At 47.0% G+C, this 59,976-nt stretch overlaps 1 protein-coding gene across 2 annotated transcripts; it reads left to right on the top strand.

Annotated features, from left to right (window-relative positions):
• Positions 1-14,203: 14,203 nt before the first annotated feature.
• Positions 14,204-49,079, top strand: LOC309381407 (polyunsaturated fatty acid lipoxygenase ALOX15B-like). 2 transcript variants are annotated; one of them, XM_081932363.1, is made up of 16 exons: positions 14,204-14,420; positions 17,924-18,031; positions 23,350-23,507; positions 27,587-27,793; positions 30,661-30,865; positions 31,879-31,963; positions 33,392-33,514; positions 35,111-35,214; positions 36,645-36,817; positions 37,961-38,104; positions 38,597-38,800; positions 40,493-40,579; positions 42,381-42,550; positions 42,718-42,940; positions 44,480-44,650; positions 46,681-49,079. In XM_081932363.1, exons 2-16 carry the CDS (start codon positions 17,944-17,946, stop codon positions 46,858-46,860), a joined length of 2,322 nt encoding a protein of 773 aa, XP_081788489.1. In that variant the 5' UTR covers positions 14,204-14,420; positions 17,924-17,943; the 3' UTR covers positions 46,861-49,079. The 2 variants fall into 2 exon arrangements, with proteins under 2 accessions (XP_081788489.1, XP_081788490.1); XM_081932364.1 differs by having other exon boundaries at positions 14,205-14,420; positions 27,590-27,793.
• Positions 49,080-59,976: the final 10,897 nt, after the last annotated feature.

Below are 59,976 nucleotides of genomic sequence, written 5' to 3'. Positions count from 1 at the left end.
AGAGAGAGAGATACAAAGAGATACAGAGGAAGAGACAGAGAGATATAGAGAAAGAGAGAGAGATACAGAAACACAGATACACACAGAGAGAGAGAGAGATACAGAGCGAGAGAGAGATACTGAAACACAGAGAGAGATATACAAAGAGATACAGAGAAAGAGAGAGAGATATACAGAAACACACACAGAGAGATACATACATACATACATACATACATACATACATACATACATACATACATATATACACAGAGAGAGAGAGAGAGACAAAGATGCAGAGAGGGAGAGACAGAGAGACAGAGCGAGAGAGGGATACTGAAACAGAGAGAGAGAGATACAAAGAGATACAGAGAAAGAGAGAGAGATATACAGAAACACACACAGATACATACATACATACATACATACATACATATATACATACATACATACATACATACATACATACATATATACACAGAGAGAGAGAGAGAGACAAAGATGCAGAGAGGGAGAGACAGAGAGACAGAGCGAGAGAGGGATACTGAAACAGAGAGAGAGATATACAAAGAGATACAGAGAAAGAGCGAGAGAGAGATACAGAGAGAGACAGAGAGAGAGAGATACAGAGCGAGAGAATGAGAAATATCCATGTAAGAAAATGAAAAAGCAGAAATAACGGCCGTCCTGCCCGGGAATTCTGCTACTGGTTTGGACATACCGGAACGAACCGGCTGAAACCCCCTCTGAGATATATTTGTATATATAGAGAGAGAAACATAGAAAACTTCCTTTCCCATCAAGCCTGCCCTTCGAATTATTGCTTTTTTAATCGATCTTGGTATTTATTTTATTTTTACATTTTTAATTTTTGTCGGGGGATGGACATGTGTTTGTCCCAAGCACGGTTAAACTCAGTTTAATGATGGTTAACTCGCTATCTCTGCTGGAAGTTGGTTCCGAGCTTCTACTACGGATTGTCCTCGACTTATCACGTACAAACTGGGAATCTCGGACCTGAAGAAGCTTCTAGACCAGTGGTGGGTTCGTAATGGTTCGGACCAATTTGGCTGAACCGGTAGTGGTTTGGCGGCCTGGGTCACTGATACCCGCAGCGACCCAGGCCTGCCACGCCCCCAAACCGGTTTTCACGAGGGGGGGGGCTTTGGGGGTACCATCTTGTTTTTTTTACTTCTGCGCATGCGCAGAACGATTTTTCCTGCCGCATCCACGAGCGAACTGGTAGTAGAGACTGCCGGAATCCACCCCTGTTCTAGACGAGAAGCAAAAAGTCTTCAGGGAAAAAACACAAAAGCCCAGGTGCCTCCATAGACAAAATGAAGGACGAACGAGTAAATAGAAATATTTATTATTCCCCACAGCAAGGACAAGCAGAGATGGTTAAATGGATGCCTTTATCCAAAGAAGAGAAGATATTTAATTTTGTTTTCTATTAGGAATTCGTGTCTGGATTTTATCCTTGCCATGAAGGAAGTGTGTGTGTGTGTGTGTTTTGTGTGTGTGTGTGTGTGTGTGTGTGTGTTTGCAAATTGGATATGTTTGTCGCTGCAGAAACGGCTAGTATAATTTATCGTGTAAGAGTAAAGCGTTAAGGTTGTACAGGCATTCCTCGCCTTATGACCACAATCGAGACCCCAAATGTTCTGTCATTCAGCGAGACACGTCTTCGGTGAGGAAGTGTGTGTGTGTGTGTGTGTTTGTGTGTGTGTGTGTGTGTGTGTGTGTGTGTTTGCAGATTGGATATGTTTGTTGCTGCAGAAACGGCTAGTATAATTTATCGTGTAAGAGTAAAGCGTTAAGGTTGTACAGGCATTCCTCGCCTTATGACCACAATCGAGACCCCAAATGTTCTGTCATTCAGCGAGACACGTCTTCGGCGAGTTCGGCCCCCCTTTTATAAGCCATTCGGCGGATCAACGAATTGCTGCGGCGGTTCAGTTTTGTAACCTGGTCATTAAGTGACTCCAGCTTCCCCGTTCTGACTTTGCTCATGAGATGGTCGCAAAAGAGGATCGCGTGACACCCTCTTCCCTGGGACGCTGCAAACCATCATAAACATGAACCAGTTGGCAAGCGTCTGGATTTTGACCCCAGAGGATGGTGAAAAGGTCGTACCTCTGAAAAAAAACGGTCGTAAGTCCCTTTTCCCAGGGTCGTTGGAGCTTCGAATGTTCACTCAATGAACATGTCGAGGATTACCCATAATGTGATTATCCTCTGATGTGCTAAAAGGAGTGCTATTTTTCCTTCTTCCCCTCGCTCCTCTATTCCTCATTTTCTTTTCTTCCTTTCTTCTTCCCCGCTCACCCAAGTTATTTCCCTCTGCATTTTATATTTTGGCGCGCCAACAAAACATTTGCAAACTGGAGAACCTCCCTAGACTTCTCGGTTGTGTTGTGTGTGACACAACCCATCGCCTCTCGGTCTTCAAAGCGAAACCTGGGTTCAAAAAAAACGCAGCGCAGGCTGCAACTGGCAAACACTGACCGAGGTTTCCCAAGAACAGGAAGCAAACTCCTTGTCCCGACAAAAAACCCTCCTATTAATTTGACTGTGAGTTGTGTTCTTTCCCATCCAGCAAAGTCTTTCAAAGGAGGATTTACAGTCACCGACCTTCTCTGGCTTGGAGAGCTGCCAGGCCGATCCCTGCAGAACTTGGCCAGGAGTCTCAGAGAGTCCCGAACCAATGAAGCGAACTCCTGCAAACTCCACTCCCCTGGTGCTCCCTCTTTTATTCCCTCTGGGAGGGGCCATTCATCGTCCCCCTGTGGCCTTACTCCCAAGTCGCCCCCTGTTCCTTAGCTGTTCCCTTCGTCTGCGCATGCGCACACTGGGAACAGGCTCCAGCTGTTCTTCTGCCTCACTGATGTCTGACTCCGAAGGCAGCTGATAACCGTCAGACGGCCCTGGCCCTCTCTCTGCCTCCGACGTAGAGCCCTCCTCAGAGCCTTCCCCAGACTCCAGGTCTGGCCCATGTTCCTCCCCAACCTCCTCACTGTCCGAATCTGCTGTTGGCTCTGCTAGCCGCTGACGGGAGAGCTGCCAGGCCGATATCTGCAAAACTTGGCAAGGAGTCTCGGAGAGTCCCGAACCAATGAAGCGAACTCCTGCAAACTCCACTCCCCTGTCGCTCCCCTTATATTTTTTCTGGGAGGGGCCACTCGTCGTCCACCTGTGGCATTACTCCCAAGTCGACTCCGAAGGCAGCTGATAACTGTCAGACGGCCCTGGCCCCCTCTCTGCCTCCCACGCAGAGCCCTTCCCCAGACTCCAGGACTGGCCCAGGCTCCTCCCCGAACTCTGAACTCTCCGAATCTGCTGTGGCTCCGCTGGCTGCTGGCGGGCCACAACACGCTTATCAGTTCCTTGTTCGACTAGAAAAGAGGGTAGCAAAGTTGCGTATTTAACAAGGAAGGGATGACAACATTCTCTTGGGCAACGGAGTGTGTGTGTGTGTGTGCACGTTGTTGTTATTGTTTTCGCCCAAGGAGAAGTTGCGGGATGCCTCGAATCGTTCCCTGGAAAGCCAGGCCATCGTACGTGCCTGGGTTCAGATAGACTGCCCCTGAGTACGGAGGCTCTGCGGCTAACGGGCCACATGCCTTAGGAATAGAACCCAGCTGGGAAGTGGGGGGGGGATTGGAGGTCTTCTAGTCCAGCCCTCTGCTCAAGCAGGAGAACCTGTATGCCATTTCGGACCAGTGACTGAGCATCCACAACTTCCGGTGGCAAGCCGTTCCACGGGTTAATTTTAGGGGAAATTCCTCCTTCATTCCAACCTGATTTTCTCCATAATGAGTTCCCATCCGTTGCTTCTCGTCCTGCCTTCAGGGGTTTTGGAGAATAGGTAGATCCCCCCTCCCTCTCCTTTGAGGTGACCCCTCAAATATTGGAAGACGGCTGTCATGTCCCCCTTAGTCCTTCTTTTCTCTAGGCTGGCCACCCCCAAATCCTGCAACCGTTCTTCCTATATTTTAGTCTCCAGGCCTTTGAGCCTCTTAGTTGCTCTTCTCTGCCCTTTTCCCCAAAGTCTCCAACATCTTTTTTGTAATGTGGGGACCCACATTAGTTGCAGGATTCCAGGGGGTGGCCTTACTAAGGCTTTGCAAAGCGGTACTCATCCGTCGCGTGATTTTGATTCTCTGCCTCTGTTTATGCAACCGAGAATCGTATCGGCTTTTTTTTGGCCGCCGCCGCGCACAACTGGCTCCTCGTTAAGCGATCGTCCACTAGGACTACGAAGCCCATCTCACCATTCCTGTTTTGGAGCCAATCTGGATTTACACCATTGTTGGGGTTTTTTTTAAATCCTAAATATACAATTTTGCTTTTCATTATCCTAAATATAACATTTTTGCTTTGCAAAATTTCATTTTGCTGGATGGTTCAGGTCGGTCGAGATTCTTTTGGGATCCTGACTTCTGGGTTGTTGGCCAGCGTGGCATTCTCACCGCCGGGAGAAATCTACAAGGAGCACTCGACTTGCAACGGTTCGCTGAGCGGCTGTTTAAAGCGACAACGGCATGGGAAAAAAGGGAGACTTCTGCGGTTTTTTTCGCACTTATGACCAAGGGTCGGATTTAAAAATTTTAACAACTGGTTCTCTGTCTGGTGGGCATGGCCGACTCGGCCTCCGGCTCCATGACACAAAGGGGGGACGTTTTCACTCTCCCCATGCTCTGGAGGCATTCCTTGATTCTCCGGAAGGGCGAAAACGGCCTCCCCTGGGCTCCCGAGACCGTCCGTAAGCCGGGAATGGGCTCGTAACCTCCGTAACTTTTGAGAGGCCTATTTTCCGTCCTTCCAGAGTCTCCGCACGGGCCCTGCACTTATCTGGCATCCAAAAAGGGCCGCGTGGAGACGCTTGGGAGGGGCGAGTGGGATGGGCGAGGCCAGCCAGTCCTTGCAGCTACCTGTTTGGTGAACAGGATGTAAAATTAGCATCTGGTTCGGCCAAACCAGTGGTGGGCAACCTTTTTTTTCAACTGAGCCAAATCTCGCCAAAACCACGATTGAGATTTATTTTGAGAGCCACATTTTTAAAACCGAAAATACATAGGATGGTACACTGTTTTTAGTTTCAATAAACTCTGGCATTTGAAGCACGCAAGTCTTAAAGCTGTCAAGTTACAAGATCCTTGCATCCCTAACCCTTTAGGAAAAAAACCCCAAGGGGTCTTCAAACCTGACAGCTTTAAGACTTGTGGACTTCAACTCCCAGAATTCCTCCTCCAGTCATGTTGGCTCAGGAACTCTGGCATTGAAGCATGCAAGTCTTAAAGCTGTCAAGTTGCAAGACCCTTGCACCCCTAACCCTTTAGAAAAAAAAACCCCAGGGTCTTCAAACCTGACAGCTTGAAGACTTGTGGACTTCAACTCCCAGAATTCTGAGAATTGAAGTCCACCAAGGGCATCAATCATATTAGCCCAGGGATCTGCAAAATTGGCTCTTAAGACTGGTGGACTTCAACTCCCAGAATTCTGAGAGTTGAAGTCCACCAGTCTTAAAACAGCCAACTTTGCAGACCTCTGTGTTAGCCCAAAGCCTGGGCGGGCCTTGCTCCCCCATTGGTGGAGCCCCAAGAAGCGAGGAGGGAGAAAAAGAGACGGAGGCCAAGGAGCTTCCCCCCCCGCCCCCTCCCAGCAAAAATCTAACCGGGGAGCCGGGCGGGCAGTAGCAAATTAGCCGATCACGCGGCGTGGGATTTTTGCTGGGAGGGGGCGGGGGGGGGGAAGCTCCTTAGCCTCCGTTTCTTTTTCTGCCTCCTCGCTTCTCGTCCCCGCCCGACTTCAGGATCCTCCCTAATCATTGTGGATCGAAAAGAAAAAAGGGAAAGGGGCGCTTGTTTTGAAGTGCCCGAGAGGAGGGAGGGGAGCGGGCGCCCGGCACACAGAAGAGTCGCATTAAAATGTGTAAAGAGCCGCTTGTGGCTCGCGAGCCGCGGCTTGCCGACCACTGGGCCAAACCAATCCAAACCGGCTGAATCCACCCCTGCTTATGATCATTGTAGCATTTCCAACAGTCGCGACGATCAAAATCTAGAATCTTGGCTAGCGGCATGGATTTATGACGATTGTGGCGTCCCGGGGTCAGGAGACCCCCTTCTTACGATCAAAGTCAAGGAGGAATCCAGTTTCACTTCACCACTGTGCGTTCGCTTAATGACCGTGTCCGCAAAAGAGGTCATAAAACGGCGCCAAGTTCACCGAGCGACGGTCCTGTTTAGCCGGGACCCCATTGCGGTTGTAAATCAAAAAACGGCCTGTATTTGCTGAGTATCTTGGACTCTGGCGTTCCCTCCACCCCACGCCCGGAGCAAAAGCTGGCAATGGATGATGGGGTTGGGAACCCCCCCCCCCCAGCTTCAGCCGGTTGGGAATGTGCCGTCTAACGTGGCGCGGCGCGTTTCATGCCAAGACGGGTGAGACTCCAAATGGGAATCTGAATCAAAATGGGAACCTTGCCAAATTTGTCTCTGCTGGCAACCGAACCGAGGCGTGGCAACAATTATGATTTTGATTTTAATTTTTATTATTAACAAATGTTGGGGGCCACCCAGCTCAGCGGTTCAAGACGAATTGGAGCCAGGATGGGCAGTCCTCGACTTACAATGATGCGTTTAACGGCCATTTGGAATTACGACAGCGCTCTGGAAAGGGACGTGCGGTCCTCGCACTTACGACCGTCACAACGCAGATCCCTGTAGAAAAGCAAAGCCAGTAGAGACAGTCCTCGACTTAAGAAGATGCGTTTAATGGCCATTTGGAATTATGACAGCGCTCTGGAAAGGGATGTACAGTCCTCGCACTTACGACCGTCACAATGCAGATCGCAATCTAGACATCCTGGGATCATGTGATCACCCTTTCCAAGCAGTCCTCGACTTACAACTGTTCATTTAGATACCATTTGAAGTTACAACGGCACAGATAAAAGGGACTTGGGACTGTTTTTCACACTTACGACCGATGCAGCCATCCCTGTGGCCACGTGATCAAAATTCAAACGCTTGGCAAGTAACTCATATTTATGACCGTCGCAGTGTCCTGGGTTCAAGTGATCCCCTTTTGCGAACTTCCGACAAGCGACGTCGATGGGGGAAGCCCGATTCAGTTAGCAATGGTATTACTCGCTGAACAACTGCTGTGATTCGCTTAACAACAGTGGCGAGAAAGGTCGCAAAATGGGGCAAGACTCACCAATTGCTCACTTAGCCACAGAAACCTGGAGCTCCCTTTTGGTCATAAGTTGAGGACTACCTGTATAACCTTCCCATAAGTAAAGTCAATCGGGGGGGGAGGGGGTAAATAGCGTGATTCGCTTAACAACCACATGATTCATTTAACAACTGCCGTGATTCGCTTCACCTCAACGCCAAAAAAATATATGTTGCTTTTCAACTACAGCCCCCCCAAAAAAGTTAGAAAAAATCTGGCGGGACTCACTTAACAACCACCTTCAGTCCCGATTGTGGTCATAAACCGAGGACCACCGGCATGGAAGAATCTGCATCCTTCGCCCCATGGGTAGAGGTTTTCTCCTCTCTCGCCATTCTCAGGCCCCACAAGCAAGCCAGGGGCACCTTGGGGCAGTGAGTTCCACCGATTCCACTTTCCCTTTGGCTGAAAAAGGACATTGCAATCTGCCAATCATCCTTCTCTCTCTCTCTCTCTCTCTGTGTCGTTCTCACTTCAACCCATCCCCACCTTCTCGCACCTACGACATGGTCTTGCTTTAGGACAGGGGTCTCCAGGACCCAGCTTTCACCCTGAAAACCAGTCAATGAAAACCATCTCAAAGTTGGCCACCGTGAAAGAGAAGCTCATCTCCATCTTGCGATCTCTGCAGGCCATAATGTTTGGGGAGATACTTACTGGAAGAGGCAACCCATGAAGTATCGGGTTCTAAACCAAGGGTCCTTCCTTGGCCACTTGTGGACCTCAAGTCCTAGAATTTCAGAAGAAGAAAAGGAAGAAGAGGAAGAGGAGGAGAAGGAAGAGGATGAGGATGAGGAGAAGACGAAGATGAGGAGAAGGAGAAGGAGAAGAAGACAAGAAAGAGGAGGAGGAGGAGACAAAGAGGAGGAGGAGAGAAGGAAGAGGAGGAGAAGGTGGTGGAGGAGAAGAAGATGGCAATGAAAGGAAGACAAGAAAGAGGAGGAGGAGGAGGAGGAGATGACAAGGAGAAGGAGAAGACAAGAAAGGAGGAGGAGGAGGAAGAGGAGGAGAAGGAAAAGGATGATGATGAGGAGAAGACGAGGAGGAGGAGGAGACAAGAAAGAGGAGGAGGAGGAGGAGAAGACATGGAGGAGGAGGAGACAAGAAAGAGGAGGAGGAGAGGAGGAGGGGAGGAGGAGGAGAAGAAGATGACAAGGAGGAGGAGAAGACAAGAAAGGAGGAGAAGATGATGATACAAGGAGGAGGAGGAGGAGGAGACAAGGAGGAGGAGAAGACAAGAAAGAGAAGAAGGGGGAGGAGAAGAAGATAAGAAAGAGAAGGAGGAGGAGGAGATGATGACAAGGACGAGGAGGAGGAGGAGGAGGAGAAGACAAGAAAGAGGAGGAGGGGAGGGGGAGAAGGAGAAGAGGAGAAAGTGGAGGAGGAGGAGAAGATATGAAAGAGAAGGAGGAGGAGAAGATGGAGACAAAAAAAAGGAGGAGGAGGAGAAGTGGAAGATGCTGACAAGGAGGAGGAGGAGGAGGAGGAGGAGGAGACAAGAAAGAGGAGGAGGAGGAGGAGAAGGAAGAGGAGGAGGAGGAGGAGCAGCTTGCTTGGCAATTCTGGAGATTGAAGTCCACAGGTCCTACAGTTGCCAAGGTCGGACATCACCTGTTCCAGAGTCCGTAGCATTTCTCGGGGCTCTTGAAGCTGGTCCTTTCCAGGTTTCCAAGAGAGGAGGAATTGGACGCCACCCAAAAGCCAAGGGACTTCCTCCCAAGAGGTCTTCTTCTGCAGCCAACGGATTTCCAACATCCAGTTTCACTTCCTCCCTCGGCTGCGGCTTCAGCACCTTTGGGCTAAATGAAACCTCTTCTTTCGCTCTGCGTTTCCCCCAAGATCTCCTGCAGCTGGAAGTCAGGTGGAGGGAGGAGATGGCTTGGGAGATGGGGAGAGGTCAGATGGTCACGGGAGGCCAACCCAGGACCAAGCCAACCATTTTCCAATAGAATAGAAGGGAATAAAATGAATAATAAAATATAGAATAGAATGGAACGGAACAGAATGAATAATAAAATATAGAATTAATAGAATAGAATAAATAATAAAATATAGAATTAGAATAGACTAGAATTAGGATAGAATAGAATGAGTAATAAAATGTAGAATTAATAGAATGGAATGAATAAAATATAGAAATAGGATAGAATGAATAATAAAATGTAGAATGAATAGAATAGAATGAATAATGAAATATAGATTTAGAATAGAATAGAATTAGAATGGAATAGAACTAGAATAGTATAGTATAGAATGAATAATAAAATATAGAATTAGAATAGAATAGAATTAGAATAGAATAGAATAGAATAATAAAATGTAGAATTAATAGAATAGAATAGAATGAATAAAATATAGAAATAGGATAGAATGAATAATAAAATGTAGAATTAATAGAATAGAATGAATAATGAAATTTAGAATTAGAATAGAATAGAATTAGAATGGAATAAAACTAGAATAGTATAGTATAGAATGAATAATAAAATATAGAATTAGAATAGAATAGAATTAGAATAGAATGAATAATAAAATATAGAATTAATAGAATAGAATGAATAATGAAATATAGAATTAGAATCGAATAGAATGAATAATAAAATGTAGAATTAATAGAATCGGATAGAATGAATAATATAGTATAGAATAGAATGAATAATAAAATATAGAATTAGAATAGAATAGAATAGAATTAGAATAGATTAGAATGAATAATAAAGCGTAGAATTAATAGAATAAATAATGAAATGTAGAATTAATAGAATAGAATGAATAATAAAATGTGGAATTAATAGAATCGAATAGAATGAATAATGAAATATAGATTAGAATCCCATGTCGTTTGGTTACGAGTGTTTTTGCATCCGTATTTTCAATTACATATACAATCCCAGCTATATGTAATGGATGAAAATTTTTTAATGTTGTCTTTTATGTTTAAAAATAAAAAAAACGTGGGGAAAAAAAGAAATATAGAATTAGAATAGAATAGAATTAGAATCGAATAGAATGAATAATGAAATGTAGAATTAATAGAATAGAATAGAATGAATAATATAGTTTAGAATAGAAGGAATAATAAAATATAGAATTCGAATAGAATTAGAACACATTGGAATGAATAATAAAATGTAGAATGAATAGAATAGAATGAATAATAAAGTATAGTATAGAATAGAAGGAATAATAAAATATAGAATTCGAATAGAATAGAATTAGAATAGATTAGAATGAATAATAAAATGTAGAATGAATAGAATAGAATGAATAATAAAGTATAGTATAGATTAGAATGAATAATAAAATGTAGAATGAATAGAATAGAATGAATAATAAAGTATAGTATAGATTAGAATGAATAATAAAATGTAGAATGAATAGCATAGATTGAATAATAATGTATAGGATTAAAACAGAATAGAAGAGAATAAGACAATATAAAATTAGAATTAGAACAGAACAAGAGAGTTGGGAGGCACCTTGCAGGTCTTCTAACCCAACCAAATACTCTGGTCGGGAAAAATAATAATAAATAGATAATTCCCGAGTTCCGTGAGTACCAAGGACCACACAATTCAACCCTGGGCTCCAAATATTCCCTGTTCAATCATAAGTGCCAGGGGAATTCTTGCCCTGAGTCCTTTGGGAGAAGGGCAGCATATAAATCCAATAAATCCAATCCAATCCAATCTAAATCCAAGGCGATAGCTACCCATCCAACGGAATAAAGCATCCTCAGCCGCCAACTTCAAAGAGAGATCAGAGGCAACCGGTTGCAGATTATCAAGAGGTGAAAGTCCTTTCGTTTGGTGATATTGACTTATCCCACGGCGAAATGGTTGATTTCGGAAACGGACGCTGTCTGGCAGCCGCCCAAATCACACAATTTTTTTGTTTTTATTTCTTATCACAATGGCTCACAAATATTTTCCCATACACACGCCCTCAAAGAGGCAGGCCCTGCGTGGGGGGTGCTCGTCCTCAACTTAGGACCGCGGCGGAGGCCAAACGTTTCCGTGGCGAGATCCCGCTCGCAGTTACGACGACGGAGCCAGGGGTCGGCTATTCTGCGACGGTGCATCTGGTTTTTTCTTGCCTAAAGGAGGAGGAGGGGGGGAGGAAGAAGGGGGGAGGAGGAGGAGGAAGAGGAGGAAGAGAACTATAAAATCCATGGTTCTCTCTGACCTGGGTGGTTTTCTTGCAGACGTTTCACGACCCAACTAGGGAACATCATCAGTGCTAGAAGGGAGTGGGGTTTGCAGACAGGAGGGGGAAGAGAAGGAGGAGGCGGAAGGGGGAAGAGGAGGAGGAGAACTATAAAATCCATGGTTCTCTCTGAGCTGGGTGGTTTTCTTGCAGACGTTTCACAACCCAACTAGGGAACAACATCAATGCTACAAGAGAGGAGTTTGCAGACAGGATGAGGAGAGGAAGCCCTGTCTGGTCCTTGGTGCTCTCTGAACTTTGTGGTTTTCGTGCAGACGTTTCACAACCCAACTAGGGAACAACATCAGAGCTAGAAGGGAGAGAGGTTTGCAGACGGGAGGAGGAAGAGAAGGAGGAAGAGGAAGAGGAGGAAGGGGAAGGAGGAGAACTGTGAGATCCCTGGTGCTCTCTGAACTTTATAGTTTTCTTGCAGATGTTTCATGACTAACTAAGGAACATCATCAGTGCTAGTAGGGAGCGGGGTTTGCAGACGGGAGGAGGAAGAGGAGGAGGAGGAGGAAGAGAAGGGGGGAGGAGGAAGAAGGCTATGGAGTCCTTGGTGCCCCCTGAGCTCAGTTATTTTATGCAGACGTTTCATGACCCAACTAAGTAACATCATCAGTGCTCGGAGGAGGAGGAGGGGAAGGGAGGGAGGGAGGAGGAGGAGGACTGTGGAGTTCTTGGTGCCCCCTGAGCTCGGTTATTTTATGCAGACGTTTCATGACCCAACTATGTAACATCATCAGTGTTTCAAGGAAATTACTTTTGGGAGGAGGAGGGGAAGGAAAAGCATTGTGGTGTCCTTCGTTCTCTCTGTGCTTGGTGGTTTTCTAGCAGACGTTTCACAACCCAACTAGGTAACATCATCAGTGCTAGAAGGGAGTGCGGGAGGAGGGGGGAGGAGGGGGAGGGGGAGGGGGAAGACTGTGGGGTCCTTGGTGGTCTCTACGTTTGGTGGGTTTTGTTGCAGACATTTCGTGACCCAACTAGATAACATCATCAGTGGGATGTGTGGAAATGGGAAGGAGGAGGACTGTGGGGCCCTTGGTTGTGTCTGAGCTTGGTTATTTTATGCAGACGTTTCGTGACCCAGCTAGGGAACATCATCAGTGCTAGAAGGGATTGGAGGAGAGGAAGGGGGAGGAGAATGAAGAAGTGGAAAAGGAGGAAGGAAAGAAGGAGGAAGAGAAGGAGGAAGAATTGGAAAAGGAGGAAGAGGAGGAGGAGGAGGACTGTGGTGTCCTTGGTGCTCTCTCAGCTTGGTTATTTTATGCAGACGTTTCATGACCCAACTAAGGAACATCATCAGTGCTAGAAGAGAGCGGGGTTTGCAGACAGGAGGGGGAAGAGAAGGAGGAGGAGGAAGGGGGGGAGGAGGAGGAAGGGGGGAGGAGGAGGAGGAAGAGGAAGAGGAGGAGGAGAACTATAAAATCCATGGTGCTCTCTGAGCTGGGTGGTTTTCTTGCAGACGTTTCACGGCCCAACTAGGGAACGTCATCAATACTACAAGAGAGGAGTTTGCAGACAGGATGAGGAGAGGAAGCACTGTCTGGTCCTTGGTGCTCTCTGAACTTTGTGGTTTTCGTGCAGACGTTTCACAACCCAACTAGGGAACGACATCAGTGCTAGAAGGGAGAGAGGTTTGCAGACAGGAGGAGGAAGAGAAGGAGGAAGAGGAAGAGGAGGAGTAAGGGGAAGGAGGAGGAGGAGAACTGGGGGGTCCTTGGTGCTCTCTGAAGTTTATACCTTTTTGGCAGATGTTTCAGGACCCAACTAAGGAACCTCATCAGGGCTAGAAGGGAGGGGGGCTTGCAGATAGGAGGGGGAAGAGAAGGAGGAAGGGGGAAGAGGAGGAAGAGGAGGAAGGGGGGAAGAGGAGGAAGAGGAGGAAGGGGGGAGGAGGAGGAGAACCGTGGGGTCCTTGGTGCTCTCTGAACTAGTTTTCTTGCCGACGTTTCACCACCCAACTAGGGAACATCATCAGTCTTCCAAGGAAGGGGTGTTTGCAAGGAAGAGGAGGAGGAGGAGGACCCCAGCCTTCCTCCCTCCCTGCCTCTCTTCCTCCCTCCCCTCTGCCCAGGTGCGCCCTTCGCGCTTGGCCGCTGCGCTTGGCTGGATGGCGCCGCTCGGGGCGAAGGCGGGCGGGCAGGATCGGGCGCCCAGCTGCTTTCGGCCGGGCAGGGGAGGGAAGGGCTGCCGGCGGAGGCGGAGGCGGCGGAGGCGGAGGCAGCCCGCCCTTCCCAGGTGGAGCTCCGCCGCGGCTTCTAGGGCCGCCCAGAAGCGCAGAGCCAGCGAGCCGGCCAGTCTTTGCAGCTGCCCGGGAAGCGCGCGCCAGCGAGCCGGCCAGTCTTTGCAGCTGCCCGGGAAGCGCGCATCTCTGGAGCCCGTCTTGGGGGAAAACCCCGTGTCCGTTCCGGACAGCGACCGCTCCGCGGAGACAGAACCAGGCAAGCCGGGACTCTTCTCCTTGTGCGCAGCCCGATCCTAACCTGGGAGATGCGCAAGGGAGGGAGAAGCTGGGGTTCCGCCGCTTTTCCTCCTCCTCTTCCTCCCCGCTGTAGGATCGCCCAGCCCTGCCCGATTTGGGGCGGCAGGGCACCATAGGGGGGTGTAGTTAATGAGAGGTGGGCAACTTTGCAGGTGGGGAAGGGGCCAGAATGGGGCAGAGCTCCGACGCATGGGATTTGTAACTCTTGTCCTCCTTTTGCAGGCTGGGACTTGGAGTACTTTCCAAGTGGGGAAGGCTTGAAACAGGAGGAGGGAATCTGGTAAAGTGTTGATTGCTTCCTGTGCAAATTTGCAGGTACAGGTAGAAATTCAACTGGGACAACTCAGGCTCCTGTTCCTTCTTTCTTGGGTTTATCTCTTACCTGGACGCAGGGGTCCTCGACTTATGACGCCCAACGGAGCCCAACATTGAGTGAAACTTTGCTTCGAGCGGTTTCCCCCCATCCTACGACCCTTCTCGTCGTTAAGTGAATCCCGGCCGTCCTTCCGTGAGTCACCCGGTTGTTAAGTGAATCCAGCTCTCCTTCCCTCCCTCGGCTAAAGTTCGCTAAAAAGGGAATTGCGTCACACACACACACACACACACTCCCGCGGGACGCTGCGACTGTCGTAAGTTGGAGTTGGTTGCCCAGTGTCTGAATTTGGGTGACGTGACCCCCCCGGGGGATGCGGCAGCGGTCGCGAGCGTGAAAAAACGGTCGTGAAGTCACGGTTTTCGGTGCCATCGTAACTTTGAACGGTCACTAAGCGGCCGGGCTGTGAATGGAATAGCACCTGTATTATTTTGCCACTGCTTTGAGTGGTGCAGCAGGGATTCGAACAGAGTTTGTGTGCTTGTGTGGGTATATAATGTTGGTAAACTCATATATATGATATTTATATATATATATATGTATTTGCTTAGTGGTTAAGACTCCTGCCTAAGATATATATAGCCCGGGTTCTAATCCCAGTAAGGGTATGGCTAGCTGATGAGAGCTAATTAGCTCGAAATAGATCTATCCTAGTCTCCCTTTATTTATTTATCAGTACAATTACAACACACACATATGTGTGTGTGTGTGTGTGTGTGTGTGTGTGTGTGTGCGTAATGTTGCAAAACTTAATATATAATCTCAATCTTACACGGGAAAAGACCCGAATGCATATATATTTGTTTTCGTAGATTTTCACGGATGTAGGTATGTTGGTCTTGTTGTATTCGGGTCTTTTCCCGTGTAAAATTGAGATTGTCTTAGCAACATTTCAGCGAGGTCTTACTCGCCATCTTCAGGCTGGGTTTGGGGCTTAAAGCGTGATCGGGGCTGCTTAGAAAGACGGCAGCTCCGATCACGCTTTAAGCCCAAAACACCAGCCTGAAGATGGTGAGTGAGACCTGGCCGAAACGTTGCCAAGACAATCTCACTCTTACACGGGAAAAGACCCAAATACAACAAGACCAGCATATATACAATACAATACAATAGCAGAGTTTATATATATATATATATATATATATATATATATATATATATATATATATATATATATATATATATATATATATATATATATATATATATATATATATATATATATATATATATATATATATATATATATATATATATATATATATACACATATGTTTGTGTGTGTGTATATATATATATTCAAATCCCAGTAAGGGTATGGCTAGCTGATGAGAGCTAATTAGCTCGAAATAGATCTATACTAGTCTCCCTTTATTTATTTATCAGTACAAATACAACACATATATATATTTGTATGTGTATATATATATATATATATATATATATATATATATATATATATATATATATATATATATATATATATATATATATATATATATATATGTGTGTGTGTGTGTATTATATATCTGAGTTGTGCAACACACACACACACACACACTGTTGTAAAACTCAGTTATATGAGTTGTAAAATGTTGCAAAACTCAGATATATAGATACTGGTTACAGAGTCATAAATATATGTGCCCAAAGTCAGCGTTGGCTCCTGGCAATGAATGTAGACAAGTCAGTGCGGTTTTCATGGCAGCCTTTTATTTGCCCCCCCTCCCCCCTCCCAAATGTCAGAGGACCGGCCCAAAATCACCCTGCTGCCTGCTGTGTCTCAAGCAGGATTAGCACTCATGATTCCCTGCTCCTCTACCTAATTATCCCTTCCTCAGCCCGCCTCTGGGCTTATTCTCATGCCCAGGAAATCCTTGCCCCACCCCACCCCCCAAAAAAAGGAAAAAGGGACTTAACACCATCGACCTGGCTGGACTACTACACCGGAGTTGGGTCATCCCTGGTTAGCCCAGAAGGCAGCGTACCAGGAAGGCTGGAGGTGGGGGTGGGTGGGGGGGAATTAAATATATTTTTTTGCAATTTCAACCCCGGGATTTGAACATGTTTTTTTTCCCCAACGTTCAAATGCCAGGGTTGAAATTGCAAAAATATATTCATTTATATTTATAAATAAATATCTATATCTATATCTATATCTATCTAACTGTCTCTGTCTCTATCTATCTATAATCTATCTATTTATGTACCTACCTACCTACCTACCTACTTATCTACCTACCTACCTACCTGTCTGTCTGTCTGTCTGTCTGTCTGTCTGTCTGTCTGTCTGTCTATCTATCTATCTATCTATCATCTATCTATCATTCTCTCTCTCATTATATCTACGGTACCTACCTACCTACCTACCTATCTATATCTATATATCTATCATTCTATTGCTATATCTATCTATCTATCTATCTATCTATCTATCTATCTATCTATCTATCATCTATCTATCTATCTATCTATCCTGACCCCCCTCTTCATACACCAAAGCACTCCAAGACAAGGATTCTGCAAGATGATTTATTAACACACAGACTAGACCTTGGCAGCAATCCAGCCTGCCAAGATAGGACACAGACCGGATAGCGTCTCCAGCTCTGGTAAATATGTTGATTCCCGCAAACAGCTTCCGGAAAGTCATTCCTTATATACAGTCTTGAGAGGAGCCTAATTGCAACCACCTGAGTCCAATTATCTTCTGTAACTGCGTAGCTGTGCTCTGCGTCTATCAGCCCTCCGCTGCCGAGCATCCAGGACCAACTCCCTTGTCTCCTCCCCACTGCTCCAAGGCAGGGTGTCAGGAGCACACTCCCTTTGGCTTTCACCACTGATCCGTGCCTCAGGCGCCTCCTGGTGGCCAACCAGATTGCTGCTCGTAGTTGGAACCCTGTCCAGGGTACTCCACATCCTCCAGAGCCGACTCCTAGGGACCCTCACTGTCGGAGTCTCCAACTCCAACAGCTCCTGCTGGCCCACAACTCTATCTATCTATCTATCTATCTATCTATCTATCTATCTATCTATCTATCTATCTATCTATCTATCTATCTATCTATCTATCTCATCTATCTATCTATCTATCTATCTATCTATCTATCATCTATCTATCTATCTATCTATCTATCTATCTATCTATCTATCTATCTATCTATCTATCTATCTATCTATCTATAAATGACTGTGTGTGTCTCTGTGTGTGTGTGTTCCAACATAACTCTGGAGCGCCTGGAGCAATCTCAACCAAAGTTGGTACACAGATGACTGACTCTCTGGGAACAAATACTGTGGGGGTAAGACACCCCTAAAACCCCACGGGGTGTTTCATTGGTTCTGTGAAGATACAGCCTGTTGTGCCTTCAAATGGCTTCTACTGTACTGCTGTAAAATGGCTTCTATTGTACAGCACAGAGGAGTTGCCATGGTAACGACTCCACCAGGGGGCTCCCTCTGGTAAGGGGGTGGGTGGGAAATCCAACATTAGAAATTACGTTCGGTCTGGATATTTCCCCCCTCTAAATAAATAACCCGGGAAACTCCGGTTTATCGGCTAGTATATTTATATTTATAAATAAATGTATTTATATCAAAATAACAAATTCCCCTCTGGGATGTTTTTGTCTTTTTAGTGCCTTAAATTGCCCCCAAAATGCAGTTCAAAGCGATGCAGAAGTTTCAGAGGTCTTGGATGGTTTTCCGGAGCGGCCGGCAAATTTTCACCCAAAATTCAGCCCGAGGTAAGTAAGATTCCTGAGTCTTCTCCCGAGAGTCCTGCAGCCTAAGGATGCGATGCTCGGGAAATGCAAGGGAGTCCTCGACTTACAACTGCCATTGAGGCCAATGTTTGTGTGTGTTGTGGCCCTCCAGTGGTCAGCGGAGGTGGGAGCAGAGTCAGATAGTGAGGAGGGTTGGGGAGGAACCTGGGCCAGTCCTGGAGTCTGGGGAAGGCTCTGATGAGGGCTCCGCGTCGGAGGCAGAGAGAGGGCCAGGGCCGTCCGACAGTTATCAGCTGCCTTCAGTGAGGCAGAAGAACAGCTGGAGCCTGTTCCCAGTGTGCGCAAGCGCAGAGTTGCCAGACGAAGGGAACAGCTAAAGAACAGGGGTCGACTTGGGAGGAAGGCCACAGGTGGACGATGAGTGGCCCCTCCCAGAGGAAATAAAAGAGGGAGCGCCAGGGGAGTGGAGCTTGCAGGAGTCCATTAGTTTGCTTCATTGGTTCGAGACTCTCCGAGACCCCTTGCCAGATTTTGCCGATCTCGGCCTGTCAGCTCTCCCAGCCAGATGAGGTCTGTGACCGTAAATCCTCCCTCAAAAGACTTTGCTGGATGGGAAGGAGCAGAATTCACAGGGAAATTAATCCATCAATAATTGGCCCTAGTCAGGCCGGAGAATTTGACATTTTTCTCAAGTTGAAAAGTTGGTTTTCTGCCGGTTCTTTTTCAAATCTCTCCATTTCCGTTTTTTGTGTGTGTGGTGGGTGGGTTTTAGCATCTTCTTCATTTTATTACGAATAGTCCTTGAGTTACGACCGTTCGTTTAGTGATGGAAGTTACAACAGCCCTGAATAAAGGGACTTCTTACGATCGTGTTTCCCCCTTACGACGGTTGCAAGCATCCCCGCGGTCACAAAAGGATATAAATTCAGACGCTATTTATGACGGTCGGAAGGGTCCCAGGATCAGGGACAAGCAAAATCCAAGAGGGAAGCCCGATTCGCTTAACGACCGTAATGGCAGGGATTGACGTAACAGCAGGGGCAAGAAAGTTCATAAAATGGACAAAACTCACTTAAGAACAGTCTTCCTTCCTAATTGATTGTGGTCAATCCGTCAATTGGGCTAGAGCTGGAAGGGACCTTGGAGGTCTTCTAGTCTAACCTCCCTGCTTAAGCAGGAGACGTACACTATTTCAGACAAGTGACCGTCCAATCTCTTCTTTAAAACCTCTAATGTTGGAACAACCACAACTTCTGGTGGCCTTTGAAATCTTTCCGGACGGCTAATTCTCACCATCACAATTCAAGCCCAAGAGTAAAAGCCAAGTATTGTTTCCCTCTAATGTTCTTACCATTACGAATTCGGATATTTAAACCTAGAAAATCCTGGCTGTTCGGGTGGCTTGCAGCAGTCCTCGACTTACGACCACAATTGGGAGCATTAACAATTTCCATGGTTAAGCAATGCCCTCATTAAGCGAGTCACGCCCGATTTCATGGCCTTGTTTTTTTTACTACGATCGTTAAAATAAACCCATGCACTCCTTAAGTGAGTCACACGGTCGTTAAGCAAATCCGGCTTCCCCTACGGGCTTGGCTTGCTGAAAACCCCGCTAGGACAGTCACAAATGGCGATCACGTTACTCTGGGACTATCTGTATATATAAAAACGTGTCTGCGTGTCTCTGTGTGTGTGTGGGTTCCAGCATAACTCTGGAGCGCCTGGAGCAATTTCAACCAAACTTGGCACACAGATGACTTTCTCTCTGGAGACAAATACTGTGAGGGTAAGACGCCCCTAAAATCCCTCGGGGTGTGCGTTCTGTTAAGATACAGCCTGTTGTGCCTTAAAACGGCTTCTACCGTACTGCCGTAAAATGGCTTCTACTGTAGAGCGCAGTGGAGTAACGCCTTCATAGTACTCAACAAGGGGGCTCCCTCTTCTAAAGCTGAAAATTCAACATTAGAAATGACGTTCGGTCCAGACATTTTCCTCCTACAAATAAATACGCGGACAACGCCGGATTATCGGCTAGTTTAAGATATTTAACCAAAGAAAATCCAGGCCGTTGTCCGGCTTACAGCAGTCCTCGACTTACGCCCACAACTGGGAGCATTAATAATTTCCACGATTAAGCAATGCCGTCCTTAAGCGCGTCGTACTTGATTTTAGGACCCTGTTTTCGCTACGATCGTTAAAATAAATCCATGCGGTCGTTAAGTGAATCACACGGTCGTGATGCAAATCCAGCTTCCCCTACGGGCTGGGCTTTCGAAAACCCCGCCGGGATGGTTACAAATGGCGATCCCGTGCCCTTGTTGTAAATAAATTTTGATCCCCGGCTGGTAGAGATACCGTGACGGTCGTTAGTGCGAGGACTGCTGGCAAGTGCTCTTTTCCCAGCGCCATTGTTGAGCAGTCCCTAAAACGAATAAGCGCAGGGCTGCTTGCACTGGCCTTCTCTCTCCCGTGGCTGAGCTTCCCAGAAGCATAAGACAATTTTATTTTATTTTTAAAAAAAGATATCTCTTTGTCCTTGAATTCGAAGAGGTCACCCATCTGAACCGACATAAACTCCCTAGTTTCACTTGGATATCGACCAAGTTTCTTGCAAAATAGTTCCTCTTTGTTCTTGGGTTGATGGGATGTTTTTTGGGGAGGAAACGATGTTGACACGATGTACCAACTATCCCCAAAAAAAAAACACAAAACCAAACCCCAGAGTTTTTTGAGTTTGCTTTCATTTTGGGGAAATTCCTTTTTGCAAAGAGTCACTTCAGAAGAACGGCTTAAAATGGAGTTGTAAAATGCTCCAACGCGGAAAGTTTGGAAGAAGAGATCGGATAACCGTTTGCCTGAAACCGTGTAGGGTCTCCTGCCCGGGCAGGGGGTTGGACTAGAAGACCTCTAAAGTCCCTTCCAATAGAATCACCTCTAAAGTCCCTTCCAATAGAATCACATTCTATTCTAGTCTATAAAGGTAAAGGTTCCCCTTGCGCAGATGCGCCAGTCGTTCCCGACTTTAGGGGGCGCTGCTCATCCCCGTTTCAAAGCCGAAGAGCCAGCGCTTTCCGAAGACGTCTCCGTGGTCATGTGGCCGGCATGACTCAACTCCCGAAGGCGCATGGAACGCCGTTCCCTTCCCGCCAAAGGGGGCGCCTATTTTTCTACTTGCATTTTTCACGGGCTTTTGAACGGCTGGGTTGGCACAAGTCACGGGGGCTCACTCCGTTAATGCGGCGCTTGGGATTCGAACCGCCGAACGGCCGACCTTTCCGATCGACAAGCTCAGCGTCCGAGCCACCGCGTCCTCAATTCTAGTCTATCAAGAGAGCTTAACGTTCTTAAATCTTTAATCAGGAAGAAGTCACAAATTAAAAACAATGAGCGCGTTTCGCAGAACTGGGTGGGGAATTTTTCTACAGAAACCAACTGGGACAAACAGCTTAAACTGTAATAAAACAAAAACATCTGAAAGCTATTTAAGGGTGGTTCAATTCAATCGGGATTGAGGTGAGAGAGAGAGAGAGAGACTTGGAAGGGACCTTGTTAGGTCATCTAGTCCAACCCCCCCCCCAATTTCACCATTTCCAACAGTTGCCAGCCCAATCTCTTCCTGAAAGCTTCGCTGCTCAGTGACTCCAACTTTCCCAATGGACTCGGGATGGGGGAGGGGTGTCCCAAGGGCGATCAGGGGTCTCTCCCCCCCTCCAGGACGACGCGGTGCCCATCATAAAGACGAGTCAGTTTGTAAACATCAGAATTTGGATGGCGTTGACAGCTGGGGATGCCCAGATAAGGGGCATCCTTTATCCAGATATATACTTTTGTTAAGTGGCGTTGTTGGTATGGACGGTCACTAAATGAAAAGCCATAAGTTGAGGACTATCTACTCCTTTATTTCCCCTCCCGCATCTGGAACCGGCTTCTTATCATCCTTCAAGATTTTGTTTGTGTGTGTGTGTGTGTTTTAAGGCCATCTGGCTGACAAATCCTACTCAATGAGTAGTCCCTAATACACGTCCACGTGTAAGCAGAGGGGTGCTACTACGTTCCGCCTTAGGCCCAGGACTCTCTAATATCTTCATAAATACTAAGATGAGGGGATAGAAAGGGGACTTACCAAATTGACGGCTTTCAAGGGGAGATGGGACAGCCATTGGTCTGAAATGGTGTAGGGTCTCCTGCTTGAGCAGGGGGGTTGGACTAGATGACCTCCGAGATCCCTTCCGCCTCTGCTATTATCCTGTTATTCAGAAATTGTGGGAGCTTCATCCCTGGAGGCTTTCGAGAAGAGAGTGGATTGCCCTCTGTCAGAAATGGGGTGGGGTCTCCTGCTTGGATGGGGGGTTGGACTAGATGACCTCCGAGGTCCCTTCCAGCTCTGCTATTATTCTGTTATTCAGAAATTGTGGGAGCTTCATCCTTGGAGGCTTTCAAGAAGAGAGTGGATTGCCCTCTGTCAGAAATGGTGTAGAGTCTCCTGCTTGGATGGGGGGTTGGACTAGATGACCTCCGAGGTCCCTTCCGGCTCTGCTGTTATTCTGTTATTCAGAAATTGTGGGAGCTTCATCCCTGGAAGCTTTCAAGAAGAGAGTGGATTGCCCTCTGTCAGAAATGGGGTGGGGTCTCCTGCTTGGATGGGGGGTTGGACTAGATGACCTCCGAGGTCCCTTCCAGCTCTGCTATTATTCTGTTATTCAGAAATTGTGGGAGCTTCATCCCTGGAAGCTTTCAAGAAGAGAGTGGATTGCCCTCTGTCAGAAATGGTGTAGAGTCTCCTGCTTGGATTGGGGGGTTGGACTAGATGACCTCCAAGGTCCCTTCCAACCCCGTTAATCTGTAATTTTTATCACTTTCTCCTGTTTTCCTTCCTCCTGGTCCGAAAGACCCCCGCAACTAAACATTGCGCAAAGATTAAAGAATAATGGAAGGTGATTAAAAATATATATACGGGTTATTTGAATCCAATTATCCAAGAGCTGAACAGCTGAAAGCAGGAATGAGATTCTGGCTGGAAGTGTTTTAAAACAAAAACACCCATTTGCAGCCTGGCGTCCAAAAGTTTCTTTCATTCTCAGCCAAAATCCAAATTATGGAGAGGGAGAGAAAGAAAAAAAATCAACAATGGGTGATTTATGGTTCCTTCTCAGCCAAAATCCAAATGATGGAGAGAGAGAGAAGAAAATTCTCAACAATGGATGAACTGTTGCCCTTGTGGGTTCGGCTTTTCCCGCGATGATAAAATCAACGGGGTTGTTTTATTCAAGCAGGAAATGGACTGCAGATAAACGGGGAGAGTTTGAAAAAGAACCTTTTTTTCTTTTCTTTTTTGGCAGCTCACATTGGTAACCCTTGGAGAAAATTGGCTGTTTTCAACAACTCAGATTCGAACCGAACGAAGCAGAGCTCCAACTTGCACACCGGGGTCCTGGGAATGCAAGGATGTGGCTTCCCGTTATTAGGAAAAACCTCGCGCTGGCAAAGAGAAATGAAGGTAACGTTAATCTGTGTTGATTTTGTTTTATTTTTGCAAAAAAAAAAGAGAGGCGGTCCTCGACTTACGACCACCAACGAAACTTGTCGGTCGTTAAGTGAGTCGCCAGCCTTGACGTACAGCCCGTATTGCCTGGATCCATCCAAATCGAACCGGCCTCTCAACCCCGCTTGGCTTTTATAAAAAAAATATTTGGTCCACCCAGAGATAGTCCTTATACAATACATATACAGTTGGAAGGGACCTTTGGAGGTCTTCTAGTCCAACCCCTTGCCTTGCCTTACAAGGATTCATTTAGTGACTGTTCAGAGTTACAAGAGAAAAAGTGACTTGGGACGTGGGTTTTTTTTTGTCCCCCCCGCACGTACGACCGTTGCCTCGTTGCCAGGATCTCAGTTGCCTTCATGTTGAGTTTCAAGTCAACTTTTGCGCTCTCCTCCTTCGCTCGCTCTTTAGTTCCTCTTCGCCGTTCGAGTGATACCATCTGCATATCTGAGACTGTTGATGTTTAATTCCAAATTGGGATTCACCTTTCTCACGAAAGCGCTCTTGACCAAGCTCCTTCCCCAATATATTTATTGTCTTTTTAATATGACTGTACACCGCCCCGAGTCCCTTCTGGGAGAGGGTGCGGTTTAGAAATCAAATAAAAGTTAAAGTTAAGTTAAAGTTCCGCGTTCCAGTTCTCACGGTGGCTTCTTGACCCGCGTATCGGTTTTTCTCGAGAGACAAAGAAGAATGGTTTGGTAATCCCATCTCTTTAAAAGCTTGCCACCGTTTTGTGGTTGATCCACACCATCCAAAGGCTTTAGCGTAAATGAAGCAAAAGTAAAAATTTATGGAACTCTCCTCTCTTTCTCCCTGTTGGGAATTTGATCTCCAGCTCCTCTGCCTCTTCAAAATCCTGCCTGCACTCGATCCACATACTCCTGGAGTCTCGCTTGTAGGATCTGCAGCCTAACTTTGCTAGCCTGCGAAACGTGCCCTTCTTTGGAACTGGAATGTAAGCTGACCTTTTCCGGTCCTTGGGGCCGCTGTTGAGTTTTCCAAATTCCACTTTTACCGCGTCGCCTTCTAAGATGTTGTCTCGCCCAGTTGGAAAACGGTCACCTCCACTAACTGTGTGGTGGCTCAGACTTCCTGAGGCCCGTTTGACTTCACATTCCAGGATAGTTTAGTTTTCTTTATGGTCCTGGCACCTCATCCAGCGAAATGAAATGCCGCTTTCGGTGTATATATTGTAACTATAAAAATAAAAACCCGAACACACATCCGTCAGAGAGGGAGAGAGCGAGAGAGACAGAAAGAGAGAAAGAGAGAGGGAGAGATAGAGAAAGAGAGAGAGAGAAAGAGAGAGGGAGAGCGACAGAAAGAGTGGGACAGAAAGAGAGAGAGAAAGAGAGAGGGGGAGTGACAGAAAGAGAGAGAGAGAGGGAGAGAGAGAAAGAGAGGGTCAGAAAGAGAGAGAGAGAAAGAGAGGGAGAGAGAAAGAGAGGGTCAGAAAGAGAGAGTGAGAGGGAGAGAGAAAGAGAGGGTCAGAGAGAGCGAGAGAGAGAGGAAGAGAGAAAGAGAGGGACAGAAAGAGAGAGGGAGAAAGAGGGAGAGAGAAAGAGAGAGAGAGAGAAAGAAAGGGACAGAAAGAGAGAAGGAGGGAGAAAGACAGAGAGGGAGAGAGACAGAAAGAGAGGAAGAGAGAGGGAGAGATACAGAAAGAGAGTGGGAGAAAGAGAGAGAGAGAAAGAGAGACACACACAGAGAGAAAACGAGAGAGAGAGAGACAGAAAGAGAGAGAAGGAGAGGGAGAGAGAGAAAGAGAGAGAAAGGAAGAGAGAGAAAGAGAGAGAGGGAAAGAGACAGAGAGAGAGAGAAAGAGAGAGAGAGAGAGAGAGAGAGAAAGAGAGGGTCAGAAAGAGAGAGAGAGAAAGAGAGGGAGAGAGAAAGAGAGGGTCAGAAAGAGAGAGTGAGAGGGAGAGAGAAAGAGAGGGTCAGAGAGAGCGAGAGAGAGAGGAAGAGAGAAAGAGAGGGACAGAAAGAGAGAGGGAGAAAGAGGGAGAGAGAAAGAGAGAGAGAGAGAAAGAAAGGGACAGAAAGAGAGAAGGAGGGAGAAAGACAGAGAGGGAGAGAGACAGAAAGAGAGGAAGAGAGAGGGAGAGATACAGAAAGAGAGTGGGAGAAAGAGAGAGAGAGAAAGAGAGACACACACAGAGAGAAAACGAGAGAGAGAGAGACAGAAAGAGAGAGAAGGAGAGGGAGAGAGAGAAAGAGAGAGAAAGGAAGAGAGAGAAAGAGAGAGAGGGAAAGAGAGAGAGAGAGAGAGAAAGAGAGAGAGAGAGAGAGAGAGAGAGAATAATAGGACTAGGACATAGATAAAAAACAGTAATGGGACGCCTGAAAAGGAATCTGGTGATTTCCGAAAGTTTTATTTGGCGAGCGCAACCGGTGAAGCTTGCAAAACTCGAGACGCAAAATTCCTTGAGGCCAAGTTGCTGGGAGCCTCGGATTCCAGCGAGATAAATTTCCTCCTTCCTCAATCCCACAATCATTTTTGATTTTTTCTAGTGGGGAAAAGAAAATAGGGAAGACAAGAGAAAAAAAAAAAGAATTGACCTCCGACTCTTTTTTTTTTTTAGCCCGGTGCAAAATAACAACATTACAGCCTCCACTTTGTACTTTTACACACTAGGACACAACTAGCCGTTGCTACAACAACAAATTGTCTGACTGGAAAAACCAAAGCCCGAGTTTTCGTCTTTGTTTTTTCATCGCAAGGACAAAACATCTTAAGAAACCCCAAAGACAAAATCCAGCTAGAAAACCAAGGAGTCTACGAAATACCATGCAAAATCTGCCCTGCAATATACATAGGACAAACGAACAGGAGAATAAATGCACGCATCGCAGAACACAAGAACGCAGTAACACAAAAAGAAAAAACTTCCTCCCTTTTCCAGCACCTTAAAGCTCCAGGACATGAAATCAATTTTGAAGGAACCAGGTTAATCTCCAAAACTGAACACCAAGAGAATAATTATGGAAGCTATCGAAATAAACACCCCACAACATGAATAAACATGGCGATATCTCCCGCCTACCAGATATCTGGAAACCAGTCCTAGTCAACAAACGAGCCCCACCCACCACCCAGGCCGTTACAACACAAAACAACAACGGACACACAGCCAGCACCAATCTGCACCAATCTACCAATCATGATACAACCACACAACCAATCGTTCCACTTACTGAAACAAAGCCAGCACTCCACCCCCCCACCCCCCAGATTTATAGAAAGGCAGCAGCTTCGACCACGCTTTAAGCCCAAAACACCAGCCTGAAGATGGCGAGTGGGACCTCACTGAAACGTTGTCAAGACAATCTCAATCTTACACGGGAAAAGACCCGAATACAACAAGACCAGCAAATATATGTCTGTCTGTCTGTCTGTCTGTCTGTCTGTCTGTCTGTGTGTTCCAGCATAACTCTGGAACGCCTCGAGCAATTTCAACCAAACTTGGTACACAGATGACTTTCTCCCTGGAAAAAAAAACTGTGGGGGTGGGTGGGTGGTAAAACACTCATAAAACCCCACGGGGTGTGTGTTCTGTTAAGATACAGCCTGTTGTGCCTTCAAATGGCTTCTACCGTACTGCCGTAAAATGGCTTCTACTGTACAGCGCAGCGGAATTGCCACGGTAATGGCTTCACAGTACTCCACAAGGGGTGCTCCCTCTGGTAAGGGGGCAAAATCCAACATGAGAGATTATGTTCGGTCCGGACATTTCCCCCCCCCCCCCCTATAAATTATAGGCTAGCAATAAATAAATAAATACAAAATTATGCCTATGCCCACATATATTAGATGACCCATAGGAACAGCGCAGTGCAGTTCGGATGTGTGCATGTACAGGGCGGGAAAAACGAATATCAGGTCTGCTGCTTGAGCAGGGGGTTAGACTAGAAGACCTCCAAGGTCCCTTCCCGCTCTAACCTGATTCTGATTGAGTTACTGTTTATTCACTGTATTTCTTTCCCCCAAAATTCCATCTGTCCATCACTGATCTCCCTTTTCTCCTCCGAAGCAGGAAAGGAAGAATTTTGAGAGACAACGGAGCACTCGGTCCTGCCCGGAAGCCCCCCCGTCCTGGGTGTACAAAGTCCGAGTCACCACTGGGAAGCTTTGGGGATCGGCCACCTTCGACTGCATCTCCATCACCCTGGTGGGCTTAAAGGGGGAAAGCCAGAAACATCTCTTGGATAAGACTGGGAAGGACTTCATCCCCGGGGCGGTGAGAGAATTACACCCTTGGCGCAAGCGGGGTGGTGGTGGAGGGGTGGGAGAAGCCATTTTGAGTCTTCAGAACTTTAGCTCCTGCTTGCGAGCATCACGGCTTTGTTGCTTTCTGATCCGCTTTCCCCCCAAATAAGACCCACTCTTATTTTCTTATGGGCCTCAAAATAAGTACTAGGGCTTATGTCCCCCCCCCCCCCAATGTACGGGAGGACCACTTCTGCTTGATCACAGCGTGGCAGGAGGCCACAGCAGTGGTGAAATTCAATTTTTTTACTACTGGTTCTGTGGGTGTGGCTTCGTGGGTGTGGCAGGGGAAGGATACTGCGAAATCCCCATTCCCTCCCCACTCCAAGGGAAGGATACTGCAAAATCCCCTTCTATCCCCACTCCTGAGGAAGGATACTGCAAAATCCCCATTCCCTCCCCACACCTGGGGAAGGATACTGTAAAATCCACTTTCCTCCCCACTCTGGGGGAAGGATACTGCAAAATCCCCATTCCCTCCCCACTCCTGGGGAAGGATACTGCAAAATCCCCATTCCCTCCCCACTCCAGGGGAAGGATACTGCAAAATCCCCATTCCCTCACCACTCCGGGGGAAGGATACTGCAAAATCTCCATTCCCTCCCCAATCCAGGGGAAGGATACTGCAAAATCCCCATTCCCTCCCCAATACAGGGGAAGGATACTGCAAAATCCCCTTCACTCCGCACTCTGGGAGAAGGATACTGCAAAATCCCCATTCCCTCCCCACTCCTGGGGAAGGATACTGCAAAATCCCCATTCCCTCCCCACTCCAGGGGAAGGATACTGCAAAAATCCCCTTCCCTCCTCATTCTGGGGGAAGGATACTGCAAAATCCCCATTCCCTCCCCAATCCAGGGGAAGGATACTGCAAAATTCCCATTCCCTCCCCACTCCTGGGGAAGGATACTGCGAAATCCCCATTCCCTCCCCACTCCGGGGGAAGGATACTGCAAAATCCCCATTCCCTCCCCAATCCAGGGGAAGGATACTGCAAAATCCCCATTCCCTCCCCACTCTAGGGGAAGGATACTGCAAAATCCCCTTCACTCCGCACTCTGGGAGAAGGATACTGCAAAATCCCCATTCCCTCCCCACTCCTGGGGAAGGATACTGCAAAATCCCCATTCCCTCCCCAATCCAGGGGAAGGATACTGCAAAATCCCCATTCCCTCCCCAATACAGGGGGAGGATACTGCAAAATCCCCTTCACTCCGCACTCTGGGAGAAGGATACTGCAAAATCCCCATTCCCTCCCCACTCCTGGGGAAGGATACTGCAAAATCTCCATTCCCTCCCCACTCCTGGGGAAGGATACTGCAAAATCCCCATTCCCTCCCCACTCCAGGGGAAGGATACTGCAAAAATCCCCTTCCCTCCTCATTCTGGGGGAAGGATACTGCAAAATCCCCATTCCCTCCCCATTCCTGGGGAAGGATACTGCAAAATCTCCATTCCCTCCCCAATCCAGGGGAAGGATACTGCAAAATTCCCATTCCCTCCCCACTCCTGGGGAAGGATACTGCGAAATCCCCATTCCCTCCCCACTCCGGGGGAAGGATACTGCAAAATCCCCATTCCCTCCCCAATCCAGGGGAAGGATACTGCAAAATCCCCATTCCCTCCCCACTCTAGGGGAAGGATACTGCAAAATCCCCTTCACTCCGCACTCTGGGAGAAGGATACTGCAAAATCCCCATTCCCTCCCCACTCCTGGGGAAGGATACTGCAAAATCCCCATTCCCTCCCCACTCCAGGGGAAGGATACTGCAAAATCCCCTTCCCTCCTCATTCTGGGGGAAGTATACTGCAAAATCCCCATTCCCTCCCCATTCCTGGGGAAGGATACTGCAAAATCTCCATTCCCTCCCCACTCCTGGGGAAGGATACTGCAAAATCTCCATTCCCTCTTCACTCCTGGGGAAGGATACTGCGAAATCCCCATTCCCTCCTCACTCCTAGGGAAGGATACTCCAAAATCCCCTTCCCTCCCCACTCCTGGGGAAGGATACTGTAAAATCCCCTTCCCTCCCCACTCCTGGGGAAGGATACTGCAAAATCCCCATTCCCTCCCCACTCCTGGGGAAGGATACTGCAAAATCCCCTTCCCTCCTCACTCCGGGGGAAGGATACTGCAAAATCCCCATTCCCTCCCCCACTCTGGGGCCAGTTCTCTGAACTACTCAAAATTTCTGCTATTGGTTTTCCGAACTGCTCAAAATCTCCGTCATCGGTTCTCCAGAACCTGTCAGAACCAGTTATTTATTAGGAGTAACATGTCGGCAGGTATCCAAGTGAAGCCAGCTCTGACCCCACATAATTTACAGCCCAATTATGACCCTGTTCCTCCACTTCCCCCAAGGTGTGTCATAAATCACATTCTGCAACGGAGTACTTTTGCAGGCTGTAGAGATCACTCCCACTCCCCCTCTGGCTGTTGTGGGTAACCTGGGATACAGCCTTGAGAGAGATAAGTCTGGAATGTGGATCTGTCTTTTGCTGCTGTGCTGTTTCATTGGTTTCCCATTCCCCTCCCCCTTTTCCTATGGCAACTCGAGAGCAGGCCAGGGATGCTTTGCGAATTAATAGTCGTAAGTGTGAGAAATCTCTTTTGGGCGTGCCCTGATTTGGAACAGTCACTAAACAAATCTTTGTAAGTCGAGGACAGTTCCCTAAGTGCCTTCCGAGCCACCAAGCAAGATGTCCTCACCCCAGCTGGCTCTGCGCTCCATCACTTCTTCTCAAATTTATTTTGTTTTGGCGGGTGGGTTCTCGACAGGCTGTTATCCAACCGGTCACGCTTCCCCTCCCTGAAACAGATTCTCTTCTTCCTCTTAGGTGGATAGCTATGAAATCTTGAGCGATCGTGACTTGGGTCCCCTGATTTTAATCCGGCTACATAAGGATCCCTATCAATTCTTCCCCGAGGATTCATGGTACTGTGACTTCATCCAGCTGACTGCCCCAGATGGCCAAAATTTCCATTTTCCTTGCTACCGATGGATCGAGGGCTACCAGACCGTGGATCTGAGAGAGGGCACAGGTGAGATCATCTAGTCTATTGGGGGCCAAACTCAGTTTCATGGAGGGCCGCATCAGAGCTATGGTTGACCTCAGGGCTGGATGGGCATGGCCGACTGAGTGGGTGTGGCAGACTGGGTGGGCGTGGCCAGCTTGACATCACTCACTGGGCATGGCTGACTGGGTGGGCGTGGCCAGTTTGACATCACTTGCTGGGCATGGCCAACTTGACATCATTCACTGGACATGGCTGACTAGGTGGGCATGGCCAGCTTGACATCACTCACTGAGCAGGGCCAGCTTGACATCACTCTGGGCATGGCTGGCTTGACATCACTCACTGGACGTGTCCAACTGGGTGGGTGTGGCCACCGTGATGTCACTCACTGGGCATGGCGGACAGGGTGGGCATGGCCAGCTTGATATCGCACACTGGCATGGCTGACTGGGTGGGGGTGGCCAGTTTGACATCACTTGCTGGGCATGGCTGACTGGGTGGGCATGGCCAGCTTGATATCACTCACTGGCATGGCTGACTGGGTGGGCGTGGCCAGTTTGACATCACTTGCTGGACATGGCTGATTGGGTGGGCGTGGCCAGCTTGATATCACTCACTGGCATGGCCGACTGGGTGGGGGTGGCCAGTTTGATGCCACTCCCCAAACTGTTGGCATGTTTCCCCTTTACATTAGGTAGAGGTGGGCCGGCCCCTTACATTTTCCAGGACGGCCCCGAGGGCCGTATCCAACCCCATCGTGGGCCGCATCCAGCCCGCAGGCCTTGTGTTTGAGAGCCCTGATGTAGTCCATTTAAAAAAATGACCATGAGGGAAAAAACCATAAAATTTCTAATGATGGACAGGTAATCCTCGACTTACCATGGCTCGCTTGACGACCATTCCAACTCTGGAAAAAAAGCGACCTACGGCCGTTTTTCACACTTCGCGGCCATTGCCCTGTCCGGGAGCCAAGTGTTGCGGTCTCCCCGTAATTGAATCCAGGACCCAGGAGACTTTCCTTCCTTTTCCTCTCCCAGGCAAATTGATCTGTGACGATGGCCAGAACTCCCGGCTGCTGGAACACAGGACGGAAGAGCTGAAAAGTAGGCAGGACACCTACAAGTAAGGCTTCTGACCTTCCCTTCTCTCTCCATCTCCCTCTCCCTCTCTCTCTCTCTTTCCCCCTCTCAGTTTTCCCTCTCTCTCTTCCCCCCTCTCTCTTCCCCATCTCCATCTCTCTCTCTCTTCCTCCCTCTCTTTTCCTCCCTCTCTCTTCCCCCCTCTCTGTCTCTCTCCATCTCCATCTCTCTCTCTTCCCCCTCTCTTTTCCTCCCTCTCTCTCTTCTTCATCTCTCTGTCTCTCTCTCTCCATCTCTCTCTCCATCTCCATCTCTCTCCCTCCCTCTCTCTTTCTCTCTGTCTCGCTGACTCCATCTCTCTCTCTCCATCTCTCCCCCCTTCGTCTCTCTCTCTCTCTCTCTCTCCATTTCTCTCTCTCTGACTCTCTCTTTCCATCTTTCTCCCCATCTCTCTCCCCCCTGTCTCTGTCTCCGTCTCTCTCTTTCCCTCTCACTCTCCATTTCTCTCTGTCTCTCTCTCACTTTCCCTCCCTCTCCCTCCCTTTCTCTCTCTCTCTCCCTCTCTTTCACACCCACCGTGGCCTCCTCTTTGCAAATAGTCTTATGAATACGTGCGTAAATGTGGTTTATCTCTCTGTGTCTATGGATGGCTGATTTGTCTCCATGCCAAGTTTCAGAAATGTTTGCATTTGGCCTGTTTCCTTTTTTCAGACGTTTCATTACCCAACTAGGTAACATCATCAGTGCTAGAAGGGAGTGGGGTTTGTGGAGAGGAGGAGAAGCAGAAGAGGAGGAGGAAGAGAGGAGGAGGAGGAGGAAGATGAGGAGGAGGAGGGAGGGAGGAAAAGGGGGAGGAGGAGGACTGTGGGGTCCTTGGTGGTCTCTGAGGGTTGTTTCCTCTGCAGACGTTTCATTACCCAACTATGTAACAAGATCAGTGCTAGAAGGGAGTGGGGTTTGCTCTCTGTGTACATACAAATTGGCCATTGAAAATTTTTATTAAAGAGAGTTACAACTCGACTTACAACCAGTTTTACAAACCGCCTCAACTTTTGCGACAGTTCGAAATGACCACGATTCTGAAAAAGGCCATGTCCTCCCCCTTAGGACCGTTCCTCACTCTTAGGACCATTCCTCGCACTTATGACCTTCCTTAAATTTACAGCTGGTCTTCCACACTTATGACCCGGGCACGAACGTGTGATTTCTCTTTGCGACCGTTCCAGATTTCCAAACATGGGGGAGGGGGGGGGGAGAAAAAGCTTGATTCGCTTTGCGATCGCAGCAAAAACGGTCGTTAAATGAAGCACGACTCCCTTCACGGGCGACTCGCTTAACCGACGGTGGTTCTGGTCCCCGTTGTGTGGTCGTAAGTCGAGGATAATCTTACGGGGTCCCCGTAAAATGTGACCGCTGCTATGAAAGAGAGGACCCTGCAAACGCATGGCCTTGTCTCCTTTTGAAATCCAAGGTGGAAGGAATTCGCTCCCGGCTTGCCCCGGTGCGTGGCGGTGGACACCATCGAGGAGATGCACAACAACATCAAGTTCTCCCTGACCAAGATGAGCACCTTCATGGCACGCTCGAAACTGACGTGGGTACCTCAAGACATCTTGGTAGCGCAGGGATGGACCAGCCAGCCCTCTCAGCTTGGGTGGTTTTCCTGGCAGACGTTTCGGGACCCAACTAGGGAACGTCATCAGTGCTAGAAGGGAGGGGGGGGTTGCAGACGGGAGGAGGAGGGAGGAAGGAAGGAAGGACGGATTATCAATGCTAGAAGGGAGAGAGGTTGCAGAGGGGAGGAGGAAGGAACGAAGGAACGAATGAAGGAAGAAGGGATTATCAACGCTAGAAGGGAGGGGGTTGCAGAGGAGAGGAGGAGGAAGGAATGAAGAAAGGAAGAAGGGATTATCAATGCTAGAAGGGAGAGAGGTTGCAGAGGGGAGGAGGAAGGAACGAAGGAACGAATGAAGGAAGAAGGGATTATCAACGCTAGAAGGGAGGGGGTTGCAGAGGAGAGGAGGAGGAAGGAATGAAGAAAGGAAGAAGGGATTATCAATGCTAGAAGGGAGAGAGGTTGCAGAGGGGAGGAGGAAGGAACGAAGGAACGAATGAAGGAAGAAGGGATTATCAACGCTAGAAGGGAGGGGGTTGCAGAGGAGAGGAGGAGGAAGGAATGAAGAAAGGAAGAAGGGATTATCAATGCTAGAAGGGAGAGAGGTTGCAGAGGGGAGGAGGAAGGAACGAAGGAACGAATGAAGGAAGAAGGGATTATCAACGCTAGAAGGGAGGGGGTTGCAGAGGAGAGGAGGAGGAAGGAATGAAGAAAGGAAGAAGGGATTATCAATGCTAGAAGGGAGAGAGGTTGCAGAGGGGAGGAGGAAGGAAGGAAGGAACGAACGAACGAAGGAAGGAAGGAAGAAGGCACTATCAATCCTATAGAAGGGAGAGGGGTTGCAGAGGGGAGGAGGAAGGAAGGAAGGAACGAACGAACGAAGGAAGGAAGAAGGGATTATCAATGCTTGAAGGGAGAGAGGTTGCAGAGGGGAGGAGGAAGGAAGGAAGGAAGGAATGAACGAATGAATGAAGGAAGGAAGAAGGGATTATCAATGCTAGAAGGGAGGGGGTTTGCAGAAGGGAGGAGGAGGTAAAAGAGGAAGAGGAGGATGAAGGAAGGAAGGAAGGGTTCAACTAGGGAATATCATCAGTGCTAGAAAGGAGGGGGGTTGCAGAGAGGAGGAGGAGGAAGAGAAAGATGACTGTGGGGTCCTCGGTGGTCTCTGAGTTTGGTGGTTTTCCTTGCAGACGTTTCATGACCCAACTAGGTAACATCATCAGTGCTAGAAGGGAATAAGGTTTAAGGAGGAGGAGGAGGAGGAGGAGGAGGAGGAGGAGGAGGAGGAGGAGGAGGGGGAGGGGGAGGGGGAGGAGGAGGAGGAGGAGGAGGAGAAACAATAGGACTGTGGCGTCTCTGATGCTCTCTGAGCCGGGTGGTTTTCTTGCAGACGTCTCATGACCCAACTAGGGAACGTCATCAGGGTGAGAAGGGAACGCGAGGTTTGCTCGCTGTTTATATACCAGTGGCTCACGTAGGCCTAAAGAATGAATCACCCAAGACCTCCCTCAGCCAAGTTGACCCCAAGCGTTTATCGGGGTTCAGTCGGTCTCCCCTTTCTCTTTTGCTCCCCAGGCGGTTGGAGTTCAGCTTAAAAGGCTTAATGAAACACCACGAATCCTGGGCGAAATTTGAGGACATTCGTGGGATTTTTTGGTTCAACAAGACCAAAGTTTCAGGTTGGTATCCAGAGGAGAAGGGGGAAGGAGGGAGAAGATGGGAATATCCCAGATACGTAAAACGCAGGGAAGAAATACCAGGGTGACAAAGATTATTTTGGGGTACAGTCAGAACACGGAACTGCAGAATTTGAGGGGCGTTTACGATGGGTTGGACTTCAATTCCCAGGATTCCCCAGCCAGTTTGATTTACATTGAGTGGACTTCAACCCCCAGAATTCCCTAGTTTTTTATTTATGTTGAGTAGACTTCAACTCCCAGAATTCCCTAGTTTTTTTAATTTATGTTGAGTGGACTTCAACTCCCAGAATTCCCTAGTTTGTTTTGATTTAAGATGAATTGACTTCAACTCCCAGAATTCCGTGGTCCATTTTGATTTAAGATGAGTGGACTTCAACTCCCAGAATTCCCTGGCCCGTTTTAATTTATGTTGAGTGGACTTCAACTCCCAGAATTCCCTAGTTTGTTTTGATTTAACATGGGTGGACTTCAACTCCCAGAATTCCGTAGTTTTTTTATTTATGTTGAGTGGACTTCAACTCCCAGAATTCCCTAGTTTGTTTTGATTTAACATGGGTGGACTTCAACTCCCAGAATTCTGTGGCCCATTTTGATTTACGGTGAGTGGACTTCAATTCCCAGAATTCCCTAGTCCGTTTTGATTTACAATGAGTAGATTTCAACCCCCAGAATTCCCTAGTCCATTTTGATTTACAACCAGTGGTCTTCAACTCCCACAATTCCCTAGTCCCTTTTGATTTAAGATGGGTGGACTTCAACTCCCAGAATTCCCTGGCCCGTTTTTTGATTTACGTTGAGTGGACTTAAATTCCAAGAATTCTCTAGCACGTTTTGATTTACAATGAGTGGACTTCAACTCCCAGAATTCCCTACTCCATTTTGATTTACGATGAGTGGACTTCAACTCCCAGAATTCCCTACTCCATTTTGATTTACGATGAGTGGACTTCAACTCCCAGAATTCCCTAGCCAGTTTTATTTACATTGAGGGGACGTTTGTGCTAGACAGGCAAGCAAATGTTGTGAGGGAGCAGCCAGTTGTAACCCCGTAGCTTTGACCTGTTGGTTGACCTGGTTGTAGTTCTGGAAGCAGGCCTTGGGCCTAAACCCTGAGCATTTGGCCTTCTCCTCTCCCAGGTCTTCCAAGACCTTCTCCTAATTGTGAGGAACGCCGAGCTCTTTCTCCTCCAAATTGCATCCCTACTCAAATGGGACACGAGATCCCAGCTGTCTCTCAAATCATGTCCTTCTCCCTTCTTCAAGAATGCACGAAGAGAGCGTTTTTAATCTTCCAAGAATTCTCCATCCAGGTCCTCCCTTCTTCGTGGTCTTCAAGATCTTCAGAGTCATCTAGATAATCCACCAGAAAGTCACTCTCTTTTTGCTTTCGATTTTCTCTGGTTCTCTAGAATACGTTGCTGATCATTGGCAAGAAGACCCCTTCTTTGGCTACCAGTATCTGAATGGGGTCAACCCTTTGGTGATTGAGAAGTGCACGGAGATCCCGGACAACTTCCCTGTGACCCAGGAGATGGTGTCCGAGTCCCTTGGGAAAGGCGCCACCCTCTCAGAAGAACTGCAGGTGACTGGGCTGTGGCTTCTAGCTTTCCCGAGTAACTTGCGGTTGCGTATCACCCAGAACTTCACTAGGGTTGACCTAGTGACTTTGCCGGTGGAGGAACTGGGGAATCTCCAGGGTGAGTCAATAGAGGGAAGTTGTGGTTGTGAGTCCACCCTGATGCTGCCCTCTTGACCTTCTGGATTTTCTGAAGCTATCGGCTTGGCCGTCAAGTCTTCTTGATTTATGATCCTTCTGAATCCTCCTTCTTGACTTTGACTTCTGATCTTTCTGAATCCTCCTTCTTGATTTATGATCCTTCTGAATCCTCCTTCTTGACTTTGACTTATGATCCTTCTGAATCCTCCTTCTTGACTTTGACTTATGATCCTTCTGAATCCTCCTTCTTGACTTTGACTTCTGATCTTTCTGAATCCTCCTTCTTGATTTATGATCCTTCTGAATCCTCCTTCTTGACTTTGACTTATGATCCTTCTGAATCCTCCTTCTTGACTTTGACTTATGATCCTTCTGAATCCTCCTTCTTGACTTTGACTTATGATCCTTCTGAATCCTCCTTCTTGACTTTGACTTCTGATCTTTCTGAATCCTCCTTCTTGATTTATGATCCTTCTGAATCCTCCTTCTTGACTTTGACTTATGATCCTTCTGAATCCTCCTTCTTGACTTTGACTTATGATCCTTCTGAATCCTCCTTCTTGACTTTGACTTATGATCCTTCTGAATCCTCCTTCTTGACTTTGACTTATGATCCTTCTGAATCCTCCTTCTTGACTTTGACTTATGATCCTTCTGAATCCTCCTTCTTGACTTTGACTTATGATCTTTCTGAATCCACCTTCCTGACTTTAGATCTTTCTGAAGCCACTATTGTGATCTCCTGGTTTTTCTGAAGCCAACATCTTGACCTTTTGGTCTTTCCCCATGGACACACAGAAACATCTCCTTTTAATGGGCTGCATTTTTGACAGTGAAGGTTAGCTGGGTTTCAGATGATAGCAAGGAACTCACTCACTCACTCACTCACTCCTTCCTTCCTTCCTTCCTTCCTTCCTTCCTTCCTTCCTTCCTTCCCTCCCTCCCTCCCTCCCTCCTTCCTTCCTTCCTTCCTTCCTTCCTTCCTTCCTTCCTTCCTTCTGTTTAAAGAAGGGGAACATCTTCATAGTGGACTACAAGATCCTCCAAGGAATCCCGACCAACGTCATCCAGGGCGAACAGCAGTATCTGGCCACTCCTTTGTGCCTCTTCCACCAGACGTTTTCTGGGAACCTCGTACCGATAGCAATCCAGGTAAAACGAAACTCTGAAAACTGACCGTAAGTCCTTTTTTCAGCGCCGTTGTGACTTTGCACGGTCACTAAATGAACGGCTGTAAGTGGATGACTACCTAGAGCTCTCCACTGTTCTAAAAATCATCACCGTCACGTAACGACTCCGTTAAATAATCCCTTGTGGGGTGGAGTCTGAGCAACTGAATGGAACTAGGCGAGTGGCCAGATGCCCTTCCCTGTCGCCAATGCGGAGTTTTGTTCGGCAGATATATTCTCAGTATGCCCGGAGAAAGAAATATCTGCCTCTGCCTAGTTTCAAACTCACTGATTGTGAGGCCAGAGCGCCACCTCTAGGCTACTGCCCCACTCCTGTACACCGTTCTATAAATAATTTCCCAGTAAAGCAGTTAGTGACGCGAAGGGTGAACAAATGTCGTTTTTCAATTTCCTGGCTCGTTCCTCCCTTTTTTCCCCGTACATCTGTCGTTCTTCGTATTCTTCCTTCTCACAGCTCAGCCAAACCCCGGGGGACGAGAGTCCCATTTTCCTTCCCAGTGACCCGCCCTGGGATTGGACCTTGGCTAAGATGTGGGTCCGCAATGCCGATTTCCACATCCACCAGAACATCTCCCACCTCTTGAAGACCCACCTGATGGCGGAGATCTTCACCATGGCCACTCTACGGCATCTCCCCATGTGCCACCCGGTGTTCAAGGTACAGCGCAAGGGAGACAGATCGCTGGGTATCGGGGTGGTATTCGGTGACAATCCCTACCGGTTCACAAATGTGAGCATCCACACATGTGCTTAACCATATGCACATGTGCCTTGATTGCGCATGTGTAGAGCTGGGGTGGGTAGATGGGCCCACCTGCAATTTCGGCTACCAGTTCGGTTGAACCGATACGAACTGGCTGAATGCCACCTCTGATTGTGAGGCAGGCGAACCAGGAATATTGTCCCTGGATTCGTCCAGCTTCCCCATAATGCGAGGTTTGGGGTGGCCGCCCATGAAACGAATACAACTAAGCTTCATACACAACTCGATGTGAAATGACGAGGGACACCCTGTTCGAATAATGACTCCAATAACAATAAAACCATGCCAAAAGGAAGCAAAATAGTCCCCATAATGATAGGGTGCAGACCCAAAGCATCCGGAGCACCTCTTGAATGCCATCGGCATTGACAAAATCCCCGTCGGTCAATTGCAAAAAGAAGGAGCGGCATTGACAGAATCCCCATCGGTCAATTGCAAAAGGCAACTTGACTTGGCATAGCAGTAACAAAATCTCAAGTCAATTGCAAGAGGAACTTTGCTCAGAATGGCACTGACAGAATCCCCACTGGTCAATTGCAAAAAGCAGCTTGGCCTGGAACAGCATTGGCAAAGTCCCCACCAGTCAGTTGCAAAAGGCGACTTGAACGGCATTGACAAAATCCCTGTCAGTCAATTGCAAAAGGCAGCTTTGCTTGGGATGACATTGACAGACTGTTAGTCAATTGCAAAAGGCAGCTTTGCTCAGAATGACATTGACAGACTCTTGGTCAATTGCAAAAAGGCTGCTTGCCTGAGATGGTATTGACAAAATCCCTGTCAGTCAATTGCAAATGGCAGCTTTGCTTGGAATGACATTGACAGACTCTTGGTCAATTGCAAAAGGCAGCTTTATTGAGAAGGTATTGACAAAATCCCTGTCAGTCAATTGCAAAAGGCAGCTTGATTTTAGAGGTTATCAACAAAATCCCTGTCCATCAATTGCAAAAGATAGCTTTGTTTGGAATGACATTGACAGACTCTTGGTCAATTGCAAAAAGATTGCTTGCCTGAGACGGTATTGACAAAATCCCTGTCCATCAATTGCAAAAGATAACTTTGTTTGGAATGACATTGACAGACTTTTGGTCAATTGCAAAAAGGCAGCTTGCCTGAGACGGTATTGAAAAAATCCCTGTCAGTCAATTGCAAAAGACAGCTTGATTTTAGAGGGTATTGACAAAATCCCTGTCCATCAATTGCAAAAGGCAGCTTGATTTTAGAGGGTATCGACAAAATCCCTGTCCATCAATTGCAAAAGATAGCTTTGTTTGGAATGACATTGACAGACTCTTGGTCAATTGCAAAAGGGCAGCTTGACCTGAACGGCATTGACAAAATCCCTGTCCATCAATTGCAAAAGACAGCTTTGCTTGGAATGACATTGCCAGATTCTTGGTCAATTGCCAAAGGCAGCTTGACCTGAACGGCATTGACAAAAGACATGACAAAACGGCCACCCTGTTGTCCCCCGTTAGAAGCTGTGAATCATCAGCCTCTCTTGACCTCTGTGGTCTCCAAGACCCTTCTCCAACTCAAGGACTGGAGGCCTTCATTGCTTCTCCTCCTCCTTCTCCTCTTCCTCTGCAGCTCCTGATTCCACACATAAGATACACACTCCAGATCAACATATTAGCCAGGATCCGTCTAATCAAGAAAGGTGGCATGATGGACCAGGTAAGGTGGAACTTCTGGGGCCTTTTCTTTGCCTGGTCTCTTTTTCATCCTTGCCCTTCTCCATTCCTTCTCTTTTTGGATCCTGCAAGGGAAAAGTTAGTGTTCCCGAAAAGATTCGTTGGAATACAGCAATTTTAACAAAGAAAGGGCTTCAAGGTATTTGAGCAACAATGAAGCTCATGTTGAGTTCAGTTCCTCTTCAACTGAAGCTTGGGTAGTGGGTAGTCCTCGCTTTACAGCCATTCATTTAGTGAAGTTATAAGAGCACTGATAAAAACCTCCCAGAGCCCTCTATGAGGGAGATGGGTGGCTAAGAAGCTTGTTAGATAGATGACGGGCGGATGGGCAAGCAAATAGGTGGGTAGGTAGATAGGTAGAGAGATTGATGGAGCTTAAAAGATCATGGATGGATGGATGGATGGATGGATGGATGGATGGATGGATGGATGGATCGATCGATCGATCGATCGATCGATCGATGGATCGATGAATGGATGAGTAGGTAGGTAGGTAGGTAGATAGGTAGGTAGATGGATGGATAGGTAGGTAGTTTAGGAAGGTAGGTAGAGAGGTGCATGGAGCTTGATAGATGATGGGTGGATAGATGGATGGATGGATGAATAGGTAGGTAGAGAGATGGATGGAGCTTAATAGATGATGGATGGATGAGAGAGAGAGAGATGGATGATAGGTAGGTAGAGATATGGATGGAGCTTTGATGATGGATCGATAGGTAGGTAGATAGGTAGGTAGAGAGATGGATGGAGTTTAATAGATGATGGATGGATGGATGGATGGATGGATGGGGTAGAGAGAGAGATGGATGATATGTAGGTAGGTGGAGATATGGATGGGGCTTTGATGATAGATGGATAGGTAGGTAGATAGGTAGGTAGGTAGGTAGGTAGGTAGGTAGGTAGAGAAATGGATGGAGCTTAATACATGATGGATGGATGGATGGATGGCTGGATGGATGGGGTAGAGAGAGAGAGAGAGAGATGGATGATATGTAGGTAGGTGGAGATATGGATGGGGCTTTGATGATAGATGGATAGGTAGGTAGATAGGTAGGTAGGTAGGTAGGTAGGTAGAGAAATGGATGGAGCTTAATACATGATGGATGGATGGATGGATGGATGGATGGATGGATGGATGGGGTAGAGAGAGAGAGAGAGAGATGGATGATAGGTAGGTAGGTGGAGATATGGATGGGGCTTTGATGATGGATGGATAGTAGGTAGATAGGTAGGTAGACAGGTAGAGAAATGGATGGAGCTTAATAGATGATTGATGGATGAATGAATGGATGGATGGATGAGATGGAGGATATGTAGGTAGATAGAGAAATGGATGGAGCTTTATAAATGATGGATGGATAGGTAGGTAGGTATAGAGATGGATGGAGCTTGATAGAGGATGGATGGATAGGTAGGTAGGTAGGTAGGTTGGTAGAAAAATGGATGGAGCTTGATGATGGATGGATGGATAGATAGATAGATGAGGGAGAGAGGGAGGGAGATGTATGCTGCTTGATAGATGATAAATGGATGGATGGATGGATAGGCAGGCAGGCAGAGAGGGATGGAGTTTGATAGATGATGGACAGATGGACGGACGGAGACAGAAAAACAGACAGTGATTTATGACTGGTCCTCCTAGTTACAAATCGTCAAACATCCCCAACGGGTCACGGAATCAAACAGGGGTAGAACTCGCTTGCTTGGCCACGGAACATTTGAGCTAAATTCGGGGCGTACGTCGAGGACTACCCGTGAGCGACTCAACCTTCTCCCTCTTCCAGGCCACCTCAGCCGGATTTGAAGGAATCGGTCCCTTGGTGAGCCGAGGGGTCCAACAGCTGACCTACTCCTCGCTCTGCCTGCCGGAGGACATCAAGGCTCGGGGAGTTGACTCTGTCGCCAACTATTATTATCGAGATGATGCCACCAAGCTCTGGGACGCCATAGAGAGGTGAGTTGTGGTCTTGGGTTTCTGAAGATGTTTTCTGAAGTCTCCATGATCAACCACGGTTTTCTGGAGAACTGTTAGAAATTCTTCAATTGGTGATTCTGGGAGCCCAACGTTCCTGAGGTCCACCATCTCAGGAGACCTTCCAACGCGTGTCCTCCTCCTTCCAGCTTTGTGGCAGGCTTCGTCAGATACTATTACTGGAATGATGACCGGATCAAAGGAGATTCCGAGCTCCAGGCCTGGATCTTGGAGATCTTCAAGGAAGCCTTCCAGAGCCGAGAGGCGTCGGGAGCTCCTTCGACGCTGGCGACGGCGGAGGAGCTCACCAAATTCTTGACTGTGGTGATTTTCACCTGTTCGGCTCAACACGCGGCGGTCAACAGTGGGCAGGTGAGACCCATCCTACCTTAGATAGTAGAATAACAGAATTGGCCAGGGGCCTTGGAGGTCTTCTAGTCCAACCCCCGCCTCCTCAAGCAGGACGCCATACCATCTCAGATAAATGGTGGTCCCATCTCTTCTTAAAATCCTCCAGTGTTGGAGTACCCACAACTTCTGAAGTTCCCCTGGTGAATTGTCCTCCCGGTCAGGAAGTTTCTTCTTCATTCCAGGTTGCTTCTCTCCTTGATTAGTTTCCATCCATTGCTTTTTCTCCTGCCTTCAGATGCTTTGGAGAATAGGTGGATCCCCTCTTCTTTGGGGGCAGGCTCTCATATATTGGAAGCGTAGAGAGCATCAAGGACCCCACAGGTCTCCTCCACCTCCTCCTCCACCTCCTCCTCCTCTCCACAAATCCCATTCCCTTTTAGCACTGATGATGTTAGCGAGATGGGTCGTGAAATGTCTGCAAGAAAACCACCAAGCTAAGGACCTCACAGTCCTCCACCTCCTCTCCTTCTATTTCTTCTTCCTCCTCTCTTCCTCCTTCTTCCTCTTCTTCTGCTTCTTCCTCCTCCTCCTCCTTTTCTTCCTCCTCTTCTTTTTTTTCTTCCTCCTCTTTCTCTTCCTCCTTCCCCTCTCCTCCTCTTCCCAAACCCCACTTCCTTCCAGCAATGATGATACTCCCTAGTTGGCTCAAAAAACGTCTGCAAGAAACCATCAAGCTTAGAGGGCACCAAACCCCCCAAAGTTCTCCTCCTCTTCCTCCTCCTCTTCCTTCTTCTTCCTCCCCTTCTTCTTTTGTTTTGCCTTCCTTCTTTCCTCCTCCTCCTCCTCCTTCAGCTTCTTTCTCCTCCTTCTCTTTCTCCTGCTTTTCTCCTCCTCCTCCTTCCTCCTCTTCTTTTTCTTCCTTCTCTTCCTCTTCCTCTCCTCCTCCTTCTTCCTCTCCTTCTATTTCTTCTTCCTCTCCTCCTCCTCCTTCTGTTTCTTCCTCCTCCTCTTCCTCCTCTCCTCCTCCTCTGTCTTCTTCTATTTCTTCTTCCTCCTCCTCCTCTCCTCCTCCTTCCTCTTCCATTTCTTCTTCCTCCTTTTCTCATCCTCCTCGTTCATCCTCTTCTTTTCCTTCCTTCTCTTCCACCTCCCCCCTCCTTCTTTTCTCCTCCTCCTCCTTCCTCCTCTCCTTTTCGTTCCTTCTCTTCCTCCTCCTCCTCTCCTCTCCCCAACCCCGGCTCTCTTCCAGCACTGATGCTACTCCCTAGTTGGGTCACGAAACATCTGCAAGAAAACCATCAAGTTCAGAGAGCACCAAGGACCCCAAAATCCAACCCTGAGCAGTGAAGATTCTCTCCTCTCGCTAATATCATGTCTTTTAAGTCCTGGCAATTTCCCACCCTCTCCCTTTCCTTTGTGGCCTCAAACCCTGAATCCTTTGGCCCCCACATTTCAACCGGACCCTCCTCCACGGCGGAGAAATCGTAGCCAGGGCAAGAGCTTCCAGTTTCTCCCCCCGAAGCTTAGCCTGTTTCAGCTCTCCTTCTCTCTCCCTCTCAGTTTGACTTCGGCGCCTGGATGCCCAACGTGCCCCCGACCATGCGGAGACCCCCGCCCACCGTGAAGGGCTCTGCGTCACTGGAGGGCATCCTGAACACCATTCCACAGGTCAATGTTACCTGCATTGCACTCTCTTCCCTCTGGCTGCTGAGCAATGAAGCTGGGGACCGGGTAAGTGGCAGGGAGCCCCATCCAGAGAAGGGAAACGATGGGGAGTTGACATCCGTTTCGAGATTCCACTTTGGCGTTTGTGTGTACAGTGAGAGCTTATGCCCCAGAGACAAATTCCTTGGGGGGGTCCAATTACAAGGGAGGGAGGGAGAGACAGGCAGACAGAGAAAGAGAGAGAGAAAAAGAAAGAGAGAGAGAAAGAGAAAGAAAGACACAGGCAGAGGGAGAGAAAGAGAGAGACAGAGAAAAAGAGAGAGAGACAGAAAGACACACACACACACACACACACAGAAAGAGACAGAGACAGAGAAAGAGACAGAGAGACAGAGAGACAGAGAAAGAGAGACAGACAGAGAGATAGAGACAGAGACAGAGAGAGAAAGAGAGAGAGACAGAGAAAGAGAGAGAGACAGAGAGAGAGAGACAGAGAAAGAGAAAGGGACTGAGAGAGAGAGAAAGAGAGAGAGAGAGAAAGAGAGAAAGACACACAGAGAGAAAGAGAGACAGAGAAAGAAAGAGAAAGAAAGAGAAACAGAGAGAGAGAAAGAAAGAGAAAGACACACACACAGAGAGAGACAGAGAGAAAGAGAAAGAGGGAGAGAAAGAGAAAGAGAGACAGAGAGAAAGAGAAAGAGAAGAAGGAAGGAAGGAAAGGGCAAAAACAAAGAAAGAGGGATTGAGGGAAGGGAGGGAGGGAAGAAAAATAGAGAAAAAGAAAGAAAAAGAAAGAAAAAGAAAGAAGGGGAAGGAAGGAAAGAAGGAAGGAAGGAAAGAAGAAAGAAAGAGCAAAAGAAAGAAAGAAAGAAGGCTGCCTGCTTTTCAGATGATAGCAAGGAACTACCTAACTCCTTCCTTCTTTCCTTCCATCCATCTTCCTTCTTTTCTTCTTCCCTTCCTTTGTTCCCTCCCTCCCTCCCTCCTTCCTTCCCTTCATCTTCCTTCTTTCCTTTTCTTCCTTCCTTCTTTCCTTTCCTCCCTCTTTGTTTCTTTCTTTCTCTCTCTCTCTCCTTCCCTCCCTCTCCTCCCCCTCTCTCTATCACCTGATCACGGGGATGCTGCGAAGGCCGTCGCTGTGGATAAGGGCCCTAAGTCGCTTTTTAAAACTTGGAACGGTCCCTAAAGGAGCAGGCGTCGTTCGTCGAGGACTCCTCGCCCAAAACGATTTCTCCCCCCCTTTTTTTTTTCAGGCTCCCTCGTCTGAAATCTCTTTTTTGAAAAGTTTTTTTAATGTCATTTATGCCATCATCTGGTCTCTGCAGCGTCTTTTACACATCTCTGGTGTTTCCTTTATCAGTACATCTGTGTCTTATTTGACTCTCTCCATATCTATAGCCGTATTTTACCCATCTTATTTCCTACGGGCCCTACACATTGGATCCTCTCGTATTTCTTCTTTCGTCTCCAATCCCTCTTGTAATTTCCCCCTCCTGTCGAGTCTGCGGCTTGGTGTTTCTTTTGTCGTTTCTTGATCTTCCTTCTCCTCTTGGTGACTATCCTGTTTTTTCCTCCCCGCTCTTTCCCTGTAGCCCGGGGGTGAGCGAACTGTGGCTCCGGAGCTGCATGTGGCTTTTTTTTATCTCTCGGCTGCGGCTCCCTGTCGTTCAAAATAATACGACACCCGCCAGAACGTCATTTATTGAGCTCTTTGACTCCGGAAGGCCAACCGTAGATCAATCCAAGAAAAGAAAAGTTTCAGAAGAAAACAGAACATTTAATTCAACTACATATACTAGTTTTCTGGCGGCTCGGGAAATAGGCATTTTTGGTGTTTTCTTTTCTGTGGGAAACAGGTCCAAATGGCTCTTTGAATGTTTAAGATTGCTGACGGATACTCTAGCCAATTATTCATCTGAAATCTCTTATTTATTTAGGCCCACATCCAAAGATATTTAATCTAAGTTTCTGTCAGGAACAATGCCAGAGGGAGCGCCGGGCTGAGGAGGTTCTCGGCCGTCGCTCGGAGCGAACGGGGCTGTGTGTTTTGCTCGCTGAGGTGTTTTTTTTTTCCCCTCCTCCGAAATCTTTTCCAGAGACCGTTGGGGTTCTACCCAGACCAGCATTTCGTGGAAGAGGAGCCCAAGAGGCTGATGGAGGCCTTTCAAAACCGCCTGGCGGACATCTCCCAGCAAATCAACCAGCGGAACCAGTCGTTGGAGCTCCCCTACGATTACCTCAACCCGCCCTGCGTTGAGAACAGCGTCTCTATCTGAGGTTGGGGAGGGAGACGGCGGCATCCAGAGATTTCCGCCTCAGCTGATTGGCCCATCCAGAAGGATTCTTTCTGGAATAACAGGGACCTTGGAGGTCTTCTAGACCAACCCTGCGCTCGAGTAGAAGACTCTATACCATGCGGGACAAACTGGTTGTCCAGTCTCTTCTTGAAGACCTCCAGTGATGGAGTGGCCACAACCTCTGGTGGCCGGCAGTCCCACTGGTTAATTGTCCTCACTGACAGGAAGTTTCTCCTTAATTCCAGGTTGTTTTCTCTCCTTGATTAGTTTCCATCCCTTGCTTCTTGTCCTGCCTTCAGGGGCTTTGGAGAATAGGTTGACCCCCCTCTTTTCTGGGGCAGCCTCCCCCAAATATTGGAAGACTGCCATCTTGCTATCCCTAATCCTTCTCTTCCTTAGACTAGACCAAGGGCTCTCCAAACTCGGCAACTTTAAGACTTGTGAACTCCCAACTCCCAGAATTCCTCACTCGCTTTAAGCTTTCTGGACTTTAATTCCCAGAATTCCTCAGTCAGTTTGAGACTCGGGGACTTCAACTCCCAGAATTCCTCAGTCAGTTTGAGACTCGTGAACTTCAATTCCCAGAATTCCTCAGTCAGTTTGAGACTCGTGAACTTCAATTCCCAGAATTCCTCAGTCAGTTTGAGACTCGTGAACTTCAACTCCCAGAATTCCTCGGTCAGTTTGAGACTCGTGAACTTCAACTCCCAGAATTCCTCGGTCAGTTTGAGACTCGTGAACTTCAACTCCCAGAATTCCTCGGTCAGTTTGAGACTCATGAACTTCAATTCAGCAAATGTTCGGGGGGTGGGGGGAGCTGGTTTTTGTTGTTGTTGTGCTGCATTTCAGGGCAAAGATACAGAACCACCCCCACCCACCCTCCCCCGAATTTGAGGGGTTTGAAGTTCCAAGGGGCAGGAGGATAAAACACATGAGGAATGGTTGCAGGAATTGGAAGGTCTTGGACCAGGGGGTCTCCAAATGTGGCAACTTTTGAGACTTGTGGACTTCAACTCCCAGAATGTCTCAGTCACTTTAAGACTTCAGCGGCTGAGGGATTCTGGGTGTTGAAGTCCACCAGGCTTAAAGTGACTGAGGAATTCTGGGATTTGAAGTTCATGAGGCTCAAGCTGACCTTCAAGAAAGGTCGTCAAATGAGCCAAAAACTGACTTAACCGACATCTCACTGAACGACAGAAATTTGGGGCTCTCTAGGGTGGGTCATAAGTCGAGGACTTACCTGTAAAGAGATGGGGCGATGGCATTTTTTTGACTTCCATCCAAGGTTTTCTTGACCGAAGGTTCGAAATGGTAAGGATTAAGTAAGCAATCATACCAGTAGCAACCTAAGCTGGCCAAGGATTATGGGAATTGGCATCCAGCAGGAGAGCCTCGAACTCGTGATTAGTCCACCTTCATATTCTAAAGTCCTCACGAGACGAAGAACGGGCCTGTTTTCAGCCTGAAGCCTCACATGGAGTCCTTCCAACAGCCTGGAGTCCTTCCATTGGGGTCATTGTCGTTTGTGAACTCAAGGACAGTTGCGTTGGCGAGATTTCCCTTGTCGGTAACCGCGTGGAGTGTATTTTTAAGCTAGTCTCATTCTTTCCAGGTCGTGCCGGGTTGGATCATTGAGTGCCGTTTTTTGCACAACATTTTAAACAACGAAGTACATCCATCGCAACCCGAGTGTGGATTTTGCCGCTGCAAGTCAATAATGGCAGCGTTTTGTGATTTAAGGGCAGCGGGTTCGTAATATTTTAGGGGGGTTGTGTCAGAGTTTGTTGCATAAATTCAAATCCAAGAAGCACACGCAGATAACTGACGCAGCAGGATTCATTAACATCTTTACATATATAAAAATAGATGAATAAATGGACAATACCAACAGGGGCTTCTTCCGAGTAAAGACAAGGCAGGAGAGTTACAGGCAAACACAAGCAGTTAGTTTCATTTTAGCAGACAAGCCCAGAGAGACTGCCAGTTTACTTCTCAGAGCAGCAGAACTGCTTAAGTTTCAGTTTCAATTCTCTGCACCGACTCGGATCCGTTTACGCTCCCATTGGCTGACTTAGTTGCTGTGCCTATTCATTGGCTGAGCTTGTTCCCATGTCTCTCCCAGTCGTGAATATTTTAAGAAAAGTACACACACACATATACATATATATTCGAAATAAAAATATGCCTTAGATCTAAAACACATTTCCCCCCCTTTTTGTGCGCCGGTTTAAAACTCAACAGCGCTGCTCCTTGAAAAGGGCTGGAGGAAAATGAATCGAGAACTTTAGATTTTGAAGATTGATTTTAAGCAAACCCATCCCTCCAGATTTTAGGTTATTTCTATATGGGTCTACTGGTTGCACAGGGGGTTGGACTAGATGACCTCCAAGGTCCCTTTCCGACCCTCTTCTTCCGTGATTCTGTAAGGGTCTCCTGCTTGAGCCAGGGGGCTGGACTAGATGACCTCTAAGGATCCATTCAACTGTGTTAATTCTGTAAGGGTCTCCTGCTTGAGCAGGGGTTGGACTAGATGACTTCTGAGGTCCCTTACCGACTCTGTTATTCCGTGATTCTGTAAGGGTCTCCTGCTTGAGTCAGGGGGTTGGATTAGATGACCTCTGAGGTCCCTTTCCGACTGTCATTCCCTGATTCTATAAGTGTCTCCTGCTTGAGAAGAGGGGTTGGACTAGATGACCTCCAAGGTCCCTTCCCATTCTGCGATTCTGTAACGGTCTCCTGCTGAAACAGGGGGGTTGGACTAGATGACCTCCAAGGTACCTTTCCAACCCTCTTCATCTGTGATTCCGTAAGGGTCTCCTGCTTGAGCAGGGGTTGGACTAGATGACCTCCAAGGTCCCATTCTGACTCTGTTATTCTGTGATTCTGTAAGGGTCTCTTGCTTGAGTCAGGGGGTTGGATTAGATGACCTCTGAGGTCCCTTCCGACTCTGTTATTCCGTGATTCTGAAATGGTCTCCTGCTTGAGCTAGGGGGCTGGACTAGATGACCTCTAAGGATCCATTCAACTGTGTTAATTCTGTCATTCCGTAAGGGCCTCCTGCTTGAGCAGGGGTTGGACTAGATGACCTCCAAGGTCCCTTTCCGACTCTGTTATTCCGTGATTCTGTAAGGGTCTCCTGCTTGAGTCAGGGGGTTGGATTAGATGACCTCCGAGGTCCCTTCCAATTCTGTTATTCCATATTTTACCAGGGTCTCCTGATTGAGAAGGGGGGTGGGTGGGTTGGACTAGATGACCTCCAAGGTCCCTTCCAACTTAGGCCTAACCTCAACTTTTTACTTTTACATAATAGCATAAAGTAGCCATTTCTGTAGCCCCCAAACCGATCTAATCGGTAAAACCCAGAATCAACGTTTCATTCCCCCCCCCGCCCCCCCCATCTCGAGCACAAAGTCCAGGAATGGTTTCCAAGTGGGAAGAACAGCGATTGTGTGTGTGGGTTTTTTTGCAATCGATTTCATCCACTCTGCTATTGCCATCCATTTATGCAGCCGTTCGTCCACGGTGGGAATCAAAGCGTCCTTCCGAATCTCTAATCATTTATCTTCTGCAACCGAGCCGAGATAGTTGCCGCTTAATTTTCTCGACCGGTTTCCTGGAAATTTCAGGGCTTTGCCAAAGAGGATTGAATTGGGCATTCCCAAAATAATAATAATAATAATCCTTCCAAAAAGGTTAATTGTTGTCACTGGAGGCAATACTTGGGTTAAACTTGGCAGCTAAGGCGGGGTCAGAAAACTGGTTCAGGATTGGATGGGAGGCCATCAGGAAATCTCAGGGAGGATGAAAGGATGTCCCGGAGGGAGACGGGGACCAACCACAGGAAAAACAACAAGGTTGGAAATCCCTCTAAAAGTATGAATTATATCAGCCTCTTTAATCTTGCAATTAAAATCTGCATCCTGTATTTTGACTTCAAGGGAGATGGCGAATATGATGATGATGATGATGATTTTAAAAGCTGCAAACTATCCATCAAAGGATGAAAATCTTCCTGGGAGGGGAGAGAAAAAGAAAGGTCCACAATTATTATTATTATTTTTTAAAAAAAATAGATCAAAGTCTCGCAAAGGAGGACAGTGGCACCTGGAAGGCTCTGGTTATACCCTCTTACGGTCTCCAGGTGGCGATGTTGCTCTCTTCTGCCTGAGCATCCCTCTACTAGGGTTTTTGCTAGGAATTTTTCTTGTCTTTTTTTTGGGGGGGAGGGGGTTGTACCAATCCGTAAGGATGATGGGGGCGAAATATTGAAACTGGATCAGTCCAGTAGGCCAGATTGCTTGGGGGGGGGGACCTCGGGCAGGATTTGGAGGGAAGCCTCATTCTCAGAACTTTTTGTAATTTTTAATTTTATTTTATTAGATAGGATTCTCTTTTTTATTAATTTTATTGTTTTTTTAATATGATGTTTTTTGATCTTGACGAATGTATATTGTTTTTTTATGTACGTTGAGAGCATATGCACCAAAGACAAATTCCACTTGGCCAATAAAGAATTCAATTATACTCTATTCTAATTCTATTCTATTCTATTTACTCTACTCTATTCGAATTCTATTTCTACTCTACTCTACTCTAATTCTATTCTATTCTTATTCTTATTCTATTCTACTCTATACTCTTATCTATTCTTTACTGTTCTACTCTACTCTACTCTAATTCTATTCTATTCTATTTACTCTAATTCTATTCTATTCTATTTCTACTCTACTCTTCTCTAATTCTATTCTTATTCTATTCTACTCTTATTCTATTCTATTCTACTCTACTCTTATCTATTCTTTACTATTCTACTCTACTCTACTCTAATTCTATTCTATTCTGTTTATTCTAATTCTATTCTATTCTACTCTACTCTATTCTAATTCTCTTCTCTTCTAATTGTCTTCTCTTCTATTTACTCTATTCTATTCTTTCTATTCTATTCTGTTAACTCTAATTCTATTCTATTCTTATTCTATTCTATTTACTCTACTCTACTTCTATTCTATTCTATTTACTCTACTCTACTTCTATTCTATTCTATTTACTCTAATTCTATTCTATTCTATTTCTACTCTACTCTTCTCTACTCTACTCTACTCTTCTCTAATTCTATTCTTATTCTATTCTACTCCTATTCTATTCTATTCTATTCTATTCTATTCTATTCTATTCTACTCTACTCTACTCTTATCTATTCTTTACTATTCTACTCTGCTCTACTCTAATTCTATTCTATTCTGTTTACTCTATTCTAATTCTATTCTATTCTACTCTACTCTATTCTAACTCTCTTCTCTTCTAATTGTCTTCTCTTCTATTTACTCTATTCTATTCTTTCCATTCTATTCTGTTAACTCTAATTCTATTCTATTCTTATTCTATTCTATTTACTCTACTCTACTCTACTTCTATTCTATTCTATTTACTCTACTCTACTCTACTTCTATTCTATTCTATTCTATTCTATTCTACTCGAATTCTATTCTATTCTAATTCTATTCTATTCTACTCTACTCTAATTCTATTTACTCTATTCTAATTCTATTCTTATTCTGTTCTATTCTGTTTTCTCTACTCTAATTCTATTCTATTTCTATTCTTTCTATTCTATTCTATTTACTCTATTCTAATTCTATTCTATTCTGTTTACTCTACTCTAATTCTAGTTCTATTCTAATTCTATTCTATTCTTGTAAGCCACCTGGAGTTGCTGTGTGCGAATAGGCGGCAATTTCAAACCTCCTAAATAAACAATAAATAAAACTTCAGAAATTCTTCATTCTTCAGAGACGAGCATGGGGAAAAGGTCGTAAAATCAGGCATGACTTTTTAAATAACTGCCTGGCTTAGCAGCATTGTAAGTTTGAAAACCGATGGTCATATGTTGAAGACTATCTGTTCAGAATGTTCTTCACGCTAATTGCATTTTTTTCACGCCGTGAAAAAATGTCGGTAGGGATTTGCTTAAGAACCGTGGCAAAAAGAGTCATAAAAACAGATGCATGTCATGTCTTCAAACAGTCGCTAAAAGCACAGTCGTAAGTCAAGGACTAACTGTATGTCCATTTTTTTGTATGTTTCCTTTTATCTCCCACTGGAAAAAAAAAATCTTCTGTATCTCCATTCATTTCTCCCCCACCACACAAATATGAGCCAGCCGTGTGTAGCAGCAGCCAAAAAAAGCAAATATGATCCTTGGTTGTATAAACAGAGGCACAGCATCAAAATCATGGGAAAGATTATATTAATAAGGCCACACCTGGAATCCCATCTCCAGTTTTGGTCCCCATATTACAAAAAAGAGGTTGAGACTTTTGGAAAAAGTGCAGAGAAGAGCAACTAAGAGGATCAAAGGCTAAAGATACAGAAGGATCTTGACAAACTTGAACATTGGGCACTATCTAACAAAATGAAATTCAATGGTGAAAAGAGGAAGGTTCTACATTTAGGCAAGAAAGACAAAATGCACAGGGACAGTATAGGTGGTATCTTGCTCAGCATGAGTAACTGTGAGAGGGATCTTGGAGTCCTAGTGGACAACCATTTAAATAGGAGCCAGCCGGGTGCAGCAGCTGCCAAAAAAGCCAACACAGTTCTAGGCTGCATCAACAGAGGGATAGAATCAAGATCACGTGAAGGGTTAATACCACTTTACAATCCCTTGGTAAGGCCACACTGGTAATAGTTGCATTCAGTTTTGGTCGCCACGATGTAGAAAAGATGTGGAGACTCTAGAAAGAGTGCAGAGAAGAGCAACAAAGAGGATAATAATAATAATAATAATAATAATAATAATAATAATAATAATAATAATAATAATAATAATAATAATAATAATAATAATAATAATAATAAATATTTATTTCTTAGCTGCACCCTCTCCCGAAGGACTCGGGGCGGCGTACAACAAAACATAGGAAATAAATATATAGACAAACATACATATACCAAAAACATATACCAAGACATATACAAAACATATACTAGGAGGAGGCGAACTGGTAGATAAAAACAATTAAAATACAGTATTTAAAAACCCCTAGATTAATTAAATATAATTAAAATACCCAGTTAAAAACCCGTCAGGAGCGATATGGTTAGATCAAAGTTGAGCCAGGCCAGCTACTTGGAATAGGTGGGTCTTGAGCTTTACACAAAAGGAGCGGAGGTCAGAGGTATTCCTAATATCCGGGGGGAGGTCATTCCACAGGGCTGGGCCCGCCACAGAGAAGGCTCTACTCCTAGGCGCCGCCCCCCGGCACTGCCTGGTGGACGGCACCTGGAGGAGACCCTCTCTGTGCGAGCGGATTGGTCGCAGGGATGTATGGGGCAGAATACGATCCCGCAGGTAACTAGGTCCTGAGCCATGGAGCGCTTTAAAGATCGTTATCAAAACCTTGAAATGCACCCGATAGACCACAGGAAGCCAGTGCAGCTCGCGCAGGAACGGTGTCACATGGGAGTACCTAGTACTCCCCATAATTACCCGTGCGGCTGCGTTCTGGACCAACTGTAGCCTCCGGGTGCATTTCAAGGGAAGCCCCATGTAGAGAGCGTTACAGTAGTCCAAGCGAGACGTCACCAGCGCATGAGTGACCGTGCGTAAGGCGTCCCGGTCCAGTAGGGGGCGCAATTGGCACACCAGGCGAACCTGGTGGAACGCCCCCCTTGCCACGGCTGTCACATGGTCATCCATGGACAGCCGGGCATCCAGGAGGACGCCCAAATTGCGCGTCCGCTCCACGGGGGCGAGTTGAATGCCCCCGATGGCCAATGATGGAATTAACTGGTTGAACCGGGGGGCCAGAACCCACAGCCACTCCGTCTTGGAGGGGTTGAGTTTGAGTCGGTTGTCATCCATCCAGACCCGTACGGCTTCCACACACCGGGACATCACTTCGACGGCCTCGTTGGGGTGGTTCGGGGTGGAAAAGTACAGCTGAGTATCATCAGCGTACAGATGATATCCCACCCCGAAACCACGGATGATCTCACCCAGCGGCTTCATATATGTGTTGAACAGGAGTGGCGAGAGGACCGACCCCTGTGGCACCCCACAAGTAAGGGGGCGTAGGGTCGACCTCTCCTCCCCTGCCAACACACGTTGCGTCCAGCCAGAAAGGTAGGAGCTGAACCACCGCAGAACGGTGCCCCGGACCCCTAACCCCTCCAGCCGGCGCAGTAGGATACCATGGTCGATGGTATCAAAAGCCGCCGAGAGGTCTAATAGGACCAGGATAGAGGAGCAACCTCTATCTCTGGCCCTCCAGAGATCATCCACCAACGCGACCAAGGCCGTCTCCGTGCTGTGACCGGGGCGGAAGCCGGACTGGCGCGGGTCTAGATAATCATTTTCCTCCAGAGGCTGTGGAAACTGGTAGGCCACCACACTCTCTACAACCTTCACCAAAAAGGGAAGGTTGGAGACAGGACGATAATTGGCCAGCTCCAAAGGATCCAGGGAAGGCTTCTTGAGCAAGGGTCTCACCACCGCCTCTTTCAAGGCGGCCGGGAGAGACCCCTCGCTCAGCAAAGCGTTCACTAGGTCCAGGAGCCAGTCTCGTGTAACCTCCCAGGATGCCAGTACAAGCCAGGAGGGGCACGGGTCCAATAAACATGTGGTGGGTCGCAGTCGTCCACGCATTCTGTCCAAATCCTCGATGGCAACCAAGTCAAACTCCTCCCAGGTCGATTCCTCAAGACTCGCCACGGACGTCTCCATTGGACCACTAACAGGGACCCAATCCTTCCGGATTTGAGCGATTTTATCCTGCAGATATTTCCCAAATTCCTCTGCCCTGCCCTGTAGAGGGGCCTCCCGCGGCCTCTGAAACAAGAGGGAGCGGGACACCCGAAACAGGGCGGCAGGGCGGTTCTCCGCGGATGCAATGAGAGTGGCACAATATTGGCGTTTGGCCACTCTCAATGCCACAAGGTACGTCCTTAAATGGGCTCGTGCCTGTGTTCGATCAAGTTCGGAACGAGAGGATCTCCAATGACTCTCTAGACGTCTCTTGCGGCATTTCATCACCCTTAGCTCCTCGGTAAACCATGGGGCCAGGGTGGATCGTTGCCGCCGGAGAGGCCGCAAAGGCGCCACCCGGTTCAAGGCCCCGGTAGTCGCATTATTCCACGCGACCACCAGGTCCTCTACCCGGGGGCGGGTCAAGGTTACAGGAGGTGGCCCAAGCTCCATCTGGAACCTATCTGGTTCCATCAGGCGTCTGGGGCGGAACCATCTAGTGCTTTCCGGTTCCGCCTCCCCGCAGCGGGAGGTAGCACCAGGGAAGTCAAGACGAAGGAGTGAGTGATCTGACCATGACAGGGGAGTGATGGTTAAGTCCCCTCCTCCCAGATCACTCAACCACTGGCCAGAGACAAAAACGAGGTCCAGAGTGTGTCCTCCCTCGTGTGTCGGGCCCTGAATCATTTGAGTCAGGTCCATGGCTGTCATGGAAGCCATGAACTCCCGAACCCCCTCTGATGCTTCTCCCATCAATGGCATGATGAGGGGACTGGAGACTAAAACACCTGAAGAACGGTTGCAGGAACTGGGGATGTCTAGCTTAAGAGAAAGAAGGACCAGAGGAGACATGACAGCAGTCTTCCAATATCTCAGGGGTTGCCACAAAGAAGAGGGAGTCAAACTATTCTCCAAGGCACCTGAGGGTAGAACAAGAAGCAATGGGTGGAAACTAACCAAGGAAAGAAGCAACTTAGAACTGAGGAGAAACTTCCTGACAGTGAGAACAATTCATCAGTGGAACAGAAGTTGCCTTCAGAAGTTGTGAATGCCCCAACACTGGAAGTCTTTAAGAAGATGTTGGATAGCCATTTGTCTGGAACGGTATAGGGTTTCCTGCCTAGGCAGAGGGTTGGACTAGAAGACCTCCAAGGTCCCTTCCAACTCCGCTATCGTATTGTATAAAGGCCCGGAGACTCAAACATAGAAAGAACGGTTACAGGATTTGGGTTTGGCTAAGTCTAGAGAAATGAAGGACTAAGGGGGACATGATGGCGGTCTTCCAGTATCTTGAGGGATTGCCCCAAAGAAGGGGGGGGGGGTTGACTTATTTTCTAAAGCACCAGAAGGCAAAAAAAGAGGAAGCAATGGATGGAAACGAATGAAGGAGAGAAGCAACCTGGAACGAAGAAATAACTTTCTAACAATGAGGACAATTCACCAGTGGAACAGCTTGCCACCAGAAGTTGTGAGTGGTTCCATCACCGGAGGTTTTGAAGAAGAGACTGGTATAGGATTTCCTGCTTGAGCAGGCGGTTGGACTAGAGGATCTCCAAAGTCCCATCCCGCTCTATCCAGACACAAAAATAAACCCCAAGTTAAAACTCTGAAAAAAGCAGATCTCTGGCTCCCAAACTGTGAGCGATTTTTGACCTGCAAAAACGAAAAAGAAGTTTGCAAAGTTCAACCTAATTGCTGCCGAAAGATGCCTGTCTTCCTTCGTAACTGGAAAAGGTCCCGGGGGCATTGATCTCCCAGCGCAAAGCCAGGTGCGTTCACCTGATTGAGTGCCTTGCATTGGATGATGGCTAGGTTGCATTCTCTGGATGGGGACCAAAGAGGTCAGTGGATTTAGGGCAGTTGAATTACAGAGCTGGCAGAAGCTCCCCCCCCCTCCCCCGGAGCCCACACCTGTTTTTGGTGCCAGACTGGCTCCCTAAATGATAGGAGAGAAGAGGATGTCTTCTCTAAACTGGGGTCTTGGCTTGCAGCGGGAAAATTAATGAATAGAATAGAAAATATGGAATGGAATGGAATGGAATAGAATAGAATATAGAATAGAATAGAATATGGACAGGATAGAATAGGATAGAATATAATAGGATAGAATAGAGTAGAATAGAAAATATGGAATAGAATAGAATGGAAAAGAAAAGAAAATATGGAATGGAATGGAATAGAATAGAATAGAATATAGAATAGAACAGAATATGGACAGGATAGAATAGAAAATATGGAATGGAATAGAATATAGAATAGAACAGAATATGGACAGGACAGGACTGAACAGAATATAATAGAAAAGAAAAGAAAAAAGAAAAGAAAATATGGAATGGAATGGAATGGAATAGAATATAGAATAGAACAGAATATGGATAGAATAGAATAGAATAGAATAGGATAGAGTAGAATAGAAAATATGGAATAGAATAGAATGGAAAAGAAAAGAAAATATGGAATGGAATGGAATAGAATAGAATAGAATATAGAATAGAACAGAATATGGATAGGATAGAATAGAATAGAATAGAATAGAACAGAAAATATGGAATGGAATGGAATGGAATGGAATGGAATAGAATAGAATATGAAAAGGATAGAATAGAATAGAATAGAACAGAAAATATGGAATGGAATAGAGTAGAGTAGAATAGAATAGAATAAAAAATATGGAATGGAGTGGAATGGAATAGAATATAGAATAGAACAGAATATGGACAGGACAGGATAGTATAGCATAGAATACAATAGAAAATATGGAGTGGAATGGAATAGAATAGAATATGAAAAGGATAGAATAGAATAGAATAGAATAGAATAGAATAGAAAATATGGAATGGAATGGAATAGAATAGAATATAGAATAGAATAGAATAGAATATGGACAGGACAGGACAGGATAGGATAGAATAGAATAGAATATGGAAAGGATATAATAGATTACAATAGAATATAAAAAATAGAAGAGAAGAGAATAAAGTAAAGAGAAGAAAGAAAAGAACAGAAAATAAAGAACAGAATTGAAAATAGAATAGAACAGAACAGAAAAAAGAAGAGAATTCAGAATTGAGAACAAAAGAGAAAAGAAGAGAAAATGATGAGAATAGAGAAGAGAACAGGACAGAACAGAACAGAAAATGGAGGAGAAAAGAACAGAATTTAGAACAGAACAGAAAATAGAAGAAAATTGAGAAGAGAAGAGAATAAATATTGGAATGAAGAATAGAATAGGAGTTGTGAGTTATTTGTGAAAATAATATGATGGTCCTCGACTTACGGCCACAATTGAGCCCAAATTTTATGTCGCTAAGGGAGACATTCGTTAAGGGAATACGGCCCCATTTGACCATCTTTCTTGCCGCTGCTGTTAAGTGAATCACTGCCGTTGTTAAATGAGTCACACAGTCGTTAAGTGAATCTGGACTTCCCTTGGACTATTGCTGGCCGGAAGGTCGGTCACAAAGGGAGGCTGACGTGAGCCCAGGGACACCGCGACCGTCATAAATATGAAACCGCTTGCCAGTTTGATCCATGAGGTTGCCAAACAACCCTAGGCGTGGAAAAACAAGCGGTCGTTAGTGTCACCGTAACTTCGGCTACGGTTATACGTCGAGGACCTCCTGCCAAGAAAGAAAGAAACGCACCCGAGAAACGGGAACCAAAGTGGGTTTTGCCATTGGGAGCGCGTGAAAAATCCTTGTCGAAGCCAAAGTCGGACTTTGGGCTGCCTCCAAACTGATCTCGTTGCTCGCCCCAGGCGTGGGAGACGTGGCTGTCACTTATCCGTGGCAGGTGTGTGCGCGTGTGTGGCCTATAAGCCTCTCTGGGGGAGGAGGAGCTGCTTGGCATGTCCCAGCCTGTCCCAGGCATGGACTCACCAGACACCTTCCTTGCCCGGCTGCGTTCTGAGCTCACTCTCCCGGATTCCCGAATGGCGACCTACAAAGTCTCCGTGGCCACCGGCGACATGATCCTGGCCGGCAGCTACAGCACCATCTCCATCACCCTGGTGGGCGAGCGGGCGGAAAGCGCCAAGCACCGCCTGGACAAGCTGGGGAAAGATTTCGTCCCCGGAGCGGTGAGTGTTGGGAGACGAGCGGGATTCGAACGGGGTACTGCCACGGGTGGTGTTTGTTGGGTGTGTGGGTGGGTGGTGGTGATGGTGGTGGCCCTTTTGAGCGGGCCGGTTTTCCTCAAGGACGTCTCGTGACCAGGCTAAGGGACAGCATCAGGGCTGGAAGGGAGCAGGGGTGTGTGGCGAATGAGAAGGAGGGGGAGATGGAGAAAAAGAAGACGAGAAAGAAGAAGAAGAAAAAGAAGGAGGAGGAGGAAGAAGAAGAAAGAAGGAA

This window comes from Natrix helvetica (assembly GCF_964273705.1).
Source record: "Natrix helvetica genome assembly, chromosome: Z".
In the NCBI taxonomy this organism is placed as follows: domain Eukaryota; kingdom Metazoa; phylum Chordata; class Lepidosauria; order Squamata; family Natricidae; genus Natrix; species Natrix helvetica.
Note: the sequence above shows the minus strand (reverse complement) of the source record. Positions and strands in the feature narration are given on the sequence as shown.

What these genes read in the sequence shown, in the direction of transcription:
- LOC309381407 (XM_081932363.1), top strand. Translation starts at nt 17,944, where the DNA reads ATGCAGTTCAAAGCGATGCAGAAGTTTCAGAGGTCTTGGATGGTTTTC. An exon ending in GGATCTGAGAGAGGGCACAG is followed by an intron (nt 30,866 to 31,878) that starts GTGAGATCATCT and finishes TTCCTCTCCCAG; the next exon opens with GCAAATTGATCTGTGACGAT. An exon ending in CGGCGGTCAACAGTGGGCAG is followed by an intron (nt 42,941 to 44,479) that starts GTGAGACCCATC and finishes TCTCCCTCTCAG; the next exon opens with TTTGACTTCGGCGCCTGGAT.